This window comes from Telmatherina bonti, assembly GCF_933228915.1.
Source record: "Telmatherina bonti genome assembly, chromosome: 19".
Taxonomy (NCBI): Eukaryota; Metazoa; Chordata; class Actinopteri; order Atheriniformes; family Telmatherinidae; genus Telmatherina; species Telmatherina bonti.
Genome location: NC_136617.1, coordinates 34,434,447 through 34,501,925, shown reverse-complemented (window position 1 = coordinate 34,501,925; position 67,479 = coordinate 34,434,447). Strand labels below are relative to the sequence as shown.

The window sequence follows — 67,479 nt, the reverse complement described above, 5'->3', positions numbered from 1 at the left end:
CCAAAGGTACCAAAAGCTGCTCCAATGACCACGCTGTTACTGTGCTGGATCGGCCAACAGACCACCTGATCTGAACCCCGTAGAGGACCTGTGTTGTCAGGAGGAAGATGAGAGACACCAGACCCAACTCTGTAGACGACCTAAAGGCTGCTATCAAAGCAACCTGGGCTTCCATTAGACCTGAGCAGCGCCACACGCTGGTGGCTTCCATTGCCACGCCGCGTTCATGCAGTCATTCATGCAAAAGGAGCCCAACCAGGTACTGAGTGCAGGGAAATGATCATACTGTTCAGAAACCTGACATTTCTGTTTAAAATATCCTTTTTTTCATTGATCTTGTGTAATTTTCTAATTTTCTGAGACACTGCATTTTGGGTTTTTATCATCTATAAGCCACAATCATCAACATGTCAATAAATAAATATTGGAAATGTTTCCCTCTATGTGTAATAAATCTATATAATATATGAGTTTCACATTCTGACATGAGAGATGAAAAATATTGAACCTTTTAATAATATTCTAATTTTCTGAGATGTACCTGTACTTTTATTCAACAACGTATCACGTGACATTACATACAAGTTAATACAATCCAGTGTGTGTGTGGAGTCAGTGTGAGTGCATGTCTTATGAGAGTGACTCAGTTCAGTGAATGTGTTCTCTTTTCCAGTAAGCAGAGTTTTGATAAGAAGCAGATGTTCCCTCTCTTGGCTCAAAGTGGCGGTCCTCTTTCCAAAGATGTTGGCTTTAGAATTTCCTGTTATTGTGAAAACACAGCTTTCTCCTGAAAGACTGAGCAGAGTCTTAGATGCAGGCATCTCATAACTTTACAAGATGATAACTGTAAAACTTCATGAAGATTTATAAAGATGATAATAATATGAGATTAATAAAGACAGTAACATGAACTTTACCCCAAAACCAGCACATTGCAAGAAAAGCAAAGCAATATTTTTCTAAAATAATGTCTGCAAAAAGTTATGTAATTGGAAAAAAATAAGTTTTTCAATCATTTCACTATCAAATGGTTGAATCCAAGTTGGTAAATTCTGGATCTAGATTACTTTTCTTCAGAATGATGAACAGGGGGTGGCAGGTTTCAGTTCCCTCCCAGTCCAGCTGTGTCCCTTTGGACTGTAAGAGGGCCACCAGCTGCTGCTCTGTCGGGATGTTTTCGTGCTTCTCGGGCCACTGGCTGAGCCTACCACCGTGGTCTTATCTGGAGCCCCATGATGATAGTTCATCTTGGTGTTCTGCTGAAGTTTAGCTACTCATTTCTCCAGGTAGTCGATCCGCTTATCCTTCTCTGCATTCTGCATATGGAGAGATTTAACTTCTTAAGCCACCTGCAGGAGGTTTTTCTGCTGCAGCCTCACTGCAGAAACTTCCTCAACAAGAGATTTGAGTGACTTTTTAATGTTGTGAACTTCCTTGGGTGACAGCATTTTCTTTGGACCCATAGTTTGGAAGTTACTCCTCTCCCTCAACCATGAAGAAGCTTACCAAATATAAGAAATGAACACCTCATTTGGGTCGGAACGTTTGGATTGGTCAGAGTTTTTACAGATTTACAGTAAACTGAGGGGTCTGACTATATTTCTTATTGTTCATGATTACAGAATGTATAGACTACTATCAGGACGAGGAACCACTTCACCCAGAGGAAAAAAAATGTCTTTGAGCAACATTACCTACTAAAGCTTGAGGAAAACAAGCCCAAAAACATACAATGACCCAACAAGTGAGCTTGGCTGTATGGTCTTACAAAATGGTGCCAAAGTAGAGCAGGTGCAAAGACAAGCAGATGAGATGATAAACACTTTATCTGTCAAGAGTGACCCACATTGTCACCATTATTTCATCCAAAGACAGAAAAAGACAGTTTCTTTGGCCTTTTAGACATGAACTTTATGGATATGATGGACTGTGCTGTTTTACTTAATATTTCATATATTTGTGTTTACTGTGAAAATACAAATACACACTCAGTAATAACACTAAAGATTACTACCTGTGCAGGTTGTTTTAATGATACATGTGCAGTAAAATAAAAAAATCCAACTGTGATGTTTTTGGATGTTTAACATCCTAAGCTGTCCTGTGTTCCAGAGGCTGGTCAGCTACATAAAGCAGTGCTTCTCCAGAGTGGAGCCCACATCATCGAGGAGGTTCAGGTCTTTGAGAAACCACAGCCAGTCAAAAATCTGAAGCTCTCCATTCCTAAGGTTAGGATTAGTCGTTGTAGTAGTTAAAGTTAATAACTACCCTAACTGCTATTCAAAGCCAAGTTCTACTTCTTTGTGTCAGTAAAAATCTGGACAATGTTTTAATGTTCCTTTCTTTTCCAGGGAATGATCTATGTGGGGACATCGGAGGGAGTGGTGAGGATCCCTTTAGCCAACTGTTCCTTCTACTGGACATGTGCTCAGTGTGTTCTGTCCCGGGACCCATTCTGTGGATGGGATCATCTCAGCAGGAGCTGTGTAGAGGTCTCCCAGTCCCACAGCATCCTGTGAGTACAAAATAATGTCACAACCATGAAAACACATTGATTTATCTTTTAAGAAGAGTTTATTCCACACTCTGTTTACAGTAAATTAGAAAACTTGCTGTTCAATGTAATGAGGTCAAAGAAATTATATGAGAATCTAAAAAAAACCAAGGACTGCTCTGTTCACTTCAGAGATTCTGCTCTAAGCTTCAAGGTCTTAAGTTATGCTGCTATAGATGCAACAAACACTGGTGGAAGCCAGATTTAAGACAAGTCCTGGTTGTTCCTGCAGTCCTCATAAAGGATGTGGGTAGATGGGGAGAAAAAGTGTGGATGCAGGCAAGACCAGCCTCCACTCAAAGCTTCGTAGGATCCTGCTCACACACACAAGCAGCAGAACCATGACACAGGGACAGATTACAAAGATATCTGTCTTATCGATGTCACCAAACACTCTGGGAGCTTGCAACCCTAATCATATATCACATCTTAAATTTGCTATGTTGAACCTCTGCTGATATGTTCTGTTATAACTCTGCCTTTGTTGCAAATTAGTAGTTCAGGTTTTGGTCATTTCCTTGAAAATGAAGGTGTATTTGCATTAAAGTATTTACTGTTTATATCATATAGTTATCTTGGATTTCACTTGTCCATGGCTCCTGGTGGTGTTTCTCAGGTGCATTTCGGGGTTATACCTCACTCTCTAGGTCCCTGTTTTAGAAAGTTCAGCAATCTGTTAAATTCTGCATTTAAAAGTTTCCTGCAATATTTAGACTTCTTCTCACATCCCTTTCTAACACCGTAAAGACAAGAAACCACATGAGCATTAGCAGTTGTGTGGTAGGTCATCATAGCATGTTGTGTTTGGAAATCCTCCAACGTGGATCAGTTTTGGATTAAAGGAACAAAACAAAGCAGACAGAAAATGTTGCAACAACTGAAAACCTGATGTGAGGAGGAAAAACAAACTGAGTTATGTAAGATGAAGGAAGAAAACAAATGAGTTGATTTTTCCATTGTTTGAAGAGATGGAAACATGCAATCTAAAAGAAATGTATTTTCTAGTCACGATACAAATAGTTTGTTTAGAAACTATGTTTTGTCCAATCTTTTATATTTGATGTGATTTGATGTGATATGGGTGTATTTTGGTAACAGGGGCCAGGATGTGGATGGAGGGAACGTTGAACAGGCCTGCAGCAGTGTTCCTTTGACAGAGAGAACCAGATTCAGTCCCAGCAATCTGCCCATGGGTAAGTTTGTTTTATCTAAAAATGAAGAGACGTTTTCCTCACAGATAATGACTGTTTTAACATCAGAGCAGATTTGTGTTTCCTTGGGATTATGAAGCAGAGAGGAAAGTATGACATTGATGAAAACAGAAAGAAAAGCTGCTGTAAATATTTTTGTTGCTCATTTTTCTGTGTTTACAAGTGTTTCATATGAAGACAGTTTGTAGTTTTGTAGTTGACAGATCTGGTTCTCCTGTGATGACGGTGGTCAGCTGTGATCTGTATGTCAGCCTTGTGTCCTTTAGGTGAGTTGCTTTCAGTCTCTCTGAATGAAGTGGTGCATCTGAAATGTCCCGCAGCATCCCAGCTCTCCACGCAGCTCTGGGAGCGTCCAAATAGCCGGCTGTCATCGGAACTCTACCTGCACCTGAAGGACGGGAGTCTCAGCTTTGTGGCCACACCTGCCACCCTGGGTCACTACCTATGCCTATCCGTGGAGAATGGCTACCGCCAGACTATGGCCATCTACCAGCTCAGGCAGAAGAAAGCTCCCCCTGCTCCAACCAGCTACACCCAGTCTAGAAGACCTACACCTACCACACAAACTAGACCTGAACTTGGACCCAGACCTGGATCTGGACCATACACGCCTGGAGCAACTTGGCTTAAAATCCCAGCTGTAGGACCAGGAGGAACTAAACCTTCTGTGTCAGACACTCCTGTCACCACCAGACAGACCGACCTGAACGTGACGACATGGACAAAGGAATCCAGACAGAAGGAAGCGGAACTCCATGATTGGGGTCTCATGTTGACATCCCGGTGTTCCTGCTATCTGAAGGTGGTGGTGGTGGTGTCTTTGCTGCTGGTGCTCTGTCTCAGTCTGCTCATCACTGTCCTCCTGTATGTCATCAGAGAGCATTATCACCACAGGACAGCCCCCGTCTCTGAAACAGGACGTACAGGAAGCAGAGACTCCAACGTAGAAAACTCTGAGGACCAGGAGGAGGTTTTCAACAAATGTAATGGACCAATGCAGCATGTAGGCCACGGCAGGAGCGTCATCTGCAACGGCTCATTGCCAGGTCCCAAGGAACATTTACCAAATACCCCCATCTGAGGAGAGGGGGGACCATGGTACCATGGCTAATGACTTTCTACAGTCCAAGTTATCATAGTTACTGTCTGAGTTACTATGGTGACTGAGTTACCACGGTGACCATCCATGTCTTGTTTTCATAGCCAAAGTTCCAGATTTGGAGAGTGGGTGGGGTGGGGGGAGGTCCCTGTGATCCTTATTTGTAATGTTTAATGGTACCAGATTATCTTTAGGGACTTTTGAATATTATGCTGGAGCTCAAACTCCATCCAGACCCGACAGTCGATTTCATTTTATATCACCAGGAAATTAATATATCCGAACCGCTTAGTACGATTAAGGGTCACAGGGGAGCTGGAGCCTATCCCAGCAGTCACCAGGAACATCCAACTGAAATAAAGAAGAACGCTTTTCCAAGGGAGTCGAGCTTCATTTATTCATTTTCTGTGCTACTTTGTCCAATTCAGGGTTGTTGGGAAGCTGGAGCCTATCCCAACAATCATCAAGCGACAGGCAGGGTACACCCTGGACAGGTCGGCATACCATCACAAGACTAAGCAAATACAACAGTTAAATAAATTTTTAAAAAAAACAAAAAAAACAAAACAGTTAAAACTAAAAAATAAAATGGAAAAAAAAACATTTACAAACAGATGATAGAAACAAGTTCATTATTTGTTTTTAATTGAAACAATTTTCAATTTGGATGTAAAGGGGCTGACTGAATTGCGCTAATTAAGTCTTAATTCAGCTAATTAAGTCTTAATTCAGCTAATTAAGTCTTAATTCAGCTAATTAAGTCTTAATTCAGCTAATTAAGTCAGCTCAGTTAGTTTCCGCCAACATGCTCTCTTCAGAAGGTTCAATGGACAACCTTCTACAATCCTCTTCTTTCATCCTTTTTATCATGGGTTTGTTGGCAGTTGGTAAATGAGCCAAAAAGTGCATTACCGTCTTCTTCTGACTGAACTCAGGAAATTTGTGTGAGAGAAAAAAGACAAGAGCTTTTCTTTGTGCATGTTGTCTCCTTGTATGCATGGGACAATCGTTTCAACCCTTTCTTCAAATTCAGAAAAACAAAACACATTCTTAAATCTCCTTAATTAATTCTCGTGAAACGAGAGATGGTCACAGTTAATAGCACTGCTGCTAAAAAAAATGACTGGTCAACTCTCTCTAAAGACGACTTCTTGGAGTATTATAATAATACAGACAAATATTTAACGAGTTTTATTTACCGATCTATCTAAAGAAGCCATTTTGTGTAAGGATGTTAACTGCCAGAATGAGGAGACCTTTGTTCTCTGTACGGTGAAGTTGTGGCTGCGCTGTTTGATAGTGGTAAACCTTTTTACACACATAAGCGTAATAGGAAGCACAACATTAGACCTGGTTGGAACCAGCATGTAGCTCTGTATCATGCTGAAAGCACATGAAGCTTTAGACTCTGGGTCTTGGCTGGAAGACCGAGGCAAGGCCAAGAGCTTGAGCATAAAAAAACTTAACAATGCCAAATTTAAGTACGCTGTTTGACTAATATCCAAACAGGCTATGAGGGCTGATGCTATGGCCAAGAAAATGATGTGTAAAAATAACATCGATTTTTGGAAAGAGGTGAAGGCACTTAACTGTGGTCGACCCTTTCTTCCTTGCACTATTGAAGGCATATCTGGAGCAGATAATATTGCAACATTATGGGGACATCATTATGGCTCCCTGTTTAACTGTATAAAAAGGATCCATATGTGGAAGAGTATTGTTTGAATGATGAATCAATATGTATAAAGACACACGAGGTACATGGTACTATACAGAAACTGCCTAATAGCAGGGCCTGTGGTATGGATTCAATTACTGCTGAGCATTTAAAATATGCTTGTTTCAGGCTTGCACCTCTTTTAGGCCTTAATTTTACTGGTTCGCTGATTCATGGTGTACTACCAGACTCAATAATGTTCATTTTAATTGTCCAAGTTATAAAGAACAAAACTGTAAAAGTTGCCAGGATAATTACAGGCCCGTAGCATTAAGTATTAGCATTAGCATTAGCTAGCGTCTTATCTAAGGTTATTGAAAGAATCCTGCTTGATAGAGGGAGTGGGTATATTACTTCCCTTGATAATCAGTTTGGGTTTAAACCAAAGTGTGGCACTGACGTGTGTGTGTGTGTGTATAGGCTCTAAAAGAAATAGTGAATCTATAAAAGGCTAAAAACTCATCTGTACTCTTGTGTTTTATTGATGCTTCTGAAGCATTTGATCGAGTAAATCATAAAAAGCTGTTTATTAAGTTAAAACAACAGGGGGTGCCTGGCTATATAGTGAGGGTTCTTGCGTACTGGTATGCCCACCAGAAAATGTATGTGAGATGGGGGGGTAGTATTTCTGCCCCATTCACAGTGTCCAGTGGCGTTAGGCATCTTGTTATTTAACTTGTACATGAATGAGCTTTCAATGCGACCAACAGCATTTAACCCTGGCTGTTTGATTGGTGGACTGTTGGTGAACCATCTTATGTACGAGGATAATCTTCAGTCCCAGTAGCGCTGGGCTGCAGCAGCTCCTCAACATATGTACTGAACATGGCGTTGAACATGATATAAAGTATAATGCCCGTAAGAGAAGAGAAGCTGCGTTAATATGTAGAACCAAACAGGACAAATGGCTTAAGTTCCCAGTGTTTAAACTTGCTAATACACCACCTGAGGTCTGCCAAAAGGTTAAATACCTTGGTCATATTTTGAGAGATAATACTAGTGATGACAATTATATGTAAAGGCAATATTGTAAATTATATGCACAAGCTAACACCATCAAACGTAAAGTTTGCTTGTTTAAAGCTTATTGCACTCCATTTTATACGGCTCATTTGTGGTCTTCTTATAAAAAAAAGAAATCCCCCATGTAAAAGTTACAAGTTGCATATACTGATGCGATGAGAATAATCTTAAGAGTTCCCAGAGGTGGCAGTCCAAGAATGAGTACACTCAAAGCACTTTTAAGAAATTTGATGTTTAAATTTAGGCAACGTCTGGACAACTCTACAAACCGCATAATTTTAGCTCTCTCAAGTCCTTCTGAGAGTTGCTCTCAGTATTTATCCGGAGGATCCTCTGGTTGACATGTATTTATGTTAGCTGTTGTTGATGATTTTTTATGAGTTTATGTGTCTTCTTTGTCTTCTGTGTGTTCTTTTATGGGCTTGAGTCTGTTTTAATAAATTATCATTATTATTATTATTTATTTATTTATTTTTTAATGTCTTTATTCCACAACTTAACACCTTCTACAGACATAGAGAATCTTCTAATGGGGGTTCTTGCCATTGGAACTATGAAGTTAAATAACAAATAAACTAATATTCAAACTTGAGTCTCAGCCCACATAGAGGGATGGATTCTTCTCCCTTCCTGAAGCAGAAATGAGTTGAACGTTACCTGGGATCTTACATAATGCAGCTTCTGCAGAGTGCTGAGCTGTCTGCAGCGCGTGCAGCGCGTGCAGCGCGAGCCGCAGCATCAGTGGTGCTGCAGTGAAATCCAGAACACACCCTGCTGCATCTTGCTTTGCGGCTGCCTTCCTCATCCTGCAGGATATTTCTATTCAAAGAGAAAAGGTCGAGGAGACACAGTTCAGGTAAGAATCAGCAGCGGATTGCCGAAAGTGAATGTTGGCTTTAGCTGGTTGGGACAAGAGGAAGAGGATAATGACCCAATGCAGGGATAAACATCACAGTGCTTAGATCTGCTACCTACAGAACAGGTAGGCTGCTGGTCAGAGGGATGTGAAGCTAGTTTAGTAATGGGGGTAAGGGGAAGGCGCAGTGTTGTCCCGCTGCATCAGCATCTTCAGGAGATTCCGCCTCAGATGGACAGATTTAACATGAGCTGGTGAAGTCTGGATTCTTTCTCATCAACATTTAACTTCTCAAGTCTTTCACCGCAGTCTGTGTACGTGTTGGTGTTGTGGACATTTTCATGGTCTGCACTCTGCGTCAGCGCGCCACTGCAACGTCCACGCGCACCGTGCACTGCTTGTCAGGAGACCGGGTCAATGGTTCATTATAAGCATTATCACTGCACATTTACAGTTAATAATCGTAGCTATATCGTTAGCATTAGCGGGGGGGTGCACATGCCAAAAACAAAGGTTTAACATGGACTCAGTACTGACCAGGCACGTGCACGTCAGTTCTAGGCTTAGGTAGGCAAACTGCCAGGGACAATAAGATGATTTTTTAAATGAATTGATCATCTATAAAAAGTTCCCTCCTTAATCTAACAAAAGCAAGACGTCAGACACTAAAAAGCTCCAAACATGTTCAATTTTAAGATAAGATAAGACTTGATTTATCTCACAGTGGAGAAATTCACTGTTACATAGTCTCTAGACTCACAGTAATTTTACATGTCATGACAATGAGTCGGAGAAATAACATCATGGCCATATGCCTTGGTGAAAACCCCACCCTAAACTCAAGGGCATGCCCGTGCAGCATGCACGAGCTGGGACAGACCGTATACTCAGCCTTTCAGCACCAAGTGCAGCAGCCAAAGCTTCGTATCAGCACCTGAACTATAACAGCACTTTAAAACTATTATTTCTGACACACTCCCTTTTTTTTATCAGAACATTTCCTCTGCATAGCCATCTTTACCCACCATCACTGTTTTCTTCATTGAATAGATTTCAAGATTACATTTCCAAATATGTGTCTTTTGTTTAGTCCTCCAAAAATCCTTGATAAAGAAAGCAGGTAAAGGAATCAACCTGGACACAGAATACAGATGTGCTGCAATTTACACAGTCATCCAGTTTTAAGAATTTTAAAAAATATTCATTTCAATATTAAAACATTTCAAATTCTTAAAACAACAATGTGATGCTGGACCATAATCACCACATGGCTTGCACATCACACCATGAACACTGCCATAACGACAGAGAGGGGGAGAGATCCAGAGTTTAACGTTGCTTTATTTGAAGATGAAGTGCATGACAAAGGACATGAACCTGCAGCTGCTTGAAACTCATCGTGTCCCACAACTACTCTGCACAAGCACAGTGAACCACATCTTGTCTTATGTGGACAAAGTCTTGTAATAATTCCAGTTTAGAACCAAGAAGGCGGAGATAGAACAGGAGTAAAAAACTACCAGTGTTACAAAGGGGTACCAGAAGGTGTGCTCCAACTACAGGGGACTGACTCTCCTCAGCCTCCCTGGAAAGCTCTATTCAGGAGTCCCAAAGAGGAGGGTTTACTGGATATTTGAATTGAGGAGGAGCAGTGTGGTTTTCATCTTGGTTGTGGAACAGTGGACCACCTCTGCACACTACAGAGAATCTACAGAATGCCGTTTAATTTGTCCCGGTACTGTATGCATTGTCCAAATACTGTTTGTTCTCCAGTTGTCCTGGGAGTTGGCCAAACATGTGACAAACTAGATTTGCTTTGTTGACTTGGAGAAGCCATTCAACCATGTCCCCCCGGGACTCCTGTGGGAGAGCATGTGTCAGAGCTTGGACTGCATTGCTGGCGTTACGTCAGATATTCTTCTGATGAGGGTTGGGTCTCTGCTGATGATGTGATTCTGTTGGCTCCATTGTGTTGTGATCTTCAGTTCTTACTGGAGTGATTCACAAATGAGAGTGAAGCAGCTTGGATGAGAATCAGCACATCCAAATCCGAGACCATCGTCCTCAGCTGGAAAAGGGTGGAGTGTCTGTTCAGAGCGGCAATCCTTCCCCAGGTAGAGGAGTTCAAGGTCCCAAAGTTCCCGAATGAGGGAAGGATGATTAACAGACAAATTGGGAGGGCATTGCAGTGATGTGGATTCTGCAGCGGTCTGTTGTGGGTACGCTCTTTATTTCCAAGATTTACAAGATTGCAAATACAAGCAGCTGAAATGAATTTCCTCCAGGGTGTTTTCCCTTAGAGAAGCGGTGAGAAGCTCATTTACCTGGGAGCGGCTCAGAATAGAGCCGCTGCTCCTCCGTATCAAGAGAAGCCAGATGAAGGTGCCTTGTAACTATACAAATATTACACATTTTACTATTTTATTTTTAACAGGCGAACAATACTTTAACCCTTTAAAAACTACAATAGAAGTGGTTTATCATCTGCATCCTCATCCTTCTTGCTGCTTGGCGGCTCCATTATCCAGAACAGCAGAGAGCTGCTTCCCTGTGCTGCCTCCTCTACTTCCCTTTCTTAATTCTCTCTCCTCAATGTTTCCTCTCTGCTGCGATGCTGCAACCGCAGTATCACACACAGTATGAGTAAAAGTGCTTGGTGATATGACAACAAGGCAGATGGCTGCTTTTTCTTTTTGACATTTAGCAAATAAATCACTGTAAGTTTTAATTATGTAGCCCATAATAATCCTTCTGTTATTGTAATAGTATTAAACACTACTAAACATTTCGAAACCCTTCTAAATACTAAATAATCAGCTAGAATGTATACTTTAGTATGATGAATTCACATGATGTACCTGTGAAAAATTCTACTGACATTGGTGGTGGTTATGTATCTATTATCTAGCTGGGATAGGCTATCAACTATCATTACATTTAAAAACTTTCACCTTAAAATTCTCATACTGTTGGCTTTTGCCTCGCAGCAATTTAAACTAATGCTTCAAAAAGGAGAGTCAACTCAGTTAAGCTTTCAAGTATTTTCCCAGACATATAAACACCATTTTAACCTTCAAACTCTTCTACTATTAGCTTTAGCTTCATAAATATTTCTGCTAAGACTTAATCTTTAACTGGCTTTCAATGATTTCAGTTCTACGTTAAACTATTTTGACTACATTTTCACACCAGTTTGAGCTTCAAACACTTGTAATATTGGCTTTAGCTTAAAGGTTATGTTAGCCAAAGTTATAAAGAAGCTAATTTTAACCATTTCCAATGTCTTTCACTCATTTCTCCACAACTTTTTACTGTTTTAATTACATTTAAACACCCCTTCTACCTTCAAAATACTTTTCTTGTTGGATTTACCATTTTAATAATTTCAGCTGAGCCTTCAACAAGAACATTTAAAACATCTTCAACGACCTCATGCTCATTTCAGCTCAATGTCTCTATCTGTTCTCTATTCTGGGCTTTAATCACTATCGCTTAAACTTCTTTTCATTTTAGCCTTTTTTAGCATTTTTTTTAGCATTACAATTTAATGCTAAAACTGTAATTGGCATTACAGTTAAAAAGTTCACATTGCCGTTCTGCAAGAACATCCAATGTTTGAGTTAGTTTTAGTCACATTTTAGGGATGTTGAAGTTTGAAAGTTTTAGTCAAGTTTCATTCAATGAAATCTCCAAAAGGTTTTAGTGTACTTTTAGTCAAATAATAAAAAAAAAACACAAAAAACCTCTTAGTCTTTCAGCAAATTAATTTAGGTAAATACTATGTATTAAAAGGTGGAATGAAGGCTGACTGGTTGTTTCATATACTGCAATTCATAACACAAGTTAACCTTAATGCTTTTGCATAATAACCCTATCCTTTACCAAATTGATAGATTTAGCTTAGATGTTCCCGTTAACAGGGGTCCAATGCTGACATGCTAAACTTAACTATTGTGGGGCATTCATTCATTCATTCTCTGAACCTGCTTAATCCAAGCCTATCCCAGCAGCCGTCGGGCGAGAGGCAGGGTACACCCTGGACAGCTCGCCAGTCTATCGCAGGACCACCCTGTTGTGGGGTAGAAATCTTTTATTTCTATATTTAAACTTTTTCATGAATTGATGGCCTAGTTCATCATACAAAAATGTCACACAAGAGAATAGTAGATTTTTAAATTCAACATAAAGCAACAAACTGTAAACTTGTTTTTTCCCCCCATTATTATTATATTAAAAGGAATGGTTTTAGACTTACAAGGTTTTCCACCCAACCGGAAATACTTTCTTGTCTACTAAGGGAAATGCATTGTTGTAGGATATACATCGCAGTCCTGACTCCAATGTCTTTATGACTTCAGGCCTTTCTAACTTTTAAAGTTTTTCACTTTTTCAAGTTTTTGTCAAATTTTCAATTCAGTTTTGTGATTGGACAAGGTGCGAATTCGACTCAGCTATTAGTCCATTTTGTGCATAATGAGCTGCAGTTTGTTTCACCAATGTGCACCCGTTTTGCCAAAAAGACAATGGAGTCAGGACGGCGATATATCTCCTATAATATGATAACAAAGAGGAGTTATGTGCAGATTTCAGAGTTTTATAGAAGAAAATGGGGAGAAAAGCTTCTAAAAGCCGTTGTAAATTCCCAGCAGCAAGTAGAAATAATGCTATGTGGTTACGTCGGATAATTCGCGATTTTAGTTGACTTGAGACTAATACGCTAAAAACTGTTTAATGGAAACACCCACAAATCGCAATAGTTGTTTGTTGAAACTTTCAAATATTGCTTTTATTTTGCGAAAAAAATGTAATGGAAATGCAGATATAGATGCTTCATGCTTGGATGTTAGTTGTTGCATTTGCATTATATTGCAAATGACTACATCAAATAAACTGCTTTCTGTGTGCTGCGATGCATAAAGTCTGCAAACTGCACACTTACAGGAAGGAAAATTTCCATGAAGACGACAATGAGAGATGCAATATTAGTGTGGATAAAAGATGCACACTTTCTAAGATGTTAGCTGAACTGAATACATACAAAACAGGCACATTATAATTATAAATTTACAGTTCCAAATCCTTTTTTTAAATGAAGTACATCAATGCTCTATGAGCAGTAAATAAAATGAAAAGTGTACCCTTAAATTCCCAGACCAGAAATAAATCCACTGTGTGTATTTCTCTTATATGTGTATTTCAGTTGTCCAACAGGGTTGTCTCTTTGTAGCAGCTAAACTTAGTTAAATAATTCATCTTAAATTCTTAGTCAATAAGAGTTCAAATTGTCCTTGTGCTAGGTATGATGTTAAAGTTATATTTTCCTAGCTGCCCTTGAATGCGGCACATCTGCGGCTAGATGTCATGGCAAGTTAAGTTTCATTTCTTTCTGTTCCTCGTGTGGCCAGTTGGAGGTGCTTTCTCCTGCATTATCTGGAGCTAAATGCCCTTTCCATGACTGTGAGTGAAAGGTTTTTTCTTTTCTTGGAATATGAGTGGCCAGTTTAAATTAACTGGCCATTTAATTTAGTTTAAATTAAATGCTAAATTAACGGGTGTCCAGAGCAATATGCTTATAATAATGCAGCTTTGTATATATGTATATGTATATGTATAGTTATGTCTATTTACTTTGATTTCCCATTTGTACAATGTATTTATTCTTATTATTTGAATTTGTTATTGCTGTTGTTACAGACCACAAGTCTGGAAATAAACCCAGTTAAACGGACGAGCCGGTGTGTTTCCTGACTCCATACCTAAGTCACTCCACCAGTAAACCGGAGATCCCATTTCTCCCTTTTAGGAGGTGTTCAACTGAATTAATACAAAACAGCCTTTTGCCCAAAGACGGCTGGGATAGGCTCCAGCTTCCCCGCGACCCTTCATTGGATAATGAATGAATAAATAACACAAAACAGTCATTGTTATCAAATTAGTTTTACACCATTACTTCTTTAAGTTGATCCAGAACGCCGCAGCGCGTCTGGTTTTCAACCAACCCAAACGATCTCATGTCACTCCGCTGCTAATCGCTCTTCACTGGCTTCCAGTCGCAGCACGCATCAAATTTAAAGCTTTGCTTCTGGTTTACAAAACAATAAGTCAAACGTCTCCCGTCTACCTTCACTCCCTAATCCAGACCTACACTCCCTCTCTACAGCTACGTTCCACCAGTGAAAGACGCCCCGTGTTACCACCACAACGTGGGGCTAAATCACCAGCCAGACTCTTGTCCTCTGTTGTTCCACGACGGTGGAACGACCTGCCGTCTGTCCGCTCTGCAGAGTCCCTGTCTACTTTTAAGACCCAGCTGAAGACTCAGCTCTTCAAGGAGAACTTCTACACTTAGTTTTGTTGGAAAGTTGGAGAACTTAGCCCAGTTCTTTACAACAAACAAACATTATGATATTAATTCTTTGTATTTTAACATCGGTGATATAATGGGGTGGGAAGGGTGAATACAAAAAAAAAAAGAAAATAAAAGAAGCTTCATGGAAGGACCTGCGTCCAACTGGACAGTCCTCCAGCACCTCCCTACCATGTCCTCTACTGTCTGATTTCATGCTTGTGTTGTTCTCACTCAGATGTAAGTCGTTTTAGATAAAAGCATCTGCTAAATGACTGTAGAAAGTTGTGTCGACGCTCTGTGAGACAGAATGATCAGTGCTTTCTTAAATCCCCACAAGATGGCACTGTTAAACACGCTTACCGTTGACAAACAGCGCTGTCTCGGAAGTCTCCTTGTGGGTGTCCTTCTCTGTTTAAATGACACACATCCAGACATACCTTATGAATAAGGTTGTTTATTCACCATACAATTGTGGTGTTAGTAAGATTATGGTCTGCTTTTCACACATCAAAACAGTTATATCATAAAGAAATCACAGTTCTACACCATCATTTCAATAAACTGCACCATAAAATTAAAAGTGGTCCCTTAAATCACCACCAGATCACCCTAAAACTATCACATCATCGTGTTTTGAACCAGTTTCCAGAACAATTGAACTCTCTTCAATCAGGTGCCTGAAAAACGGCTGGTTGCTTTTAACTTTGGCATCTTTTAGGTTACAGTCTCCAGTGATACATCAAACGGTATTGCTCAGAACATAGATGTGAGCTAGGACTTTTGTCTTCCTTAAATTGTATCATTTTGATATATCAAGCTTTGTTTGAGCCCTCCTTTTCTGATATTAAGTTATAGAAGACAATTAAGTTATAGAAGCCAGCATGTGATTTGGAACATTGGTGGTCTGGTGGTTTAATGAGAAGGCTGTGGGCTGCAAGGTCGCGTCTTCAACTGTTGATTGTAAAGCTTCCCAAAGCTGTCTCATGATGGATGAATGAGCATCATTAGGTCCAGCACACTGGCTGCTATTTAAAGTGTGCATCAGTTTAACAATCGTGCCATTGAAACCGAACGTAGCGAGGCGCTGTAAAACTCAAACATGTGTTTAGGTGATAAAAAATGGCGCCACTCATATGTCTGATGAATATTCAGCACTATAACGTTCTGAAAAGCTCTGAAAACTAGAAATTGCATCATAGAGCCCCTTTAAATTGGGAAAGTCACAATATCATTAGATATGTGCTGGACCATCTAGAGTTAGTTGGCACAGCGGCAGGAGTCGCTCAGCTGCTACTGATGAAAGAACTTTGTCCAGCAGTCAACTGATGCGTCTTTCTGGATCATGTTCACCTCAGGTGTAGTGTGTGTACAATACAGGGTGTCCCATCTATGGTTCCAAAATAGTTAAGGCAAAAATACAACTTTCAATAAAATTGCCATGAACAATTAATAAAAGAGACTTTAACCTCAATATGACTGACATACTGGAAATGTTAAGCAGGTATGATTTACCTTTGGTCTTCACCAACCACTTCAGATCTTCACTGTCACGCAGCTCGATGTATATTCATCCTCAGAGCTAGCAGTATCTTCTGGTTCATTAACTTTGAATGCTGATACCATGTTGCTTCCGCACACGCGCTGTAGTATGTGGATGGGAAATCTGGTCAAGTCAGGCAAGCAGATAGGTCAGTACATCAAATCCAAAGAGTGATGACCTGTTCTTTGGCTTCTTGTTCCGGTGAGTTCCAGTGGTTCCTGGGACAAAGGTGCTGGGATAGATGAATGTCGCCTGTCATTCTTTGGACCACTAGGTTTCTCTTTGTTACCTTTGTTACCTTTGGCCAAGAAACTTCTCATGAATGTCATCAACAATAATAAAACTTTAAAACGCTGCCAATTGTTAGATATTTCCTCAGTTAATGTTACCAATGGTTATATTACATTCTATTACATCATCAGTTTGTGAGCGCTACAACACAGCAACTCAAACATTTACAGGATAGGTTAACATTATTCTTGAACCATGTATCTTTATATTTTAAATGGGTGTGATTTGAACCCCGAATGCAGTATACTCAGAAACAGGAACGGTTGGTAATCACCTTTACTTTCATCACAACAAAGTAAGGCAACATTTAGGAGAGGCAGGTTGGAGGCAGGTGGAAAGGTCGAAGCCAGATAAGCAAGCCACGGGAGCAGTGACACCAATAGATTAACTTATTTTCATTAATCCAATGCTCCAATCATACCAACTCCTTAATAAATAGATGGATAGATGGATGGATGGAAGGACAGACAGACAGACAGATAGAGCAATGATATATACTGTATGTATGTATTTGTTTGCAGCGTCTGTTGTGTCCAGATCTTGTAAGTTTTTGTCGTCTTGTGGCTAATGGTGATTATAGTGTTTAATTGACATGTACTTTTTTTCTACCAACTTCAGGATGTCTCATGATAACAAAGACCAGACCCCTGCAGCAGGGACCCTCTCTGAAACCCAGCTGCAGTCCCACCTCAAAATGGAGCCCAAGACTCTCGGGGTGAGTTTGAAGCATTTTAATTCATCAGTCTTTGATTTCTTTTGTGTATTTGCAGTGTGGTACAGAGAGAAGCTGTCCTCCACAATACATTTAATTTTCAGATTATTTTTATTTTGATCTGCAAAAAGTTAAATCTATATTTTGATGTCACAGTTTGCCACACGCATACAATGCTTGTGTGTTTTCATTCTCTGAACATGTGATATTCTAAGACAGAAAAATGATGAACTTCTACACACAGATCAACACAAATATTCATGTCTGTTAACACAATTCAAAACCAGTTTCATTGTAGATTCAATACTAACTTGTCTCTAAAACACACAGCCAGTCAATTATGTCCAAACATTGTCAAAATAATCAGTTTAACCATGTATCTGTTTTCAAGTTACATATTTATGTGTTTATGAGCCACTCATAGTTTTACCTCTTTAGTCTCCCACTCCCTCGAAGTTGCTAAGCAAACAGGCTTGCTATTAACTAGCCATTTTTAGCATGTACCGTTGACTGAAAAAGTAACATTTATACACAATAACACATAAAAGTTATAAACACAAGTTGAACATAATTACCAATCAATTATGTAGTCCTCATTCACATACAAAGAGCAAAAATATGTTTTATTGCCACAGTTTGCCACATACATACAATCATAGACATCATATACATAGATGCCGCATTGTATCACGCCGCCTATATGAGCTAACGCCACTTCGCGCCGCCATCTTGGATGGGTCTCCATGCGCCTTCAATGCATTTATTTGTAAGGTGTAGGTCCAACCACGACAATAACTTCACAACAACTAAACCTGCTCTAACTTCTGTACTTATAAATAAACACCTAGACCTGCTCTAACTTCTGTACTTATAAATAAACACCTAGACCTGCTCTAACTTCTGTACTTATAAATAAACACCTAAACCTGCTCTAACTTCTGTACTTATAAATAAACACCTAGACCTGCTCTAACTTCTGTACTTATAAATAAACACCTAAACCTGCTCTAACTTCTGTACTTATAAATAAACACCTAAACCTGCTCTAACTTCTGTACTTATAAATAAACACCTAGACCTGCTCTAACTTCTGAACTTATAAATAAACACCTAGACCTGCTCTAACTTCTGTACTTATAAATAAACACCTAAACCTGCTCTAACTTCTGAACTTATAAATAAACACCTAAACCTGCTCTAACTTCTGTACTTATAAATAAACACCTAAACCTGCTCTAACTTCTGTACTTATAAATAAACACCTAGACCTGCTCTAACTTCTGTACCTATAAATAAACACCTAGACCTGCTCTAACTTCTGTACTTATAAATAAACACCTAGACCTGCTCTAACTTCTGAACTTATAAATAAACACCTAGACCTGCTCTAACTTCTGAACTTATAAATAAACACCTAAACCTGCTCTAACTTCTGTACTTATAAATAAACACCTAAACCTGCTCTAACTTCTGTACTTATAAATAAACACCTAGACCTGCTCTAACTTCTGTACCTATAAATAAACACCTAGACCTGCTCTAACTTCTGTACTTATAAATAAACACCTAGACCTGCTAACTTCTGTACTTATAAATAAACACCTAGACCTGCTCTAACTTCTGTACTTATAAATAAACACCTAGACCTGCTCTAACTTCTGTACTTATAAATAAACACCTAGACCTGCTCTAACTTCTGTACTTATAAATAAACACCTAGACCTGCTCTAACTTCTGTACTTATAAATAAACACCTAGACCTGCTCTAACTTCTGTACTTATAAATAAACACCTAAACCTGCTCTAACTTCTGTACTTATAAATAAACACCTAGACCTGCTCTAACTTCTGTACTTATAAATAAACACCTAAACCTGCTCTAACTTCTGAACTTATAAATAAACACCTAGACCTGCTCTAACTTCTGAACTTATAAATAAACACCTAGACCTGCTCTAACTTCTGTACTTATAAATAAACACCTAGACCTGCTCTAACTTCTGTACTTATAAATAAACACCTAGACCTGCTCTAACTTCTGTACTTATAAATAAACACCTAGACCTGCTCTAACTTCTGTACTTATAAATAAACACCTAGACCTGCTCTAACTTCTGTACTTATAAATAAACACCTAAACCTGCTCTAACTTCTGTACTTATAAATAAACACCTAGACCTGCTCTAACTTCTGTACTTATAAATAAACACCTAGACCTGCTCTAACTTCTGTACTTATAAATAAACACCTAAACCTGCTCTAACTTCTGTACTTATAAATAAACACCTAGACCTGCTCTAACTTCTGTACTTATAAATAAACACCTAGACCTGCTCTAACTTCTGTACTTATAAATAAACACCTAGACCTGCTCTAACTTCTGTACTTATAAATAAACACCTAAACCTGCTCTAACTTCTGTACTTATAAATAAACACCTAGACCTGCTCTAACTTCTGAACTTATAAATAAACACCTAGACCTGCTCTAACTTCTGTACTTATAAATAAACACCTAGACCTGCTCTAACTTCTGTACTTATAAATAAACACCTAGACCTGCTCTAACTTCTGTACTTATAAATAAACACCTAGACCTGCTCTAACTTCTGTACTTATAAATAAACACCTAGACCTGCTCTAACTTCTGTACTTATAAATAAACACCTAGACCTGCTCTAACTTCTGTACTTATAAATAAACACCTAGACCTGCTCTAACTTCTGTACTTATAAATAAACACCTAGACCTGCTCTAACTTCTGTACTTATAAATAAACACCTAGACCTGCTCTAACTTCTGTACCTATAAATAAACACCTAAACCTGCTCTAACTTCTGTACTTATAAATAAACACCTAGACCTGCTCTAACTTCTGTACTTATAAATAAACACCTAGACCTGCTCTAACTTCTGTACTTATAAATAAACACCTAGACCTGCTCTAACTTCTGTACTTATAAATAAACACCTAGACCTGCTCTAACTTCTGTACTTATAAATAAACACCTAGACCTGCTCTAACTTCTGTACTTATAAATAAACACCTAGACCTGCTCTAACTTCTGTACCTATAAATAAACACCTAAACCTGCTCTAACTTCTGTACTTATAAATAAACACCTAAACCTGCTCTAACTTCTGTACCTATAAATAAACACCTGAACCTGCTCTAACTTCTGTACTTATAAATAAACACCTAGACCTGCTCTAACTTCTGTACCTATAAATAAACACCTGAACCTGCTCTAACTTCTGTACTTATAAATAAACACCTAAACCTGCTCTAACTTCTGTACTTATAAATAAACACCTAGACCTGCTCTAACTTCTGTACTTATAAATAAACACCTAGACCTGCTCTAACTTCTGTACTTATAAATAAACACCTAGACCTGCTCTAACTTCTGTACTTATAAATAAACACCTAAACCTGCTCTAACTTCTGTACTTATAAATAAACACCTAGACCTGCTCTAACTTCTGTACTTATAAATAAACACCTAGACCTGCTCTAACTTCTGTACTTATAAATAAACACCTAGACCTGCTCTAACTTCTGTACTTATAAATAAACACCTAGACCTGCTCTAACTTCTGAACTTATAAATAAACACCTAGACCTGTTCTAACTTCTGTACTTATAAATAAACACCTAAACCTGCTCTAACTTCTGTACTTATAAATAAACACCTAGACCTGCTCTAACTTCTGTACTTATAAATAAACACCTAAACCTGCTCTAACTTCTGTACTTATAAATAAACACCTAGACCTGCTCTAACTTCTGTACTTATAAATAAACACCTAAACCTGCTCTAACTTCTGTACTTATAAATAAACACCTAGACCTGCTCTAACTTCTGTACTTATAAATAAACACCTAGACCTGCTCTAACTTCTGTACTTATAAATAAACACCTAAACCTGCTCTAACTTCTGTACCTATAAATAAACACCTAGACCTGCTCTAACTTCTGTACTTATAAATAAACACCTAGACCTGCTCTAACTTCTGTACTTATAAATAAACACCTAGACCTGCTCTAACTTCTGTACTTATAAATAAACACCTAAACCTGCTCTAACTTCTGTACTTATAAATAAACACCTAGACCTGCTCTAACTTCTGTACTTATAAATAAACACCTAGACCTGCTCTAACTTCTGTACTTATAAATAAACACCTAGACCTGCTCTAACTTCTGTACTTATAAATAAACACCTAAACCTGCTCTAACTTCTGTACTTATAAATAAACACCTAGACCTGCTCTAACTTCTGTACCTATAAATAAACACCTAGACCTGCTCTAACTTCTGTACCTATAAATAAACACCTAGACCTGCTCTAACTTCTGAACTTATAAATAAACAGTAGTTTTATTGGTTACATGTGAAGAGTTAGTTTTTTTAAAAGCCATGGCAAGAATGACATCATTCTGCTTCACATAAAAAGTAAAATTGCAACAAAATTCATTTTTAGCACGTCCCGTTGACTAAAAAATTAACATTTATACAGAATAAACCCCCCCCCCCCCCCCACACACACACACACACACACACACAAATTTATTTTACATTTGGGATGGAAAATTATTTACTTTTTGTGTTTTTTGTTAAATTTGAGAAACACCACAAATATTTTCTATGCACGTTTAGCACAAAAAATTACAATATTATATTTTTGAGGGATTAATTAGTCTTGCATTGTTTTATGTCTAAGAGTAAAAGGTGAGACACAAATCTGAAGGATGTAGAAGGGTTCAGTTATTTAATCTCTTACAGCTAAACCCACTTCTGGTGCTACGCTGTCTGCAAAGATGCAGAGATAACATTCACCTGATAATCAGTTAATTAATGGATAAATAAAGAACTGATCATTTCCTGCATCTTTTCTTCTTCTACACCCCCATCCCTCCAAACCAGGCAATCCAAATTGTTATTGGGGCACTGATTCTTTGTCTGAGTGCCTCTGTGCTCCAGATCCATGAGGTCCACTTCACAGAAGACGTGGCCCTCTTCTTGGTGGTTGTTGTACAGGTCAGTCAAAGGTCACCAATGGGAAAGTTTTAAATGTTTAGGATTTGTTTTTGTTCTTTTTTGTTTTGTTTTGTTTCATATCAGTCTTGTTAAAGTATATTTCATTTTATTTAATTGATTTTGGAAAAAATGCGAACTTCTCTTTCCATCAGGTGACCCTGTCTGGTTCCGTACTGGTCCATAGTGGCAGGAAACCCAGTCTGTTTTGGGTGAGTTCATCAGTCCAAAAGGAACTTCTTCCTTTGTTATAATTTGCTGAATTTTCCACTAATGTTATGGGTCTACATGGTACAGGTCAGTACACATTGTGTTGTGTTTCTACAGGTTCTATCTGGAAAAGGTAGAATAATGTCTCATCTCTGCTGTTTTAGGGACCTTTCTGTCTGGTCCCAATCTTACCAATCCAACCTAAACCTGACACAGTTCTGTTCATTAGTAGAAATAACCATTACAACAAAGCAGGGACAACTGCATGTTTATTTATGGTGGACTCTTTTTTTTTTCAAAAGTCACATACTGAGAAGAAAGAAGACAAACTACTCCTTCCACCATTCTGCTTTGTTTCTGGGTCATGTGTTTCTTTCTTTTATTTTTGTATGTTTTTGTTTGCTTTAAGGAGCATACATAGCTATAAAGAGAATCCATATATAAAAGATAACACAGAGCGAACAAGAAAATAGCACAAAGCAAAAATGGGAACACAAGCCGGAGTGTCCTGTCAGGCGATGAGGTACATAACAACATATAATTATGATTTGTTGTGTACAATATGCAGCACTGTAGATGCATTGTACACTGTGTTTCCTGCCAGAGTTTTTTGTTTTGTTTTAACCTCCTGGTTTGTGTGTGAACAGTATTCTTGTTACATGCAGGTGAAATGTGTCCTGGTGCTGCATTTGATCAGTGCTGCTTTGACCACTGGAGCTTTGGGTCTCATGTCCAAACACCTGCCATACCGCCAGGACTCCTATCACTGCGAACACTGCCGGAGGCTGGAGCTGCATGCTGTGGTATGCTCTTCAAAACAACACAGAGAAGGAAAAGAGAAAGATGTCACCTTAATGACAGTTTTATTGAGTATAATAATAACTAATAATCATAACAATTATTCTTATTATAATTCTTATTTTATTATTTGTATTATTATTATTATTATTAGTAGTAGTAGTAGTAGTAGTAGTAGTAGTAGTAGTAGTAGTATTTTATTTATAATAATAATAATAATAATAATTATTATTATTATTATTATTATTATTATTAATAAGAATAATAAATATATATTAGCTTTTATTCACAATAATTCCATGTTTTAATGGCTCTGTGATGGGTTGTGTTAGAGCACGGTTAGGACCAACATCTGTTGATCATCACTTTATTAAAATACTCCATATAAACATTCAGCCATATAACAGAACACCTGCTAGATATGCAACTTCCGGCTGAAAGTGCAGAGATTTGCTTTACACTCCATTTGCTTTTGATGTAATTGGGTCTTTTCTAGTGCAAGACTGAAACAATGTTTGCAGGACAAAAGTTTGTCTGAACAAGAAAAACCGTCACACCATCAGAAACCTGATCAACATGTCAGAGTAAAACAAACAAACAAAAAAAAATATTATACATTATATTCCGGACGGAATATATATATATATATATATATATATATATATATATATATATATATATATATATATATATATATATATATATATATATATATATATACATATATATGTACACACTATTCACAAAAAGTTAGGGATATTCAGCTTTTGGGTGAAATTTCACAACAAGCCTAAAATGCATTCAAACCTGTACAGGTGAACTTAATGTGATCTTCTCTAAGCTTTTAAATGCACATGTCCAACTGTTAAATCCATCCATCCATCCATCCATCCATCTTCTGCCGCTTATCCGGGGTCGGGTCGCGGGGGCAGCAGCCTAAGCAGGGAAGCCCAGACTTCCCTCTCCCCAGCCACATTTGCCAACTCTGCGGGGGGGATCCCGAGGTGTTCCCAGGCCAGCCGAGAGATATAATCCCTCCAGCGTGTCCTGGGTCTTCCCCGGGGTCTCCTCCCACAGGGACGTGCCTGGAACACCTCACCAGGGAGGTCCAGGAGGCATCCTGACCAGATGCCCGAGCCACCTCAACTGGTTCCTCTCGATGCGGAGGAGCAGCGGCTCTACTCTGATCTCCTCCCGGATGACCAAGCTCCTCACCCTATCTCTAAGGGTGAGCCCGGCCACCCTGCGGAGGAAACCCATTTCAGCCGCCTGTATACGAGATCTCCTTCTTTTGGTCACGACCCACAGCTCATGACCATAGGTGAGGGTAGGAACGTAGATCGACTGGTAAATCGAGAGCTTCGCCTTCTGGCTCAGCTCCTTCTTCACCACGACAGACCGGCGCAGAGTCCGCATTACTGCAGACGCCGCACCGATCCGTCTGTCGATCTCGTGCTCCATCCTTCCCTCACTCGTGAACAAGACCCCGAGATATTTAAACTCCTCCACTTGAGGCAGGACCTGACTCCCGACCCGGAGAAGGCAATCCACTCTATTCCGGATGAGGACCATGGTCTCAGATTTGGAGGTGCTGATTCTCATCCCAGCCGCTTCACACTCGGCCACGAATTGCTCAAGTGAGAACTGGAGATAATGACCAGATGAAGCCAACAGGACCACGTCATCTGCAAAAAGCAGGGACCCAATCCTGAGGCCACCAAGTCGGATCCCTTCAACACCTCGGCTGTGCCTAGAAATTCTGTCCATATAAGTTATGAACAGAATCGGTGATAAAGGGCAGCCTTGGCGGAGTCCAACCCTCACCGGAAACGAATCCGACTTACTACCGGCAATGCGGACCAAGCTCTGACACCTGTCGTACAGGGACCGGACAGCCCGTACAAGGGGGTCCGGTACCCCATATTCCCGGAGTACCCCCCACAGGAGCCCCCGGGGGACACGGTCGAATGCCTTCTCCAGGTCCACAAAACACATGTAGACTGGTTGGGCAAACTCCCATGCCCCCTCCAGGACCCCAAAGAGGGTATAGAGCTGGTCCACTGTTCCGCGACCAGGACGAAAACCACACTGCTCCTCCTCAATCCGGGATTCGACTATCCGGCGGACCCTCCTCTCCAGGACCCCTGAATGGACCTTACCAGGGAGGCTGAGGAGTGTGATTCCCCTGTAATTGGAACACACCCTCCGGTCCCCCTTCTTAAAAAGGGGGACCACCACCCCGATCTGTCAATCCAGCGGTACTGACCCCGATGTCGACGCAATGCTGCAGAGGCGTGTCAGCCAGGACAGCCCCACAGCATCCAGAGCCTTAAGGAACTCCGGGTGGATCTCATCCACCCCCGGGGCCTTGCCGCCAAGGAGCTGTTTGACCACCTCAGCGACTTCAGCCCCAGAGATAGGAGAGTCCACCCCTTAGTCCATCAGCTCTGCTTCCTCATCGGAAGACGTGTTGGTAGGATTGAGGAGGTCTTCGAAGTATTCCCTCCACCGACCCACAACGTCCCGAGTTGAGGTCAGCAGCTCCCCACCTCCACTGTACACAGTATTGATGGAGCACTGCTTCCCCCTCCTGAGCCGCCAGATGGTGGACCAGAATCTCCTCGAAGCCGTCCGGAAGTCTTTCTCCATGGCCTCGCCGAACTCCTCCCATGCCCGAGTTTTTGCCTCGGCAACAGCCAAAGCCGCATGCCGCTTAGCCCGCCGGTACCCATCAGCTGCCTCCAGAGTCCCACAGGCCAAGAAGGCCCGATAGGACTCCTTCTTCAGCTTGACGGCATCCCTCACTGCTGGTGTCCACCAACGAGTCCTGGGATTACCGCCACGACAGGCACCAACGACCTTACAGCCATAGCTCCGGCCAGCCGCCTCAGCAATAGAGGCACGGAACACAGCCCATTCGGACTCAATGTCCCCCGCCTCACTCGGGACATGGTTGAAGCTCTGCTGAAGGTGGGAGTTGAAGCTCGCTCTGACGGGGGACTCAGCCAGACGTTCCCAGCAGACCCTCACAACACGTTTGGGTCTGCCAGATCTGACCGGCCTCCTCCCCCACCACCTGAGCCAACTCACCACCAGGCGGTGATCTGTTGAAGCTCCGCCCCCCTCTTCACCCGAGTGTCCAAGGCATGTGGCCGCAGGTCCGACGATACGACTACAAAATCCATCATCGAACTGCGGCCCAGGGAATCCTGATGCCAGGTGTACATATGGACACTCTTATGTTGGAACATGGTGTTCGTTATGGACAATCCATGACGAGCACAGAAGTCCAATAACAAAACACCATTTGGGTTCAGAGGGGGGGGACCATGCCTCCCAATCACTCCCCTCCAGGTCTCACTGTCATTGCCCACGTGAGCATTGAAGTCCCCCAGCAGAACAATGGAGTCCCCAGAAGGAGCACCCTCCAGCACTCCCTCCAAGGACTCCAGAAAGGGTGGGTACTCTGAACTGCTGTTCGGTGCATAAGCACAGACAACAGTCAGGACCCGTCCCCCCACCCGGAGGCGGAGGGAAACTACCCTTTCATCCACCAGGGTAAACCCCAACGTGCAGGCACCAAGCTGGGGGCTGATGAGAATGCCCACACCTGCTCGGCGCCTCTCACCATGAGCAACTCCAGAGTGGAAGAAGGTCCAGCCCCTTTCGAGGGTACTGGTTCCAGAGCCCAAGCCATGCGTCGAGGTGAGTCCAACTGTATCTAGCCGGAACCGCTCAACCTCGCGCACAAGCTCAGGCTCCTTCCCCACCAGAGAGGTGACGTTCCACGTCCCTAGAGCCAGCTTCTGCAGCCGGGGATCGGACCGCCAGGGTCCCCGCCCCTTGCTGCCGCCCAGCTTACATTGCACCCTGTTGTAGTGTAGGACAAACAAGGACCCAAGTGCAGATTGGATGTGGATACTAGGACAGGTTTATTGTTCTCCTGGGCAGAATGGTAGGTGGCCAGGCAGGCAGGTTGACGGGCAGGCAAGAATCATGCACTGGTGACAGAACAGACAGTTGTGAAACAAGCAGTTTAAATTCTTAAGCAGAAATGCTGCAATGGCCGAGAGCTGTTACCACAGATGAAACAACAATCAGGCGATGACTGGTGAACTGAGCTGGCCTTTTATCTTGCTGCTGCTGATTTCCCGATGAGAACCTGGTGTGGACTTGATTGCCAGGGAAACAGGCACACCCACTGCAGCACAGGTCAGAGCAGGAACCACAACAGTACCCCCCCCCCCCCCCCCCCCCCCCCCCCCCTCCACGGGAGCCACCGGGCGACCGAAACTTCTCCGGATGAGCATGACGAAAATCCCGGACCAGGGATGCATCCAGAATAAATGAGCGCGGAACCCAGGCACGCTCCTCAGGACCATACCCCTCCCAGTCCACCAGAAACTGGAAGCCACGACCCCGACGCCGCACATCCAGGAGACGCCGGACAGAATAGGCAGGGCGACCCGCCACAAGCCGGGCAGGAGGAGGGGGTCTGGAAGGAGGGATGAGAGGACTAGAGGAAACAGGCTTGAGTTGGGAGACATGGAAAGAAGGGTGGACTCTCATGGAACTGGGGAGTTTCAGTTTGACCACGGTGGGATTAATGATCCGCTCAACCTCAAAAGGACCCAAAAAGCGGGGGGCCAACTTCTTGGCATCAGTACGCAATGGAATGTTCTTTGCTGATAACCAAACCTTTTGGCCAGGTGCGTAATGGGGTCCAGGAGTCCGATGACGATCCGCCATGCGGCGGGTACGTACGGAGGCACGAAGGAGCGCAGTTCGAGCCTTCCTCCAAATCCGTCGGCGGCGGCGGATGTGTAGCTGGACCGACGGCACAGAAACCTCCTCCTCCTGTGCTGGAAACAGGGGCAGCTGATATCCCAGGGAGCATTCGAAAGGTGATAAGCCTGAAGCAGAAGAGGTAAGGGAGTTGTGAGCATACTCTACCCAGTCCAGATGGTCACACCAGGAGGAGGGGTTGGACTCAGCCACACATCTCAGGGCAGTTTCCAGATCCTGATTAGACCTCTCAGCCTGGCCATTGGTCTGGGGATGGAAACCAGACGACAGGCTCACAGTGGCCCCGAGTGAGTGACAAAACGACTTCCATACCTGGGATGTAAATTGGGGTCCTCTGTCTGATACTATGTCTGTCGGCAGACCATGGAGCCGAAAGACATGATGAACAAGTAAGTTGGCTGTCTCCTTGGCAGTAGGAAGTTTGGGAAGGGCAATAAAGTGAACAGCTTTGGAAAAGCGATCAACAACTGTGAGGATGGTGGTGTTACCTCTTGAGGCTGGAAGACCAGTGACGAAGTCCAGAGCAATGTGCGACCAGGGTCTGCTTGGAACAGGTAATGGACGAAGGAATCCCGCAGGTGGCTGATGCGATGACTTACTGCGTGCACACGTCGTACAGGCTGCAACAAACTCCCGGACACCTTTATCCATTGTGGGCCACCAGAATCTGCGTCTCAGAAAAGAAAGTGTTCGCACAGAACCAGGGTGGCATGCTAGGCGGGAGGAATGTCCCCACTGGAGGACTTGGGAACGTACAGAATTGGGGACATAAAGGCGGTTACGGGGACCTGTGCCAGGGTCAGGCTGTTGCTGTTGGGCCTCTCTAACCCTGTCCTCCACCTCCCAGGAAACAGCGGCTATAACACAGGTTGCAGGTAAGATGGTATCAGGTGAAACTGCAGTCTTGGGTGGAAATTGGCGAGAGAGAGAGTCCGGTTTCTGGTTTTTGGACCCAGGTCTGTATGACAGCGTGAAGTGGAATCGATTGAAGAAAAGAGACCAACGGGCCTGTCGGGGATTCATTTGTCTAGCAGACTGTAGGTATTCCAGGTTCTTATGGTCAGTCCAGATGAGGAATGGCACTTTGGATCCCTCCAACCAATGGCGCCACTGCTCCAGGGCAAGTTTGATGGCTAAGAGTTCCCTATCACCGACATGGTAGTTCTGCTCAGCTGGTGTTAGACGTCGAGAGAAAAAGGCACAAGGATGTAACTTCTGAGACTCTGGGGATCGTTGGGACAAGACAGCTCCAACGCCGACATCTGAAGCATCAACCTCCACCACAAATTGATGGTTGAGATCAGGGTGGAGGAGGACAGGAGTAGTGGTGAATAGATCCTTTAACTTGACAAAAGCCTGAGCCGCCGGCTCAGACCAGACAAATGGGACTGTAGGCGATGTAAGTTTTGTCAGGGGAGCTGCGATGCGGCTATAATTGCGAATGAATCTGCGATAAAAATTAGCAAAACCCAAGAAACGTTGCAGCTGCTTGACAGAAGTTGGGACTGGCCATTCGGTAACAGCTTTGACCTTCTCAGGATCTGCTCAGACCTGCCCACTCTCAAAAATGTATCCAAGAAAAGAAACAGTGTTATTATGAAAATCACACTTCTCGGCCTTAACGAATAGGCGATTCTCCAGAAGTCTCTGCAGGACTTGTCGGACATGTTGTATATGTTCGGCGAGGTTGTGGGAAAAGATGAGGATATCGTCTAAATAGACGAAAACAAAACGGTTCAGGAAGTCTCTCAGCACATCATTAACTAAGGCTTGGAAAACAGCAGGGGCATTACAAAGTCCAAAAGGCATGACTCGATACTCAAAATGGCCGAGTGGGGTCTTGAAGGCTGTCTTCCACTCATCTCCCTCTTTTATCCTGACCAGATGATATGCGTTGCGGAGATCTAGCTTTGTGAAGATTGTTGAGCCATGGAGAGAGTTGAAGGCAGACTCAAGAAGTGGCAGAGGATACTTATTCTTTATGGTTATAGCATTTAATCTCCGGTAGTCAATACAAGGCCGAAGAGAACCATCCTTCTTAGATACAAAGAAAAAACCTGCGCCAACAGGGGAAGAAGAAGGTCTAATTAAACCAGCAGCCAGCGAATCCGAAATATATTTCTCCATGGCCTCAGTCTCTGGCTTAGAAAGATTGTACAGACGACTGGCTGGCAACGGAGCCCCAGGTAACAAGTCTATGGCGCAGTCATATGGTCGGTGAGGAGGAAGAGAAAGGGCCCTCTCTTTACTGAACACCTCAGCGAGGTCATGGTAGGCTAGAGGAATGTCTGACAAATCCTTAGAAGTGGGACAATGACTGGTAGTGGTTATACCAGATGGGACGGCAGAGTGAAGACAAGTTGCATGACAATAAGAACTCCAGTTAATAATCCTCCCAGTAGTCCAATCCAGATGGGGATTGTGTAACGATAACCAAGGGTGTCCTAAAACCAGGGGTGAATTTGGTGAGTTTACAACAAAGAAACTAATAAACTCCTGGTGATTTCCCGAAACAATTTGTTTAACCGGAACAGACTCTTGGGTGATGGAGTAAAGAATGCTACCATCCAGAGCCCGGGCAGAAACAGGAGGGAAGAGAGATTCTAGGTCTAGATTAATCCTTGCAGCCCATTCCTTGTCAATAAAGTTTGCTTCAGCTCCAGAATCCACTAAAGCCTGTACTGGATGAGAGAAACCCTTGACATATAGCACCACTGGAATGAGTGTCTTTGTGTGGGGAATTACCTTTGGAGTGGTGGTCGTCAGTACTCCCACAGCTACTGACGACCCAGATCTTTTGGCCGTTCTGTGCAGACAGCTCTCTGGTGTCCCGGTCTTCCACAATAAAAACAAACGCCGGTTTCCCTCCTCCTCTGTCGTTCCTCCGTGGACAGATGAGCTCGGCCCAGCTGCATGGGCTCCTCGGACTGTGTTGTGCTAGGAAGGGAAGGGCGGACCGCTCCGATGGTGGAGCCGGGAAAATACAGCTCAGAACGAGTCTGCCGCTCTCGGTCTCTCTCCCGTAAGCGGTTGTCCAGCCTTATTGAGAGGGAAACCAGGTCGTCTAGGGAATCTGATGCATCACGGGTGGCAAGCTCATCCTGCTTAAACCATTTGTGAAGATTCCACAAAGAGCCTGATCATTCCAGCCCGAATCCGCAGCCGCAGTCCTGAAATCCACAGCAAACTCAGCAACACTCATCTTTCCTTGTCGGAGATTAATCAGCCGCTTAACGGCATCGCCCCCTCTCACTGGATGGTCAAACACCTTCTTCATCTCATCCATAAAAGCTGGATAAGACATGTGCCTGAAACCCTGCCGTTCAAACGCTGCTTCTGCCCATGACAAAGCCTTGCCCTCCAGAAGTCCGATGACGTAGGAGATCTTGGATTTGTCACTGGCATAAGTGATGGGCTTCTGGTCGAACACAAGTGAGCATTGGAGTAAGAACCCTCTACATTTACCCAGATCCCCGGCATAAGGTTTGGGGTCCAGGATGTGTGTCTCTCTTACCGGGGTGGCAGAAGCGGTAGGATGCCTGGATGAGTCCGGAACCTGTTGCTGATCGGGAGCAGGCTGTACCAGACCAGCCACATGACTGGTGAGTTGAGACAACTGCGTAAGGATGGTGTGGTAATTCTGGTCCAAAGTTAGAAGCATCTGCTCATGTCGAGCTAAGTGAGCATTCTGACCAGATAGGGCTTGCTGAAGTTGTCCGGCGGCGCCTTCTGGGTTAGAATCTGCTGGATCCATACCTGATGGCCTGATTGTTCTGTTGTAGTGTAGGACAAACAAGGACCCAAGTGCAGATTGGATGTGGATACTAGGACAGGTTTATTGTTCTCCTGGGCAGAATGGTAGGTGGCCAGGCAGGCAGGTTGGCGGGCAGGCAGGCTGGTTGGCGGGCAGGCAGGCAGGTTGCCGGGCAGGCAGGCAGGTTGGCGGGCAGGCAGGCTGGTTGGCGGGCAGGCAGGCAGGTTGACGGGCAGGCAGGCAGGTTGACGGGCAGGCAGGCAGGTTGACGGGCAGGCAGGCAAGAATCATGCACTGGTGACAGAACAGACAGTTGTGAAACAAGCAGTTTAAATTCTTAAGCAGAAATGCTGCAATGGCCGAGAGCTGTTACCACAGATGAAACAACAATCAGGCGATGACTGGTGAACTGAGCTGGCCTTTTATCTTGCTGCTGCTGATTTCCCGATGAGAACCTGGTGTGGACTTGATTGCCAGGGAAACAGGCACACCCACTGCAGCACAGGTCAGAGCAGGAACCACAACACACCCGACCCGTACGGCTCCTCCCGCAGATGGTGAGCCCACGGGAGGTGGGGCCCATGTAACGCTTTCGGGCTAAGCCCGACCAGGCCCCATGGGCGAAGGCCCGGCCACCAGACGCTCGCTCTCGTACCCCACCTCCAGGCCTGGCTCCAGAGGGGGGTCCCAGTAACCCGCGTCCGGGCAAGGGAACATTCATGCACAGGTTGGTCGTCATCATAGAGGTCGATGAGCGGTGCTTGGTCTGGTCCCTCCCCTAGACACCTGTTTGCCATGGGTGACCCTACCAGGGGCATAAAGCCCCTGAGAACATAGCTGCTAGGATCTTCGGGACGCACAAACCCCTCCACCACGATAAGGTGACAGCTCAGGGAGGGGCCAACTGTTAAATGTTTCAATAAAGTTTGCACAAGTTGCTGTTCTCTAACAAGGAGCTTAACGGCAAAAATCACGGCAGGTGTGTGATCCTTGAATTGACCAATAAATGTCCTGGTTCAATTAGAGCTGGTGTTTAAACAGTTGTCCTCATCATGCTGTTCACATTTTGACATCATGAGACCAAGACGACACCTAACAATGGAACAACAGTCCCTTGTGCCCCTACATGAACAGCACAGGCCTAATTTCATCTTCATGGACGACAATGCTCCTGCTCATCGAGGCCGCATCATCAGGGAACGGCTGTTGGAGACTGGTGGACCTCAAATGGAATGGCCTGCACTCTCTCCAGACCTGGATCCCATTGAAAACCTGTGGGATCAGCTGAGCCGTCGTGTAGAGGCCCGAGACCCTGCACCCCAGAACCTCAATGACCTGAGGGCTGCCCTTCAAGAAGAGTGGGATGCCATGCCTCAGCAGGCAATAAGTTGCCTTGTGAACAGCATGAGACGTCGTCGTCAAGCTGTAATTGATGCTCAAGGGCACATGACCAGATATTGAGACAAATTTTTTGTTGTGGTGTAACTACCATTGTTGTTACCTTTTGTGTTGAATGAATTTTTTGAGATGAGGAAATCAGTAGTGCATCCTTCTACTTAAATGTCTTACTTTTATGATATTATATCACTGTAGCATGAACATATTGCATTTTCCATAAATTTCACCTGAAAGCCAAATATCACTAACTTTTTGTGAGTAGTGTATATGTGTGTATACAAATAATTTTTGCCCCCCCTCCCCCATGTATAGAAGACTAACTCTGCTGTGAAAACATGCTCAAAGGTGAAAAACATTTAACGTGAAATGTACTCAGAGAAAAATTTTATTGGTGTATTTCTATATTAAAGGAGAAGACATACACAGAGCCATCATATTTCCTTTGATACAGATAATAAATTGACAAGAAATTAATGATTGACACTACATGTCTTTACTGTCCTGCAGCAACATTGTTTCAGAAAATGCACCGGGCTGATCGAGCAAAAGTGTAAAGTAAGTGACTGTTGTTATAATTAATACTTTATTCACACAGGTTGTTTTTTGGCCTTCCTGGATCATTTCTGACACTGATATGTCTTTATTTCTGAAAAATCATCTGCAACATGAGGAAAGACTACCACATTAGAAATGTTTAAAACAATTCTCAAATGTTGGCTGAAGAGGAGCCATGCATGTAACCACTTATGATTTTTCTCTCAACTATTTCTCATGTCTGAAGTGTTGGATTGTGTGAAAAACTTTTGTGTTTTACTCATTATTTTTGTAAATTGTTTAATTTTCTTGATCCGCCAGATGAAAAGTAGCCACTGGCTAATTCTGGCATATTTACCTTTATAAGTCCATTAATATGCATCATTCCTTTTAAATAAGTGAAGAAGAAAGATTTTACATTGTTTACTTTTTTGTTTGTTTGTTTGTTTTCTTTTTCTTTCACTTTGGTTTGTTTTTTTATCATGCAATCTATTGGATTTACATGGTAGCTGTTGATCGACGGGATACTGGGAACACTGGTGATCTTCCTCGTGCTGGAGCTGCTGATCTGTATCACTGCCATACTTTTTGGACTAAGTGTCCTAGCAGCTGGTGGAAATCAGGTAAAGTCTTCATCAAATCACTTACTGGCCTTCACACAGAGTAAACATTATGCATATAAAGTAGCAGTTCTGTATTTTCTCCATTGAGATTATGTGCCAGGCCAAACGGAAATCTTCAAAGTTTTTCAAAATGTTAAGATTATCTTCTGAAACAACAAAGAAATGTTTACAGTGCTTTTAATTCTACCCTTTTAGATGTGTGTCATGTATCATTTATACAGCTATGGTTCCTTTTACCAAAGGTTGTTTGGTAGCCCAGTCCTCGAGGACTGGAATTTGGCATCCAGGATCTACAGTTTACAACCTCAGCTCCGAATAGGTTGGGTTTCTGTGTAAAATGTCAATAAAAGAATGTAATGATTTCTAGGGGTGTAACAATTTATCTATCGATCTATCAGTTGATCCAACCATTTCCATCGGTACAAGTTATTAATGAAATGGTAAATATAAATCTTACATCATTTTAAAAGGTAATCGAGTCTTTTAAATTAGGAAATAACACAGTAAACTTTATTTAGATGTGGGTTTTTTTGTACTTTTATTGATAAAGATTACTTAATTCAATCTGCCTGTCATTAAAATCATGACCAAGCAGATTGTCATCATGACCAAGCGCCAGCACAGCAGACAATAAAAAGTAAGGATGATGGAAGAGGAAAAGCCACAGAGCATGAAATTATCAAGTGTGTGTGGAAACACTTCGGCTTTTGCAAAGACAGAGAAGTTTCAAATAAGTTACTTGCTGTTTTCAGGGCATGTAAAGGTCAAGTAAAACGCAACGGCTAATCTCTCCAACCACCTCCTTTGGTGTGTTGGCATTTCTCACAACGCTGACCATCTTGCACCCGCTGCAGCAGAGTAAGTCCTGTCTGCAGACAGGGCCTCGCCAGTAAAGACAAGGCTCATTGTAGCAACTGGCAAGTTTATTTCCAGTGACATGTGATACGATCAAGCGGTTAAAAAAAAAAGCCAATGTTGAAGTACCAAAAATTTCAGTTCCCCACTTATCCACCAGGGGCAGCAAAAAGAGTCAATTTCCATAGACTTCCATATTTATTTCTTCACAGCAGAAATAAATATGTTCTAAAAAAAACATTTTAGGTATAACAGGTAAGATTTACTTTCATGACAACTGTGTAAAATAACTTAGATGTTATTCAATCTCCAAATTCAACATGATTAGGGGTGTGTCCTCCTGATTGGCAGGTAAAGAAGGCAGAGTGTAGCACAACCACGGAAAAAAAAAATTCAATCCTTGCACAGTTGTCATGAAGGTAAACCTGACCTCCTACACCTAAAACATATTTTTGTAGCAGGCTGTAAGCATGTGAAGTTGGAACTTCTACACTGACTGCGCTTTAAACAGCAGGAAGTTGCTGCTCTGTTTCTCTGAACACAGTTATGGTCAGTGATGGCGATCAGGATTATCAGTGCTTTCTCCCCTGAAAACCTCGAGCTCAGGAGGAGAAAAATGCTGACAGTTACTCTGACACAGAAACATCCTATAGTGGCTGAACGCTTTCACCCAGCTGAGGTATTTTAAGGATACAAAGGAAATGAACTGCAAACTCTTCTCCTGATACTCACAACAAGCGGGGAATGCAACATTAAGCTGATAAAATTCGCTCCACACAAGTTCTCGCTTCTCGTGGAGGATGGAACAAGCTTTAGAAAGCAGGAGGCTGCCAACCAGCTCATCGAGGAGACCAAATTGATTCTAAAGTTCAACCCATGGTTGTGCCGTTCATCCACAACCACCACTTCATGTTGCAGCATAAGACATGGCCCCATGTTGCAAGTACACATTTCCTGGAAGCTGAAAACATCCCAGTTCTTCCGTGGCCAGCATATTCACCAGACATGTCACCCATTGAGGATGTTCTGACCCCCCAGACTCCCCCAATAAAGCAAGACTGCACATTTTGGCCTTTTATTGTTGCCAGCCTGCAAACGTGTGCTGTCTGATCAGCATCTTGGTATGCTACACATGTGAGGTGGGATGGATTATATCGGTAAAGGAGAAATGCAAAGGTGTTGCGTTTATATTTTTGTTCAGTGTATTTTGTTCTGCTGAGCTCATTTATTTTGCCAAGGGGAACTTTTATAGATGTAATGATCCCCTTGTATTTCTGGATTCTTATTTTATTTTCCTATTTGTTTTGGATAATAGTTTGTATTACAGAGTTTATGCTGCTGGACCCGACCGGAAAGGACAGAAGAGGGACAGAAAGAGAACAGAAAAGAGAACAAAGAAAACAAGAGAAAGAGATCAATGCATACACGTATATGCACATACATACCCACCTACATATATATGTATATACACTTGCGCACACACACACACACACACACACACATATATATATATATACATATATATATATATATATATATATATATATATATATATATATATATATATATATATATATATATATATATATATATACATATAGATAGATAGATAGATAGATAGATACATACATACATGCATACATACATGTACACACACACACACACATATATATATATTTATGTATATATATATATATATATATATATATATATATATATATATATATATATATATATATATATATATATATACACATACATACACATACATATACATATATACAGTTCAATGTATTTCATCCAGATGAATTTTTGGCTGAAGATTAATTGATTTCAAGTCATTGAATCATTTCAGATTCTATCTTTCTAAATGAACAATATTTTCCACAAATTATCATATAAACTGAATCGTTGTCAAATTTAGTTGTTACACGTCTGTTTCCAAATCTCATGCAACTCATATTTTATTATGTAGTACCCCCTCTTCCTATAAGAACAATCTCAAGATATTTGTGAAGCAGACCAGTTTCTGGAGTTTTAAGACAGAAATGTTGATCCGATATTCCAGACGTTTCAGTTCTTGATGGTCCCTCTCCTCTCAAATCCCTTCTGAACTTTTCTATGGTTTTAAAGACCAGTTGAAATGAGCCTTGGTTCAGTGGCTTTATGAGAACTACTGGGCTGCCACTGATGACTGTTGTACATAATTCTGGAAAAATCACTCTCAAACTCTGTAAATAGTGAAAACTGATCCTTGTTGCAAGTCTATATCCTATTTTAGATCTGTCTGTAGACCAGCCAATTTATCAGATTTTTTTTTCACATTAAAATACACAGAAAGAAAGTAATCATAGTAGATCTCTGTCCAACTTGAAATGTTGAGCTGAAACTAAGAGCTATTTACATGCTGTTTGTGTTTGTGACCTGCAGACATCAACCCAGAGACCTCTGTATCCACAGACTCGCCCCCCCCCTGCCCCAGTAATGCCGGCTGTTCAGACCCCCCAGGTAGAAGCTGAACCACATCAGGTATGTCATGTTTGATTGATTGAACCTGATCTGGAACACTGATCTGGAACACTGATCTGAGACACTGATCTGAGACACTGATCTGGAACACTGATCTGAGACACTGATCTGGAACACTGATCTGGAACACTGATCTGAGACACTGATCTGGAACACTGATCTGGAACACTGATCTGAGACACTGATCTGAGACACTGATCTGGAACACTGATCTGGAACACTGATCTGAGACACTGATCTAGAACACTGATCTGGAACACTGATCTGAGACACTGATCTGAGACACTGATCTGAGACACTGATCTGGAACACTGATCTGGAACACTGATCTGAGACACTGATCTAGAACACTGATCTGGAACACTGATCTGGAACACTGATCTGAGACACTGATCTGGAACACTGATCTGGAACACTGATCTGAGACACTGATCTAAAACACTGATCTGGAACACTGATCTGGAACACTGATCTGAGACACTGATCTGAGACACTGATCTGGAACACTGATCTGAGACACTGATCTAGAACACTGATCTGGAACACTGATCTGGAACACTGATCTGAGACACTGATCTAGAACACTGATCTGGAACACTGATCTGGAACACTGATCTGAGACACTGATCTAAAACACTGATCTGGAACACTGATCTGGAACACTGATCTGAGACACTGATCTAAAACACTGATCTGGAACACTGATCTGAGACACTGATCTGGAACACTGATCTGGAACACTGATCTGAGACACTGATCTAGAACACTGATCTGGAACACTGATCTGAGACACTGATCTAGAACACTGATCTGGAACACTGATCTGAGACACTGATCTAGAACACTGATCTAGAACACTGATCTGGAACACTGATCTGGAACACTGATCTGAGACACTAATCTAGAACACTGATCTGGAACACTGATCTGGAACACTGATCTGGAACACTGATCTGAGACACTGATCTAGAACACTGATCTGGAACACTGATCTGGAACACTGATCTGGAACACTGATCTGAGACACTGATCTAGAACACTGATCTAGAACACTGATCTGGAACACTGATCTGAGACACTGATCTAGAACACTGATCTGAGACACTGATCTGGAACACTGATCTGGAACACTGATCTGAGACACTGATCTAGAACACTGATCTGAGACACTGATCTGGAACACTGATCTGGAACACTGATCTGAGACACTGATCTGGAACACTGATCTGGAACACTGATCTGAGACACTGATCTGGAACACTGATCTGGAACACTGATCTGAGACACTGATCTAGAACACTGATCTAGAACACTGATCTGGAACACTGATCTGGAACACTGATCTGAGACACTGATCTAGAACACTGATCTGGAACACTGATCTGGAACACTGATCTGGAACACTGATCTGAGACACTGATCTAGAACACTGATCTAGAACACTGATCTGAGACACTGATCTAGAACACTGATCTGGAACACTGATCTGGAACACTGATCTGAGACACTGATCTGGAACACTGATCTGAGACACTGATCTAGAACACTGATCTGACACTGATCTAGAACACTGATCTGAAACACTGATCTGGAACACTGATCTGGAACACTGATCTGGAACACTGATCTGAGACACTGATCTGGAACACTGATCTGGAACACTGATCTGAGACACTGATCTAGAACACTGATCTGGAACACTGATCTGGAACACTGATCTGAGACACTGATCTGGAACACTGATCTGGAACACTGATCTGAGACACTGATCTAGAACACTGATCTGGAACACTGATCTGGAACACTGATCTGAGACACTGATCTGGAACACTGATCTGGAACACTGATCTGGAACACTGATCTGAGACACTGATCTAGAACACTGATCTGAGACACTGATCTAGAACACTGATCTGAGACACTGATCTAGAACACTGATCTGAGACACTGATCTAGAACACTGATCTGAGACACTGATCTAGAACACTGATCTGGAACACTGATCTGGAACACTGATCTGAGACACTGATCTGGAACACTGATCTGGAACACTGATCTGAGACACTGATCTAGAACACTGATCTGACACTGATCTAGAACACTGATCTGAAACACTGATCTGGAACACTGATCTGAGACACTGATCTGGAACACTGATCTGAGACACTGATCTAGAACACTGATCTAGAACACTGATCTGAGACACTGATCTGGAACACTGATCTGGAACACTGATCTGAGACACTGATCTAGAACACTGATCTAGAACACTGATCTGGAACACTGATCTGGAACACTGATCTGAGACACTGATCTAGAACACTGATCTAGAACACTGATCTGGAACACTGATGTAAAACAGTGTTTCAGATCAGTGAGGGTTGCGTCTTTCAAAGGTGCAACATAGCTTGTCTGCATTCAGTTCGTACCGCTGTCGCAATGAATCTGTAATATGGGGTGTTGACACACAATTTTGCCTATGTCCGTAGGAGAAAATGTAAATATATTATTTTAGCTCCCGCAAAGATCCAGTAAACCTGAATGTTGAATTTTTCCAGACAAAACTGCACCTATATTTAACACGTTTCTAAAGGATGTTTGTTTGCATAATAGTACCCACATGGCTACGGTTATTGTAGCAAGAAGAAGACATCGAAATGAAGAAAAGAGATGCAGAAAATGCATTTTCACACTTGTGTAAATATTTTTGGGATGAACGACAACACAATCATCAAAAAATGTGCCTTGTCTAGCATTGCTATTTTGGAGGAATGGATTTGTAGCCATGAGGAGGAGTCAAACAATACGTGCAATGACAAAACTGCATACAAGTCTGCTTTATTTTGCATGAGTCATTCCAGCGTATGGTAGCTGCACAGCTGGGATCCCCAATCCCATTTTTTATGTGGGATACCATGTGTCGCCAAATGGCCGAAGTTATGAAGTTTCGACTCATTCTCTAATCATTAATTACCAGAATTACCTTAATAAAGCCAAAAGCATAATTACCAACATTCTGGCAAAATATCTCAGGTCAGTGCATCCTTCATTTATTTTTTTAAAAAAAGCAGTTTTCTGTTCTTCAAGTCGTGAGCTGGTGAGTTTTAGACCGATGGCTTGTAGATGAGTCCTTCTTTTTCTGGACCCATTAAAAAAAGAACCTGTGTCAAAAAAATGGATGTTTGCTTTCTTTTTTTTAAGGTGACCCCTAAACCCTTTGCCAGGGGTACTCAATTCAGTCCCCAATCCAGCATGTTATTCATTCATTAATTCATTCATTCATTATCCTAACCGTTTTGTCCAATGAAGGGTCGCTGGAAGCTGGAGCCTATCCCAGCAGTCTTTGGGGAAAAGGCAGGGTACACCCTGGACAGCTCGCCAGTCCATCGCAGGGCCAGTCCAGCAGGTTTTCCATGTATCCTTGCTCCAACACAGCTGACTCAAATTAATGAGTCTTTTTCTGGAGCCTCATAAGTTAGATCCATTAATACAGATTCAGGTCTGTTGAAGCAGGAAAACATGGAAACTCTGCTGGATTGTGGCCCTCGTATGACCAAACTGAACACCTCTGTCCTACCTTTTCACCTGTTTTATTTTCAGATGTTTTATTATATGCTGATTTTTCTTTTGTTTCCCATTTAATGTCTTTGTACTTCATCCACTGCTTGCATCCAAAACTACCATGTTGCAAACTACAAAACATGCAAAACCCTCATTTAAATAGGGTGTCTCCAACACATTTGCACCTGCTGCTATTTAGACAATCACTTAGTAAATTAGAAATCAAAAATCTAAATCATTAATAAATGCAAATTCCGTCCTGTAGTTTTCTCAATTAAACACGTGGACAAATTGTTGGTACCCTTTGGTCAATGGAAGAAAAACTCAAAATTGTCACAGAAATAACTTGAAAGTGACAAAAGTAATAAGAAATAAAAATATGAAATTTAACCAATGAAAGTCAGACAATGCTTTTCAACCATGTGTCGATGGAATTATATATATAAAAAAAACTTATGAAACAGGCCTGGACAAAAATGATGGTACCATTATCCCTTTCATGCATGAATTATATCTTCAGTCAAAAATTTTTCACTATGTGTTTTATTCAGCTTAAGGCCGACAGACAGAATACAGAAAGGAAGGTCCTCTACAGAGTATCAATACAGGTCTAAATCTGACCAGCTTGTCTTCTCCTGCCTGTTGTGTGGCATTATCGGCAAAATGAACATACCTCAGGATTTGCCCAAAGGTATTAACAGACGTGGCATTGGCGATCTAACAACACTGTCCTTGCTCAGAGGACCAGTACATTCTGGTTTTCGGGTATTGGATGTATGACATTGCCAGATTAATTCCAAGAAATGTTTTTAGCTCTGCGCTTGTCAATGCCAGGTTCTCCTTTCCTGTATTATTTTCTTTGATTGTTTTCCTGGTGGCAGCCAATCTTCATCACTTACACAATCATCATCGTTGGACACTGTTAGTTCCTCTGCGATAAAGTAAAAACTCCTGTCCTTCTCTGCATGTTGGCCTTTTAAAAATATAAAAAGATTGGTTTTTACCCAAAAATTAAACTCTAAATAAATCATGTTTAAGAGATAAGAAGTTAAACTGAGTGAACTGTAGCATTAACAGAACTTTTGATGCATGTTGTCCACATGGATGGACAGAAGGAAAATTACAATTTCCTCAGAGCATCAAAGTCATACCTGGAATTTTTTGTAGCTATATCAATACTTTATCTCAAAATATTCCTTTAATCTGCAGTGCTCTGCTGCTATAGAAGCTAGCAGTTAAAATCCCAGAGGTTAAAGGCTTGTTGGGTCTGCTAGCAGCAGTCTTGGGATGTTAACAATTTTTCTGTGCAGTTGCAACTCATGACCACAGAATAGCAGTGTTTGCTAGGGTCCACTGGTGGCCGGGCCTTCGCCCATGGGGCCCGGTCGGGCTCAGCCCGAAAGGGTTACATGGGCCCCACCTCCCGTGGGCTCACCATATGCGGGAGGAGCCGTAGGGGTCGGGTGCAATGTGAGCTGGGCAGCAGCAAGGGGCGGGGACCCTGGCGGTCCGATCCCCGGCTGCAGAAGCTGGCTCTAGGGACGTGGAACGTCACCTCTCTGGTGGGGAAGGAGCCTGAGCTTGTGCGCGAGGTTGAGCGGTTCCGACGAGATATAGTTGAACTCACCTCGACGCATGGCTTGGGCTCTGGAACCAGAACCCTCGAGAGGGGCTGGACCTTCTTCCACTCTGGAGTTGCTCATGGTGAGAGGCGCCGAGCAGGTGTGGGCATTCTCATCAGCCCGCAGCTTGGTGCCTGCACGTTGGGGTTTACCCCGGTGGACAAAAGGGTAGTTTCCCTCCGCCTCCGGGTGGGGGGACGGGTCCTGACTGTTGTCTGTGCTTATGCACCGAACAGCAGTTCAGAGTACCCACCCTTTCTGGAGTCCTTGGAGGGAGTGCTGGAGGGTGCTCCTTCTGGGGACTCCATTGTTCTGCTGGGGGACTTCAATGCTCACGTGGGCAATGACACTGAGACCTGGAGAGGAGTGATTGGGAGGCATGGTCCCCCCCTTCTGAATCAAAATGGTGTTTTGTTATTGGACTTCTGTGTTCGTCATGGATTGTCTATAACGAACACCATGTTCCAACATAAGAGTGTCCATATGTACACCTGGCATCAGGATTCCCTGGGCCGCAGTTTGATGATCGATTTTGTAGTCGTATCGTCGGACCTGCGGCCACATGCCTTGGACACTCGGGTGAAGAGGGGGCGGAGCTGTCAACTGATCACCACCTGGTGGTGAGTTGGCTCAGGTGGTGGGGGAGGAGGCCGGTCAGAGCTGGCAGGCCCAAACATGTTGTGAGGGTCTGCTGGGAACGTCTGGCTGAGTCCCCTGGCAGAGCGAGCTTCAACTCCCACCTTCAGCAGAGCTTCAACCATGTCCCGGGTGAGGCGGGGGACATTGAGTCCGAATGGGCTGTGTTCCGTGCCTCTATTGCTGAGGCGGCCAGCCGGAGCTGTGGCTGCAAGGTTGTTGGTGCCTGTCGTGGCGGTAATCCCAGGACTCGTTGGTGGACACCAGCAGTGAGGGATGCCGTCAAGCTGAAGAAGGAGTCCTATCGGGCCTTCTTGGCCTGTGGGACTCTGGAGGCAGCTGATGGGTACCGACGGGCTAAGCGGCATGCGGCTTCGGCCGTTGCCGAGGCAAAAACTCGGGCATGGGAGGAGTTCGGCGAGGCCATGGAGAAAGACTTCCGGACAGCTTCGAGGAGATTCTGGTCCACCATCCGGTGGCTCAGGGGGGGGAAGCAGTGCTCCATCAATACTGTGTACAGTGGAGATGGGGTGCTGCTGACCTCAACTCGGGACGTTGTGGGTCGGTGGAGGGAATACTTCGAAGACCTCCTCAATCCTACCAACACGTCTTCCCATGAGGGAGCAGAGCTGGTGGACTGAGGGGTGGACTCTCCTATCTCTGGGGCTGAAGTCGCTGAGGTGGTCAAAAAGCTCCTTTAGCGGCAAGGCCCCGGGGGTGGATGAGATCCGCCCGGAGTTCCTTAAGGCTCTGGATGCTATGGGGCTGTCCTGGCTGACACGCCTCTGCAGCATCGTGTGGACATCGGGGACAGTGCCGCTGGATTGGCAGACTGGGGTGGTGGTCCCCCTTTTTAAGAAGGGGGACCGGAGGGTGTGTTCCAATTACAGGGGAATCACACTCCTCAGCCTCCCTGGTAAGGTCTATTCAGGGGTCCTGGAGAGGAGGGTCCGCCGGATAGTCGAATCCCGGATTGAGGAGGAGCAGTGTGGTTTTCGTCCTGGTCGCGGAACAGTGGACCAGCTCTATACCCTCTCTGGGGTCCTGGAGGGGGCATGGGAGTTTGCCCAACCAGTCTACATGTGTTTTGTGGACCTGGAGAAGGCGTTCGACCGTGTCCCCTGGGGGCTCCTGTGGGGGGTACTCCGGGAGTATGGGGTACCGGACCCCCTTGTAAGGGCTGTCCGGTCCCTGTACGACAGGTGTCAGAGCTTGGTCCGCATTGCCGGTAGTAAGTCGGATTCGTTTCCGGTGAGGGTTGGACTCCGCCAAGGCTGCCCTTTATCACCGATTCTGTTCATAACTTATATGGACAGAATTTCTAGGTGCAGCCGAGGGGTTGAGGGGATCCGACTTGGTGGCCTCAGGATTGGGTCCCTGCTTTTTGCGGATGACGTGGTCCTGTTGGCTTCATCTGGTCGTGATCTCCAGCTCTCGCTTGAGCGATTCGCGGCCGAGTGTGAAGCGGCTGGGATGAGAATCAGCACCTCAAAATCTGAGACCATGGTCCTCAGCCGGAATAGGGTGGATTGCCCTCTCCGGGTCGGGAGTCAGGTCCTGCCTCAAGTGGAGGAGTTTAAATATCTCGGGGTCTTGTTCACGAGTGAGGGAAGGATGGAGTGCGAGATCGACAGACGGATCGGTGCGGCGTCTGCAGTAATGCGGACTCTGCGCCGGTCTTTCGTGGTGAAGAAGGAGCTGAGCCAGAAGGCGAAGCTCTCGATTTATCAGTCGATCTACGTTCCTACCCTCACCTATGGTCATGAGCTGTGAGTGGTGACCGAAAGAACAAGATCTCGTATACAGGCGGCTGAAATGAGTTTCCTCCGCAGGGTGGCCGGGCTCTCCCTTAGAGATAGGGTGAGGAGCTCAGTCATCCGGGAGGAGATCAGAGTAGAGCCGCTGCTCCTTCGCATCGAGAGGAACCAGTTGAGGTGGCTCGGGCATCTGGTCAGGATGCCTCCTGGACGCCTCCCTGGTGAGGTGTTCCAGGCACGTCCCTCTGGGAGGAGACCCCGGGGAAGACCCAGGACACGCTGGAGGGATTATATCTCTCGGCTGGCCTGGGAACGCCTCGGGATCCCCCCCGCAGAGTTGGCAAATGTGACTGGGGAGAGGGAAGTCTGGGCTTCCCTGCTTAGGCTGCTGCCCCCGCGACCCGACCCCGGATAAGCGGCAGAAGATGGATGGATGGATGGATGGCACTTGTAGGGGCTGACATGCAACTGTGGCATCAAAACCTGATTTTAATTAGAGAAAAGGACATTTGAAGATGTGTCCACTGCAGTGCCGTCGTGCGTGAAAGGGTTAATATTTTCTTTCTAATCTCCTGAGACAACTCCTTCCTTCCTTTGGTGCATGTTGAGTGTGGTTGACACCATGTCTAATTAGAGGACACATAGATTAACATGTCCTTTTGGTAACATTGTTATCAGTCTTTTCTGGGGGTACCTTCATTTTTTGTCCAGATTGTCCTACATGAGTTTACAGAATACATAAAATCACTTTTGCTTTAAAATATGACTCATAAAGATCTGTTGTTCACAGGGACGTACCACATGTCAGGTTTGTGTGATAGACTTTGTCTGTCTTCTTTCTGTCTCTCAATCTCTGAAATAGTCAGGGAGCCAAACTGTCAAAAATGGGCTGGATCTGACATTGTCTCAAATACTTTTTGTGTTTTTCGTTTGATATTGACCAAATAATTGGCCGGTCTGCTCTGCTGGAAATATTTTGAAAAAATGTGGCCATTTTAGAGATTGCAACCTATAATTTTTTTCTCAGAAAAATGTAAAATAAAAAAAAACAAAAAACATAGAACCTCAATAGAAAACAATACTGCTCCAACATGGAGTTTCTTCCAAGCATTTCTCATCCCAGATACTACCCCTGCAACTGTGATTGGCGATGGTCCCTTCTTCCCCAACCATCTAGCATACCTGTGTGTGGTTGATCAGTCTGTTCAGGACTGAATGGATGGTTTGAGAAAACCTGGTCAAGAGGATGAAATCATCACATATAAACAAGCAATCAAAGAAGTGGATCTGAGTCTGCAAAGAAGAATAAAGAGAAGTACAGCAAACTTAACTTGCTCATGGGCGGCTTCCAGGTTGCTCAGAATGTCATTGCAGTCACTGGGAAGGTGATACAGTCCACTGGAATTGAATGATCGAAGCTGATGTCTGTTTCTACTGAACAGTAAACAAAATCATCATGGGAAGGGACTACTATGCTATGTTGCAGGCCCACACCATGGTGCATGCTGCCATGTTTGCCCTACACTGGAAGCATTTGCATTTGTTGGTCAATGAAGAGAAGGACCTGGAGTACATGTGTGTGCTTAGCAACAATGACCAGATAGGCTGTCCTCTCATTAAGATCATCTTCTCATAACCTTTGCTTCTGTGTTTTGGTTGGCTCTCAGATGTGAAAAGATGTTTGTGACCTTCCCACACACCATGGTGTGCATAACTGCTGTTTGTGAACCTGAAATGTCTCCATACTTGACAGAACTTGGACTGATTATTCACTAATGTAAGAGAGCAGCCTGAAGTAGTTTGTATCTGTGCTAAGAGTTTAGTTACTGCCCACTGTGTTTGTGTTCATGATAACTATTAATGTGAAGGAAATTTGGTTTGAGAAACATTTTGAGAATCAGTTCTGGAATATTGATATGGGGAAAATCAATATATAATTAGCAATCAGCACATCACAACAAATTTGTTTTCTCAAATAACCACACAGTTCAAAAACCTTTCATTTTAAAATGCACGCAGCAGAAAATACTGAGGTCCAGACCTTGGTCTCCACAAACGTAGCTACGGCCTTGTCTGCAATGTGTGGATTTGTTTCCTCTAGTTTAAAAAAAATCTCTGGAGATGTTTTTCTGAAAACAGTTTATATTATTCTATAATCTCAGTGTTTCTTGTCTATAATCGTGCAATCATCCCAGAGGAGAAGGCAGTCCTGTCTGGGATGACAGTTCATCCCTAAAGCCACTGACTTGCCCCGGAGGTCACGACATTCATTATTCTGAATTGTATTTCTTGAAAATGGAATTATTCTCAATCAGTTCCATCAACTATCATAATTTCCATTAATGTTAATATTGGAGTCACATAAATAAAACTGAGTTGAACTGAATGTGAAGAGCTGCACAGGTCTGTTCATCACCCACTGATTTGATTGAAGTGTGTTGCAGCAGATAAATTCCTTAAACTTGCGGGACACTGGCCCTTGAGGATCCCTGATCACAATAGTCTGGAAAAAGATCAAAGGCGTCCAGAAAAGAACAAACTGTTCAGGAAAGAGTTTATGTCTCCAGTTTTAGCAGTTTTAACTTGCTGAGACTTTTCTCCCTGTCTTTGTGTCTGCAGGTTGCTGTAGTTGTGACCGAACCGGATTCAGAGAAGATAGAGGACATCGCCACCCCACCCACTGAACCTCAGGTGGAGCCGATATAAGCTGCTGGAGTCAGAATTTATTTCCTGTAGTGTTGTATTATTAATTAATGGAATAGAAGAGAAACTTGTTTCTGATAGTTCTGGCAATTTGGACTGAAAATTGAAACACTACAAATGTGCTAATAGCCAAAGCTAACAACCACTGAGGATACAAACAGGCACACAAATAAAGAAATGTGAATGTTTAAACAAATATCACATATTGTTCTCTGACGGATAGTTAAACCAAATAAATCTGATCAGATATTACATTTTAAAGTCAAAGCTCTGCCAGTCAGGAGAAAAAAAGTGTGATGAACATCACTAGTTATGTGTTCACATGGAGGCTGAAAGAAGACTTTGTTGATGCTCCAGGTTTTCTGCACAGTTTGCTTTTCCTTGTTTTAATGTTCAGTTTCTTAATATTCACTGTGGAAACTGTACAATGGCAATATTAAGTGATTGTGTAAATAATGTAATCAAAGTTAGATTAAAATTGTTGCCAATCCTCCTTCCATCACTCTCCTGAGTTCTGTCTGTATTTGGCGAAGTGTAAAGAGTGGTCAGAGTTGTACATGAAGGCTTTAAATTTCTACACTTGTTGAAAAAAGATGTTCAGATTATTAGCTCTGTCCAGTAGGGTTGTCATAATACTAAAACTTAAAACTCGATACTGATTGTGGGTAATTAGCTGCTTCCCTGACTATAACTATCCTGGATCATTGAATGGATCATCTGCGTGATCAGAATCACACAGACGTCTTGGTCGATGTCTTTATTTGAGGCACAGTTAACATCCACTGGTACAGCCGTCTGGTGACTCAGTGGTTCTGAATGAATGAAATGAACCCACAGATAATAAGAACTAAAGTTATAAACATACAAAGTCTAAACTATATAGGCTAACATGACTACTATGTTAACCTGAAATTAATCTAAGCTTAAAATAATTACTGACAGAGCGATAAAATTACTGCAACTAAGATTAGAGGCATTATTTAGGAGGTTTACAGGTTTATTTACAGGCTAAATAAACAAAGAATTCTGGTTTCAGCATTATTAATGAGGCAACACTGCCATCTACTGCTCACAAGGTGCATGCATGATGTCTATTTTGCTTACCAATCATACTCATTTCAGCTTTACATGACTTGTCTACCAAAACCTTGGTTATGTTACCATTGCGAGAATGTAGGACACAACATAAATGTTGGAAAGATACAAACAAACCAGAACAGTAATAAGTTTAGCTGCTATACAAAAGTTCACCAGAAACAGGCTTAATTAGCTTAACAACCACTCAGCTCAAACAAAATAATACACACTCTAAAGGTAAGGAACAGTCTCTCACTCACTTGCACTAGACGCACTTCCACCAGATGACAGCTGTGGTGAAAAAGTAAAGCTTCGGAAAACAGCGACACTCCAGAAAAAAGCAACTTGTCACAGTGCAGAATGATGCACTTATCAAGAGGCATAATGCAGGCATGCTCTGATTGGCTGGCTGGTGGGTGCAGCGCACGTGGAGAGAGAGTGTTAGGCTGCCTTCACAGTCTGATCACTAAAGGGCCTTTTCAACAGCCGCCCCCAGATTACTACAGGAAATCTGAATAAACCCAAAAAAGGCCCGTCTATTGCTAAAGATTGATCTGAGAGAAGTTTAAATGGTTTTCCTCTCCTTGCTGTGAAGCGCCTTCAGGCCATCATGAAGACATCACTGCTGAGGCTGGACAGAAGATCCATATGCACCGCTCCTGTGGTCATGCATTTGAATAATATGCCCCAGCGTTTCTCACTGCTTCTCCCAGTTTTGACCAGATAGGGACCAAAACAGTCAACACCTGTGGAGTAGAACTCTGGTTTGTGGAGGCGTAGTCGTACTGGGGGTAAGTCAGCCATTTTGGGAACAGATGGTTTACCGCGCCATTTCTCACAGTTGTGTTGGTGATGACGGATGACTTGCCTGCCACGTGGAAACGGCGAATCTCAAAGAAGACTTTCTCAGGTCCTGAATGATGTAGTTTTGCATCAAAGTCTTGGATGATCAGCTTTGTGACTGGATGTGTGGCATCTGTTTCAAGCTGAGCACTATGACGTAAGCAACCTCCGACTCATCATTTCCATCAAATTCTGGAGCAAGAGTAAGAAGACGACAGCTCACTGCTGGCACGGGAGTACAGTATGGGTCTTACCATGATCCTCTGCTGTCGGTTTGTCTTTGGCCGCCCCGTTTAAGGACTGAGCAGTGGCGGTAAGAAGGTCGCTGAAGGTAATGAACCGGGTGGCATCAGACATGAGTGGTGTTGAGAACATTGGCTTTCTCATTTCCTCACCTTGAGATGACAGTGCTTGAAATGCAGGGGTTTTGGCCACTGGGTTTGGCTTGCTGTTAAGAATGTTGGTCCGCAACTCCAGCAGCTGTCAGTAGTCAAAGCAGAGAGTGGCTTCCCACGATGATGTTATCCGCGGGATTAACAGCAGACTCCACATAACGCCAGGTATCCCCAGCAGTGAGATCTGGATTTCTGCCACTCTGGTCTCTACAAACACTTTAAAGCGCCACGATTCTGACTTCAGCCAGGGGAGTACAGTGGTGACATAATGTGACGTGCTGAATGGGAAGAGTTAACTCAGTTTTGAGCAGTTTGACCACCTGAGCTCCTGTTAAAGCGGCACAAAGCTCTAGTCGTGGAATGGACTGATGCTTCTTAGGGGCCACTCGTTGAGACTATTTTACAAGACAGAGGGGAAAAATACTTTCTTTAATAAATCAAAATTTAGAACACCACATAACCACAACATATTGGATGAAATAAATAAATAAATACACCTCCCTGAGCCGTCACCTTATCGTGGTGGAGGGGTTTGTGCGTCCCGAAGATCCTAGCAGCTATGTTGTCGGGGGCTTTATGCCCCTGGTAGGGTCACCCATGGCAAACAGGTGTCTAGGGGAGGGACCAGACCAAGCACGGCTCACAAGACCCCTATGATGTATACAAACTCAGGCAGAAATGTTCCCTTGCCCTGACACGGGTTACCGGGACCCCCCTCTGGAGCCAGGCCTGGGGGTGGCGTACGAGAGCGAGCGTCTGGTGGCCGGGCCTTCGCCCATGGGGCCCGGTCGGGCTCAGCCCGAAAGGGTTACATGGGCCCCACCTCCCGTGGGCTCACCATCTGCGGGAGGAGCCGTAGGGGTCGGGTGCAGTGTGAGCAAGAGGCGGGGACCCTGGCGGTCCGATCCCCGGCTGCAGAAGCTGGCTCTAGGGACGTGGAACGTCACCTCTCTGGTGGGGAAGGAGCCTGAGCTTGTGCGCGAGGTTGAGCGGTTCCGGCTAGATATAGTTGGACTCACCTCGACGCATGGCTTGGGCTCTGGAACCAGAACCCTCGAGAGGGGCTGGACCTTCTTCCACTCTGGAGTTGCTCATGGTGAGAGGCGCCGAGCAGGTGTGGGCATTCTCATCAGCCCCCAGCTTGGTGCCTGCACGTTGGGGTTTACCCCGGTGGATGAAAGGGTAGTTTCCCTCCGCCTCCGGGTGGGGGGACGGGTCCTGACTGTTGTCTGTGCTTATGCACCGAACAGCAGTTCAGAGTACCCACCCTTTCTGGGGTCCTTGGAGGGAGTGCTGGAGGGTGCTCCTCCCAGTTGAGGTGGCTCGGGCATCTGGTCAGGACGCCTCCTCATAAGTGTATGAAAAGTTTTCTGGGGCCTTAGCGACCGCCTAGCTCTGCCTAATGATAAATCCGCCCCCGTCTCATATACACACTTGCTCAGCAGGGAATTCACTGTGCTGTTCATAACAACAGACCGCCAGGCGTTAACTTGATGTGTGAGTTGAAGAGAACTATACATGGATCTTTTGAACAGAGGACAGCCATGGTTGGAGAAACCACCTTGCAAGCTGTGAAGTGGTATGATAACCAGTCAGTCCTCTCAGTCATCACAGAGCACACCTGATCCCCAAGGTGGGATGGCAAGCAAAAAATATCAAAGCTTCCATTTCTGCTGTGGTGAGAAAGTACTAAAAGAAGATGGCTGGAGTGGATCTGCTGGAATCTCTAATTGCACTGCACTGCAAGAGAATCAGGTTGAAGAAGTGGTCCCATCAGCTGATGTCCCACTTTATCAACATGACCATTGTGACTGGCTGGCTACTCTACAAGAGACTGGAACAGATTAGGCTTTATTTGAGCATATTGCAGAAAGCTTGTGCAAAACTGGTAAAAGTCTGAAGCGGAAGAGAGGTCATCCCTGTTCAAGAAAGAACCATCTATTTTATCTGAGCGTGAACTAAACAGTAGAAGGCACCGGGTTGAATCACAGTCATTAAAAAGTTTTCTAATACCCTAATATCAGGATTGTAAATATGTAGAAAAGTCACCCATGATAACATCGAGATATCCTGGGTATGTTAATCCCTCATTATTGTACACTGGTTTGTGTCATTTTAAGTGAGAGAATAAAATGATCTGTTTTGGAATTCTTTTATTGATAAAATTGTCATTTCCTCAGAAAGAGATGGAAGAACAGAAAATAACAAAATACAAAAACAGTAAAGTTTGAAAAAGTAAAAGCTTTTACACTTTTTCTGATGTGTAATTAGCAGAGTGCATAACCACAGTGGGAAACTTCAAACTTGTTCCAGTGGGGGAGCTAGTGCTTCATAGGAGGATGCATTTGCAAGAGGAGCCTATCTGGCTGCTGAGGTTGCTGTACTGCGAGGAGGCCAGGGACTGGATTAAGTTCCAGAAATGTTTGAAAGATATCCCTTCTCCATCACCAACACCCATCTTCTGCAGAATCTCGCCCATTCCCTGGTCAGAGCCAATCCCCTGTGGTAAAACAAGACAAGAACATCAGTGAAAGTTCTGGTGTAAAGAAAAAAAACTATGGCTGGCAGAGACTCTTCCTCTAGTTTAAGGTAGATACATAACAATCAGAACGCAGTGGATTTTTGGAAATGGTGCCAATAAAACAGAGCAGAAATAAAGCAGAAAACACCTGTTTGGAACATTCTACAGGTGAGCTGGTTCATTGGGAACAGGTAAGTGTCATGATTGGATATAAATGTGTAATAATCTAAAGAAAATCCTTAAGATATGGGTACACCTAGATGTCCCATAAATATTGATTATTTATGTTTCTAAACAACATAGAACAACAACAACAACAATAAGCTGCCGTTTCTTTTTATCACACTCCGTTGTGCAAATTTGCCAAACAAAATGAAAAACTACTGAGTGGCCCTCATTCATTCATTCATTCATTCATTCATTTTGGCTTTTTGCCCCCAAAGCTTTCTGCAAGAAACACTTGGATCAGCCAGAGAAGTAAATTATGTATTTCCTGAAGAAAGTGAAGTGTGGATGCCAGAAAAGGGGACGAATAAAAGTAGAGGACAACAGCTTCTCACTTAATTTGTAAAAGAGACGTGAGTTATGGCAGCAACACAGGAAAACAGCGCTTGAGATATTTACTAGGCTAAACATAAATTGCAAAGAGGCATTTCTGCACTGTAACAGAATTCCAAGGTATTTGTGGGCACAGAATCACGCTCATGAGAGCCTATCAACCCAGAGAACACTGACACAACTGTGTCACAATGGCCGACTCAGGAGGCAGAGGTCTGAAACCGGTTACATGCTCCGTGAGAGGTGGGAACGTTTTTCTTGTTCCCGACGCCACAACAACTAAATGATGTCATTTTGTACAACATTTGTGGTTGGAGACATCCTGTGGCTAGTTCTGACCGACCCATCAGCCAAGCAGAACGTTGTTCTTGTGGAGTTCCAAGAAGTTTTGTAACGAGTTGGAGATTTTCTGCAAAGCATGAAGCGGAAACTTGTCGCTTCAGCACTTCTGCTGATGAACTCTCATTTTAATTAACAGCTAATGGAGGTGCGGGAAAAAGTGCAAGAATCCATCCGACAAGACACGGTCCCGCTGCATGCATAACCCCGCCCCGCCACACAGCTTCACTTTGCAAATTAAATAAAGGGTCAATTGTTCAACGCACATAACCCCTCCTCTTTTTACACACACACACACACACACACACAACTAGACAGTTAGACCTGTTTAACACAGTCTAATGGTGTGTGTGGATAAGAGCTGTCCAACTGTGTGTGTGTTTGTCTAAGACAGCTAAAGAAAACCAGGCAAAGTCTGGCTCTGAATTAAGGCTCAAGTCATTCCACAAACCATTCAGCTTCATCTAATCAAGGCTTATTCTAGCGAGGCGTTCACGGCCTGGCTATGTGTGTGTTCCTGAGGAACGTAGGAAGCGAGTGTGTGATCAAAAAGAGGAAATGGCAGAAAAAGAGCAAGACGAGAGCTGTCATTTTCTCTGCAGTAAAAAAATGTTTACTGCAGAAGTGTCATCACGAAAACAGGTGTTAAAGTAAATGCCATAGTTTCATAATTATTTTGTTCTTCATACCACTGGAAGCATATTAAGTGAATCATTTCTGTGCTGTGAAAACATCCTTTACTCTGAATATTATGTTCTGTGTGAGATTATATTGTCAGTAGAAACATAACTCAGTTTTCTCATCGGAAAGCTGAAGACGACTCGCTAAAAAACAACGCAGCTTCTTTTGTTTTTGGTCTTCTCCAGCATTTAAGCAAGCAGAATGATGGTCTGGATGCTGTTCTGCAAGTTTACTTTACAGATATAATCATCCCCTTGATATTCTGGATTCTTAGCATACTACTGCAGGGCTGGACTGGAGAGGATAGAAGTAGGGCAGAAAGTGAACCAAAAAAGAAGAGAAAACACAGAAAACACCCCGTGGAGAGGAGGAAGAGACAGACCTCCGCTAATAACTTAGCCGCGCTACATTTAGCGAAGTTTCAGATCCTTCAGAGACTAAAGACAAAGTGAGCATCAAGTCTGGCATCTATCTCTGGGGACATGGAGGACTTCTGGTAAGTAACATTAATATGAAACAAATTAGTTTCAGGTCACAAGCCACCCAAAATTTGATCCCAAACTTGTCTGGTTTCGTAGCAATATATTCCAGAGAATATATTGCTACGAGTTGCTGCATTTCTTTTCCAGTACTCTGGAAGAGAAATACAGCCACCACAGCAAATCTAAAACCAATTTTTGTGCATGGTTAGGAATCCATCATTCTTCTGAGCGAAGCCCCAGATCTTCCTGGAAGTCCTAAATCTGCTCCTGCATGTGTGTACGTGTAGAGAAGCCTCGTCAAACTGTGTGTATGAGCTGTGTCGGTAGGTGACACAGACTGCCACACCCAGGTGTTGAAGTCAACGGGAAATCTGATGCAGTCGAGGAAGAGGAGGAATACAGTTTTACCTTGACCAGGTTGGGGAGCTGGGAGGACAAAAGACCTTTGAATTCATCTGATTTTAGTGTTGGAGCTTTGTCAGCCGAGGCAGCGTGGAACTGGGTGACCAGTGTATTGATGGCCTTCTCCAGGTCAGAGTACTGGAAAAGAAAGGAGAGGAAAATTACACCTCATGAAGAAGACAGAATGGTCATTTGAAGCTGTAACTTTTCGGTTCAACTTTGTCTGAAAGAGCGGAGAGAAAAAAGAGCAACTCAAACATGTAAATTATCTTCCTACGTTTACAGAGAGACATGAAACAACAAAAAGGAAAAGACATCTTCATATTCATGACGACACCCAGACCAAGTTGAACTCTGGTCTGAAACAGTCATGTGAGGTCAGAGTTGGGGAAAGTTCTGGATATGAAAGCAGTTTAAACGTGTCTTGGTGAAGTTTTAGTGTCAAACAGAAATCTCTGGTTTACGTCTCTTCTATGCTGCAGGGAGGAAACCACGATTTCCAGCCGCAAAGCAGGATGCAGAACATCTGCTCCAAACATCCGACTTCCACACTCTTACTGGCCTGGATTATTATCATTTTCCACTTTTAAAGGCCGTTTCAGGTCGCAGAATGAAGAGAAAGGTTTGGTGGAAGCCTGCTGGTGAGTCAGAGCAGGCCTCATGTGGCGCTTCTGTCGGAAAGCAGCTCTTCCCAAACTGGCGCAGTTTGCGCCGCTTCAGGGTGGAGCAGCTCATCCGCATCTGGAAAGTTTCTCCTGAAACTCCTCCGGGGAGGAATGTGGGGCTACAGTTCGTCCAGGAACAGGATCAGGGTCCAAACTTGTCTAATGTCCCCAGCGACCATCTGCTGGCTGGTGGGAACTGGATCTAACCGGATTTACTGATGAAACCGAACCGGATTAAAAACTTTAAGATCAGCTGAACTTTTCTTTGGTCTTACCTGAGACATGTCGACTGAACAAACTTTTCTTCCTGTCTTTGTGGAGTCAGTTGGGCGTCGGGTCTTCCACAGATCAGGCTCCTTTTCCTGGATCCTCCCTCAGCAGGAGAGGAGCCAGAAGGAGGAGCTGAGAGGTGTCGTAATGTTCCACACTCCCAGTGTTTCCACTGCTTCTGGTTTAACTGGGCTCAAAGTCAGCGGTTTATACTGCAGGCAACAGACTTGCAGGGTTTGGTTTTACTTTGAAATGAAGTGTGATGTTGTTATCTAATGTCTCCCACCAAGCTGAACCTAAACATGCAAACTGTGTGTGTGTGTGTGTGTGTGTGTGTGTCACGAGGTGTCGGAGTGTGTGGAAATGACAACGTGGGTGTGGCTGCAACCCTGTCCCATATCAGGGATAATCAGGCACAGGTGGGGGAGACAGGGAAGACGTGGGGGTGAGGAGGGATATGGAGCAGTGGGGGAGACAGGGAAGACGTGGGGGGTGAGGAGGGATATGGAGCAGTGGGGGAGACAGGGAAGACGTGGGGGGTGAGGAGGGATATGGAGCAGTGGGGGAGACAGGGAAGACGTGGGGGGGGAGGAGGGATATGGAGCAGTGGGGGAGACAGGGAAGACGTGGGGGGGAGGAGGGATATGGAGCAGTGGGGGAGACAGGGAAGACGTGGGGGTGAGGAGGGATATGGAGCAGTGGGGGAGACAGGGAAGACGTGGGGGGGAGGAGGGATATGGAGCAGTGGGGGAGACAGGGAAGACGTGGGGGGTGAGGAGGGATATGGAGCAGTGGGGGAGACAGGGAAGACGTGGGGGGTGAGGAGGGATATGGAGCAGTGGGGGAGACAGGGAAGACGTGGGGGGTGAGGAGGGATATGGAGCAGTGGGGGAGACAGGGAAGACGTGGGGGTGAGGAGGGATATGGAGCAGTGGGGGAGACAGGGAAGACGTGGGGGGGAGGAGGGATATGGAGCAGTGGGGGAGACAGGGAAGACGTGGGGGGTGAGGAGGGATATGGTGCAGTGGGGGAGACAGGGAAGACGTGGGGGGTGAGGAGGGATATGGAGCAGTGGGGGAGACAGGGAAGACGTGGGGGGTGAGGAGGGATATGGTGCAGTGGGGGAGACAGGGAAGACGTGGGGGGTGAGGAGGGATATGGAGCAGTGGGGGAGACAGGGAAGACGTGGGGGGTGAGGAGGGATATGGAGCAGTGGGGGAGACAGGGAAGACGTGGGGGGGAGGAGGGATATGGAGCAGTGGGGGAGACAGGGAAGACGTGGGGTGAGGAGGGATATGGAGCAGTGGGGGAGACAGGGAAGACGTGGGGGGTGAGGAGGGATATGGAGCAGTGGGGGAGACAGGGAAGACGTGGGGGGGGAGGAGGGATATGGAGCAGTGGGGGAGACAGGGAAGACGTGGGGGGGAGGAGGGATATGGAGCAGTGGGGGAGACAGGGAAGACGTGGGGGTGAGGAGGGATATGGAGCAGTGGGGGAGACAGGGAAGACGTGGGGGGGAGGAGGGATATGGAGCAGTGGGGGAGACAGGGAAGACGTGGGGGGTGAGGAGGGATATGGAGCAGTGGGGGAGACAGGGAAGACGTGGGGGGTGAGGAGGGATATGGAGCAGTGGGGGAGACAGGGAAGACGTGGGGGGTGAGGAGGGATATGGAGCAGTGGGGGAGACAGGGAAGACGTGGGGGTGAGGAGGGATATGGAGCAGTGGGGGAGACAGGGAAGACGTGGGGGGGAGGAGGGATATGGAGCAGTGGGGGAGACAGGGAAGACGTGGGGGGTGAGGAGGGATATGGTGCAGTGGGGGAGACAGGGAAGACGTGGGGGGTGAGGAGGGATATGGTGCAGTGGGGGAGACAGGGAAGACGTGGGGGGTGAGGAGGGATATGGAGCAGTGGGGGAGACAGGGAAGACGTGGGGGGGGGGGGAGGGATATGGAGCAGTGGGGGAGACAGGGAAGACGTGGGGGGTGAGGAGGGATATGGTGCAGTGGGGGAGACAGGGAAGACGTGGGGGGTGAGGAGGGATATGGAGCAGTGGGGGAGACAGGGAAGACGTGGGGGGTGAGGAGGGATATGGTGCAGTGGGGGAGACAGGGAAGACGTGGGGGGTGAGGAGGGATATGGAGCAGTGGGGGAGACAGGGAAGACGTGGGGGGGGGGGGAGGGATATGGAGCAGTGGGGGAGACAGGGAAGACGTGGGGGGGAGGAGGGATATGGAGCAGTGGGGGAGACAGGGAAGACGTGGGGTGAGGAGGGATATGGAGCAGTGGGGGAGACAGGGAAGACGTGGGGGGTGAGGAGGGATATGGTGCAGTGGGGGAGACAGGGAAGACGTGGGGGGTGAGGAGGGATATGGAGCAGTGGGGGAGACAGGGAAGACGTGGGGGGGAGGAGGGATATGGAGCAGTGGGGGAGACAGGGAAGACGTGGGGGGGAGGAGGGATATGGAGCAGTGGGGGAGACAGGGAAGACGTGGGGGGGAGGAGGGATATGGAGCAGTGGGGGAGACAGGGAAGACGTGGGGGGGAGGAGGGATATGGAGCAGTGGGGGAGACAGGGAAGACGTGGGGGTGAGGAGGGATATGGAGCAGTGGGGGAGACAGGGAAGACGTGGGGGGGAGGAGGGATATGGAGCAGTGGGGGAGACAGGGAAGACGTGGGGGTGAGGAGGGATATGGAGCAGTGGGGGAGACAGGGAAGACGTGGGGGGTGAGGAGGGATATGGAGCAGTGGGGGAGACAGGGAAGACGTGGGGGGTGAGGAGGGATATGGAGCAGTGGGGGAGACAGGGAAGACGTGGGGGGGAGGAGGGATATGGAGCAGTGGGGGAGACAGGGAAGACGTGGGGGGTGAGGAGGGATATGGTGCAGTGGGGGAGACAGGGAAGACGTGGGGGGTGAGGAGGGATATGGAGCAGTGGGGGAGACAGGGAAGACGTGGGGGGTGAGGAGGGATATGGTGCAGTGGGGGAGACAGGGAAGACGTGGGGGGTGAGGAGGGATATGGAGCAGTGGGGGAGACAGGGAAGACGTGGGGGGGGGGGGAGGGATATGGAGCAGTGGGGGAGACAGGGAAGACGTGGGGGGTGAGGAGGGATATGGTGCAGTGGGGGAGACAGGGAAGACGTGGGGGGGAGGAGGGATATGGAGCAGTGGGGGAGACAGGGAAGACGTGTGGGGGAGGAGGGATATGGAGCAGTGGGGGAGACAGGGAAGACGTGTGGGGGTGAGGAGGGATATGGAGCAGTGGGGGAGACAGGGAAGACGTGTGGGGGAGGAGGGATATGGAGCAGTGGGGGAGACAGGGAAGACGTGGGGGGTGAGGAGGGATATGGAGCAGTGGGGGAGACAGGGAAGACGTGGGGGTGAGGAGGGATATGGAGCAGTGGGGGAGACAGGGAAGACGTGGGGGTGAGGAGGGATATGGAGCAGTGGGGGAGACAGGGAAGACGTGGGGGGTGAGGAGGGATATGGAGCAGTGGGGGAGACAGGGAAGACGTGGGGGGTGAGGAGGGATATGGAGCAGTGGGGGAGACAGGGAAGACGTGGGGGGTGAGGAGGGATATGGAGCAGTGGGGGAGACAGGGAAGACGTGGGGGGTGAGGAGGGATATGGAGCAGTGGGGGAGACAGGGAAGACGTGGGGGGTGAGGAGGGATATGGAGCAGTGGGGGAGACAGGGAAGACGTGGGGTGAGGAGGGATATGGAGCAGTGGGGGAGACAGGGAAGACGTGGGGGTGAGGAGGGATATGGAGCAGTGGGGGAGACAGGGAAGACGTGGGGGGTGAGGAGGGATATGGAGCAGTGGGGGAGACAGGGAAGACGTGGGGGGTGAGGAGGGATATGGAGCAGTGGGGGAGACAGGGAAGACGTGGGGGGTGAGGAGGGATATGGAGCAGTGGGGGAGACAGGGAAGACGTGGGGGTGAGGAGGGATATGGAGCAGTGGGGGAGACAGGGAAGACGTGGGGGGTGAGGAGGGATATGGAGCAGTGGGGGAGACAGGGAAGACGTGGGGGGTGAGGAGGGATATGGAGCAGTGGGGGAGACAGGGAAGACGTGGGGGGGGGGGAGGGATATGGAGCAGTGGGGGAGACAGCTATCCCCCTCCCTCCGTGTTGTTTGCTGGAGTGGTCACGTGACCGCAGGGCTCGGTTCTGCGTGGTTCTAGCAGGTTCGGTTCTGCGTGGTTCTAGCAGGTTCGGTTCTGCGTGGTTCTAGCAGGTTCGGTTCTGCGTGGTTCTAGCAGGTTCGGTTCTGCGTGGTTCTAGCAGGTTCGGTTCTGCGTGGTTCTAGCAGGTTCGGTTCTGCGTGGTTCTAGCAGGTTCGGTTCTGCGTGGTTCTAGCAGGTTCGGTTCTGCGTGGTTCTAGCAGGTTCTTTCCTTTTAGATTTGCTGTGGTGGTTTTAGTAACCCTGACTAGGCAAAGTTTCCACCTGTCTCAGGCCTGTTGAGTCCACGGCCTGTCCCCCCCCCAGGCTAAATGCCCCCCCATCCCAGACAGATGAGCACCTCCTCCAGACATGCTCCTCCCTCTGGTCCCTGCGTCAGGAGGAGGAATGGGAGCCACATCACTGAAAGACGCCACTGGAGGGTTTTTAGTTTACAACTCATAAACTCAGTCCTAGAAACACTTTTAGTCTTTAAAGTCCTGAAATAAATATGTGTGGACAAACTGACTTCTGCCTTTTTGTTGCATGTTTATTCATATAAAGTCCTCCCCTCGGAAACCAAAGCTACTGTCCCGTGATGTATGTGTGTGTGTATGTGTGTGTGTGTGTGTGTGTGTGTGTGTGTGTGTGTGTGTCAATCTCAAATTCGTCCTTAAAACTCAGTTCAAATATTAATCCCAGCCCTGACATATTTTATGTTTGGAATTTTTTAAGAATATCCTCCCCATTGCTCCATGTATGTCACAGTTACTGTTTTAATCCACCAAAAACCTGTTTGAACTCCTCAAACAGAGAATATATTAATCTCTCACGTAACTGTCAACCACCTCTGACAGTTTGTTATCCCAATACCTCAAAATAAAATTTAATGGTAATTTAAATAATTCTCATCTTTGGGAAATTTTATGTTCATAAATTCAAATTTGGAAACATAAAACCCAGATGTTCAGCAATTCATAAAAACTTTTTTATTCTTTTCTCACAGCCCTTAAAATATTTAAAAATGATTTGAAGAATTGAAGAATCGATGGATAAATAATTTACAAGTTCCAAGAGTTCAATAATCAGCACAGATAATGGTTTTCTCTTGTCTGGATGAGACTGGATCCTATCAGGTGTTGCTGGGAGGCATGAAGAGCTGGAGGATGGAGGAACGGAGCCATCGCTAGCCATGGTGAAGCTTCAGGACAATCAGCTGAAAATAGAGAAAAGATTACAAAAAGGCCATGCATCCTAGTATCTCACACCTAGTCCAACATTAGCATCATATAGTTTGGTAAACATGAAATGGAAAGTCATATTTTATAATAAGTTTCATCTACCTTTCTAATAGTTTCAGCTTTACACATTTTCATAGGCTGATAAATAAAAATTGGTAAAGCCACCTTACAGACTAATAAAGTTATTTTGATATACACCAAAGAAAATTAAACTTGGCAGGCTAGATGAGTGTAAACTTAAATATGACGAGTACTGCTTCTTACATCGATGTCATGTCATTTAAAGCGTGGTCCAGTTCTTCACTGATGGCCTTGTACTTGAGCTTTTGAGCATAAAGCTCATCTATATGTAAACACACAGATCAAAAATGGTGAAACAAGAGATCAACAGTAGCAAATGAGATAAACACATTCTAAAAAGGAATATAAACATTTATATTTCATTATCCTTTATATTGAAAAACATTTGTTCTTTTGCTTATAATTTCAAACACATAAACTGAAGTTAGACGTTTCCAATAAATCATGAAGTGCTCTCATTTTCTGTTTGTTTTTCATTGGAGATCGTTGGAATTTAGGCTGAATTTAGGCCAGATACCACTTGTATCTGAACAATACAGCTGAAAAATCCAGTTAAACATACACACTGTCTCGAAATTTTGAGAAATCTTGTGCTGAATGATGTGGCAGTGATGTTGTTGCATTTTTCCTAAAGGATTAAAGTCCACATGTTGACTGTTACTGAACATCTTGCAGCATTACAACACACATGTAAACCCTGTGTTTACAACACGCATGTAAACCCTGTGTTTACAACACACATGTAAACCCTGTGTTTACAACACGCATGTAAACCCTGTGTTTACAACACACATGTAAACCCTGTGTTTACAACACGCATGTAAACCCTGTGTTTACAACACGCATGAAAACCCTGTGTTTACAACACACATGTAAACCCTGTGTTTACAACACACATGTAAACCCTGTGTTTACAACACGCATGTAAACCCTGTGTTTACAACACACATGTAAACCCTGTGTTTACAACACATATGTAAACCCTGTGTTTACAACACGCATGTAAACCCTGTGTTTACAACACACATGTAAACCCTGTGTTTACAACACACATGTAAACCCTATCTTTACAACACGCATGTAAACCCTGTGTTTACAACACACATGTAAACCCTGTGTTTACAACACATATGTAAACCCTGTGTTTACAACACGCATGAAAACCCTGTGTTTACAACACACATGTAAACCCTGTGTTTACAACACGCATGTAAACCCTGTGTTTACAACACGCATGTAAACCCTGTGTTTACAGCACACATGTAAACCCTGTGTTTACAACATGCATGTAAACACTGTGTTGACAACACACATTTAAACCCTGTGTTGACAACACGCATGTAAACCCTATGTTTACAACACGCATTTAAACCCTGTGTTTACAACACGCATGTAAACCCTATGTTTACAACACGCATGTAAACCCTGTGTTGACAACACGCATGTAAACACTGTGTTGACAACAAGTATGTAAACCCTGTGTTGACAACACACATGTAAACTCTGTGTTGACAACACACATGTAAACCCTGTGTTGACAACACGTATGTAAACCCTATGTTATACAACACACATGTAAACTCTGTGTTGACAAGTATGTAAACCCTGTGTTTACAACACGCATGTAAACCCTATGTTTACAACACGCATTTACACTCTGTGTTGACAACAAGTATGTAAACCCTGTGTTTACAACACGCATGTAAACCCTGTGTTTACAGCACGCATGTAAACACTGTGTTTACAACACGCATTTAGACTCTGTGTTGACAATACGCATGTAAACCCTGTGTTTACAACACGCATGTAAACCCTATGTTTACAACACGCATGTAAACCCTGTGTTTACAACATGCATGTAAACCCTGTGTTGACAACACTCATGTAAACCCTGTGTTTACAACACGCATGTAAACTCTGTGTTGACAACACACATGTAAACCCTGTGTTTACAACACGCATGTAAACCCTATGTTCACAACACGCATGTAAACCCTGTGTTTAAAGCACACATGTAAACACTGTGTTTACAACACGCATTTAGACTCTGTGTTGACAATACGCATGTAAACCCTGTGTTTACAACATGCATGTAAACCCTGTGTTTACAGCACGCATGTAAACCCTGTGTTTACAACATGCATGTAAACCCTGTGTTGACAACACGCATGTAAACCCTGTGTTGACAACACGCATGTAAACACTGTGTTGACAACAAGTATGTAAACCCTGTGTTTACAACACGCATGTAAACTCTGTGTTGACAACACACATGTAAACCCTGTGTTGACAACACGTATGTAAACCCTATGTTTACAACACGCATTTAGACTCTGTGTTGACAACAAGTATGTAAACCCTGTGTTTACAACACGCAGGTAAACCCTATGTTTACAACACGCATGTAAACCCTGTGTTTACAGCACGCATGTAAACCCTGTGTTGACAACACTCATGTAAACCCTGTGTTTACAACACGCATGTAAACTCTGTGTTGACAACACACATGTAAACCCTGTGTTTACAACACGCATGTAAACCCTATGTTCACAACACGCATGTAAACCCTGTGTTTACAGCACACATGTAAACACTGTGTTTACAACACGCATTTAGACTCTGTGTTGACAATACACATGTAAACCCTGTGTTTACAACATGCATGTAAACCCTGTGTTTACAGCACGCATGTAAACCCTGTGTTTACAACATGCATGTAAACAGTGTGTTGACAACACGCATTTAAACCCTGTGTTTACAACACGCATGTAAACCCTATGTTTACAACACGCATGTAAACCCTGTGTTGACAACACGCATGTAAACACTGTGTTGACAACAAGTATGTAAACTCTGTGTTTACAACACGCATGTAAACCCTATGTTTACAACACGCATGTAAACTCTGTGTTGACAACACACATGTAAACCATGTGTTGACAACACGTATGTGAACCCTATGTTTACAACACGCATTTAGACTCTTTGTTGACAATACGCATTTAGACTCTGTGTTGACAATACGCATGTAAACCCTGTGTTTACAACACGCATGTAAACCCTGTGTTTACAACATGCATGTAAACCCTGTGTTTACAACATGCATGTAAACCCTGTGTTTACAACACGCATGTAAACCCTGTGTTGACAACACGCATGTAAACCCTGTGTTTACAACACGCATGTAAACCCTGTGTTGACAACATGCATGTAAACCCTGTTTTTACAACACGCATGTAAACCCTGTGTTGACAACACGCATGTAAACCCTGTGTTGACAACACACATGTAAACCCTGTGTTTACAACACGCATGTAAACCCTATGTTCACAACACGCATGTAAACCCTGTGTTGACAGCACGCATGTAAACCCTGTGTTGACAACATGCATGTAAACCCTGTGTTGACAACACACATGTAAACCCTGTGTTTACACACGTGACATTTAGGACTTTGACAGCACATCTAGGGGACCCAGTAGGGACATTTGCAGGTATAATCTCGTTTGTTTCTGCCATGTGTAATCTACTTTGTTTCTGCCATGTGTAATCTCGTTTGTTTCTGCACATGTGTAATCTCGTTTGTTTCTGGCCATGTGTAATCTACTTTGTTTCTGCCATGTGTAATCTCGTTTGTTTCTGCCATGTGTAATCTCGTTTGTTTCTGCCATGTGTAATCTCGTTTGTTTCTGCACATGTGTAATCTCGTTTGTTTCTGCCATGTGTAATCTCGTTTGTTTCTGCACATGTGTAATCTCGTTTGTTTCTGGCCATGTGTAATCTACTTTGTTTCTGCACATGTGTAATCTCGTTTGTTTCTGGCCATGTGTAATCTCGTTTGTTTCTGCACATGTGTAATCTCGTTTGTTTCTGCCATGTGTAATCTCGTTTGTGTCTGCCATGTGTAATCTACTTTGTTTCTGCCATGTGTAATCTCGTTTGTTTCTGGCCATGTGTAATCTCGTTTGTTTCTGCACATGTGTAATCTTGTTTGTTTCTGCCATGTGTAATCTCGTTTGTGTCTGCCATGTGTAATCTCGTTTGTTTCTGCACATGTGTAATCTCGTTTGTTTCTGGCCATGTGTAATCTACTTTGTTTCTGCACATGTGTAATCTCGTTTGTTTCTGGCCATGTGTAATCTCGTTTGTTTCTGCACATGTGTAATCTCGTTTGTTTCTGCCATGTGTAATCTCGTTTGTGTCTGCCATGTGTAATCTACTTTGTTTCTGCCATGTGTAATCTCGTTTGTTTCTGGCCATGTGTAATCTCGTTTGTTTCTGCACATGTGTAATCTTGTTTGTTTCTGCCATGTGTAATCTCGTTTGTGTCTGCCATGTGTAATCTCGTTTGTTTCTGCCATGTGTAATCTCGTTTGTGTCTGCCATGTGTAATCTCGTTTGTTTCTGCACATGTGTAATCTCGTTTGTTTCTGCCATGTGTAATCTCGTTTGTTTCTGCACATGTGTAATCTCGTTTGTGTCTGCCATGTGTAATCTCGTTTGTTTCTGCACATGTGTAATCTCGTTTGTGTCTGCCATGTGTAATCTCGTTTGTTTCTGCACATGTGTAATCTCGTTTGTGTCTGCCATGTGTAATCTCGTTTGTTTCTGCACATGTGTAATCTCGTTTGTGTCTGCCATGTGTAATCTCGTTTGTTTCTGCCATGTGTAATCTACTTTGTTTCTACACATGTGTATTCTTAAACTCCCATACTGGCTCTTATAATGTTATTCATTATGTTATAAATATTAATTTCTTTAGTTATTTTCTTGCGTTTACAGATTTTTTCTGTTGTCAATAATGTATTTTGAGTTTTAGAACAAGAGATAACAACACGCTTTTCAGTGAATAAACAACATACCTCGGTGATACAATTTGCACTGTATTATGTGCTTCTGTACCTTATTTATCCACATTAGTATGATATGGCAACAACTAAGATTTGCCATTGTTTTATGCAGACAATTAAGGTCTCAGAAAATGTCTAATTCATTCTTTTAAATTACATTTGGATTTTCATTGGCTTAATGTCTGAGGGACCATTTTGGTTTTCATTTCTGAAGTGTGTACATCTGTACCTGTGTTATTTGGGAGCAGAAAAGGAGATTTTTGTATTTTGCAAATAAAGTTTCATCTGAGCGAAGCTGCACTAAATGGACACAAGGCGACCTGTCTCATCCTGCCTGCTATTTTATCCACCCTGGTATGGGCTCGCACCACAGACAATGGCAACGTTGAAGTGGGAACATTGAAGCCTGATTATGTAAGAATTGCTCCCATCTGGTGGTGCCAAAAAGAATGCAAACAGCTGAGTAGTGCTCTCTGGCACCTCTCTGTGTGTGGGCATGTTATTACCACTACAAGCGTCTCCAATGTGAAAACATAAAAATCTTTCAGAAGTCGGAGCTTCTTGGAGAAGTCGGAGTCCCGTCAGCTGATGAGGTACAGGTTGGTTATGGATGCCATCCCTATGATGTGCATATGAGTGTGACAACAAGAAAGGAGACGCAGATATTTCTTTGCATCTTTTATCAAATAAAGAAGGAAGTTGTCAGAGATGGCGTTCAGCCGGTAGGAGGTC

General features: G+C 44.0%; 4 protein-coding genes across 4 annotated transcripts in view; 2 read left to right on the top strand and 2 right to left on the bottom strand.

Annotated features, from left to right (window-relative positions):
- sema4ab (sema domain, immunoglobulin domain (Ig), transmembrane domain (TM) and short cytoplasmic domain, (semaphorin) 4Ab) overlaps positions 1-4,846 on the top strand; it is a gene marked incomplete at both ends in the record, with an annotated part of 49,194 nt that extends 44,348 nt beyond the window's left edge. The window contains 4 exons of the mRNA XM_079258795.1: positions 2,113-2,228; positions 2,352-2,515; positions 3,653-3,747; positions 4,032-4,846. Coding sequence (XP_079114921.1) covers positions 2,113-2,228; positions 2,352-2,515; positions 3,653-3,747; positions 4,032-4,846 — 1,190 coding nt within the window. The remainder of the gene's footprint in view (positions 1-2,112; positions 2,229-2,351; positions 2,516-3,652; positions 3,748-4,031) is intronic.
- Positions 4,847-8,356: 3,510 nt separating this feature from the next.
- LOC306770313 (uncharacterized protein) lies at positions 8,357-48,664 on the top strand. The gene is made up of 9 exons (XM_079259168.1): positions 8,357-8,460; positions 17,259-17,355; positions 22,280-22,393; positions 22,546-22,602; positions 23,266-23,403; positions 33,864-33,911; positions 34,400-34,513; positions 37,799-37,897; positions 48,093-48,664. Exons 2-9 carry the CDS (start codon positions 17,260-17,262, stop codon positions 48,177-48,179), a joined length of 753 nt encoding a protein of 250 aa, XP_079115294.1. The 5' UTR covers positions 8,357-8,460; position 17,259; the 3' UTR covers positions 48,180-48,664.
- A 3,960-nt stretch (positions 48,665-52,624) lies between these two features.
- On the bottom strand, positions 52,625-56,599 carry s100v2 (S100 calcium binding protein V2). The gene is made up of 3 exons (XM_079259081.1): positions 56,415-56,599; positions 55,481-55,612; positions 52,625-52,991 (listed from the first exon to the last, which is right to left on the bottom strand). The coding sequence occupies exons 1-3, from the start codon at positions 56,421-56,423 to the stop codon at positions 52,821-52,823; spliced, it is 312 nt and encodes a 103-aa protein (XP_079115207.1). The 5' UTR covers positions 56,424-56,599; the 3' UTR covers positions 52,625-52,820.
- A 4,946-nt stretch (positions 56,600-61,545) lies between these two features.
- LOC306770173 (tropomyosin alpha-1 chain-like) overlaps positions 61,546-67,479 on the bottom strand; it is a 30,609-nt gene continuing 24,675 nt past the window's right edge. The window contains exons 9-10 of the mRNA XM_079258999.1: positions 62,081-62,159; positions 61,546-61,791 (exon numbers count right to left, since the gene is read on the bottom strand). Coding sequence (XP_079115125.1) covers positions 61,788-61,791; positions 62,081-62,159 — 83 coding nt within the window. The 3' untranslated portion in view covers positions 61,546-61,787. The remainder of the gene's footprint in view (positions 61,792-62,080; positions 62,160-67,479) is intronic.

Excerpts from the sequence above, each read along its gene's own strand:
- LOC306770313 (XM_079259168.1), top strand. The coding sequence starts at position 17,260 with ATGTCTCATGATAACAAAGACCAGACCCCTGCAGCAGGGACCCTCTCT. Across the intron at positions 17,356-22,279 it reads TGGAGCCCAAGACTCTCGGG|GCAATCCAAATTGTTATTGG; the intron begins GTGAGTTTGAAG and ends CCTCCAAACCAG. Across the intron at positions 37,898-48,092 it reads TAGAAGCTGAACCACATCAG|GTTGCTGTAGTTGTGACCGA; the intron begins GTATGTCATGTT and ends TTGTGTCTGCAG.
- s100v2 (XM_079259081.1), bottom strand. Across the intron at positions 52,992-55,480 it reads AGCTCCCCAACCTGGTCAAG|GGGATTGGCTCTGACCAGGG; the intron begins GTAAAACTGTAT and ends GTTTTACCACAG.